The 72,089-nt window shown below is 44.6% G+C and overlaps 1 protein-coding gene across 1 annotated transcript; it reads left to right on the top strand.

Annotated features, from left to right (window-relative positions):
* The first annotated feature begins 24,155 nt into the window (after positions 1-24,155).
* Positions 24,156-67,122, top strand: TNN (tenascin N). The gene is made up of 16 exons (XM_056844708.1): positions 24,156-24,555; positions 29,019-29,297; positions 34,087-34,350; positions 36,006-36,194; positions 38,415-38,504; positions 42,453-42,722; positions 45,523-45,786; positions 48,302-48,565; positions 49,549-49,812; positions 52,885-53,015; positions 54,148-54,280; positions 55,268-55,419; positions 56,761-56,857; positions 60,429-60,590; positions 63,024-63,187; positions 66,976-67,122. The coding sequence occupies exons 1-16, from the start codon at positions 24,156-24,158 to the stop codon at positions 67,120-67,122; spliced, it is 3,270 nt and encodes a 1,089-aa protein (XP_056700686.1).
* Positions 67,123-72,089: the final 4,967 nt, after the last annotated feature.

Raw genomic sequence — 72,089 nt, 5'->3', positions numbered from 1 at the left:
CACAATCCGTAATGCAGAGGATTTAATAACTGCTAAATGTACATTCCAATTTAGCATATCTCTAAATATAACTCCCAGGTACTTGGAAGAGCTCCATTGTTTAATTGGGTTACTATGTATACTCCAGGAAGATAATTTTGGCCTTTTCCTGAAGACCAGCACCTTTGTCTTCTCATAGTTAATGTTAAGGGCCTCTTCCTTGCAGTATTCTCCCAATTGTTGTAGTAACCATCTAAGTCCAATTTTAGTAAGGGAAAACTAAGGCCATATCATCCACATATACTAGAACTGAAATTTTTTGCTGCTCAAGAGAAGGTGGAAAAAGCTGTGGCTCAGAAAGCCTCTCAGCTGTGATGTTTATATATAAATTACATAACAAGGGAGCCAATACACATTCCTGTTTTACACCCTTACAAGTTGGGATTTTATTGGTTAAGGATTCGGATGTTCCTACCCTTATTTGAGCAAAGGTATCCGTATGTAGCTTATATAGTAAGAATAATAAGCACCTACCGATATTCATTCCCACTAGTTTTCCCCAAGGGCGATTTCTTTCTATGGAGTCAAAAGCCGCAGCTAAATCGACAAATGCTACATACAACACCTTTGTGGGGCCATTTATACCAGAAAAAGCCAACTGATGAAGCGTTTGGCAGTGATCAGTGGTACCAAGGCCCTTTCTGAACCCTGCCTGATTGGGATATATTATGTGATTTTCAGTTACCCAATCTTCTAACTTGTGCAGCAAGTATTTGCTTTTTAACTTTGCTGCTATATCCAGCAGGCTTATTGGTCTGTAGTTATGTGGGTCCATTTTGTCCCCCTTCTTATGGATGGGGACAACAGTACTCAACTTCCATCTGGAAGGAATCCTGCCCATTTCATTTATCTGCGAGAAAACTTTTACTAGCACAGGTGCCCACCATTTTGAATAAATTTGGGGGGGATCAAATCTTCCCCAGGAGATTTCCCAGGGGCTAACAGTGCAATCCTAAAAGGGGGAAATGGGTTTAGGAGCTAGTGCGACCCCTGTGCCGGTGTTAGTGCCACTTGTGGTGTGTAAATTGGCACTAACGCCTATGCCGAGCCATTTATGCCAGTGCCAGGGAGCAGTGTGACACCAGTTCAGCCTTGGTGGCAGCACCCCTCTAGCACAGCATAGAGCAGTTCAATGGGGCTTGGGGGAATTTCCCGATCAGTTTGCTCACCACGGCACAGCGAACCAATCAGGAGGCCGTCCCCAGCCACACCAGACCTACCCCCCTTAGGATTGCACTGCCTGCCTGGGAAAATGACTTGCCCAAGGTCACCTCCAGACTTTTCCACATTACTGATATGGGATCTGACAACTGGTTCTCAGATTCTTCCTGATTTAACCTGGGATATATGTGAACCCAACTGAAAATGGAATAACTCCTGTATTGGGCACATCATGTACAATTCCACAACAAACTATCACGGATTGTACTGTATTTTTACATATATTGTGAAGAAGTTCCTTGAAGTATCTTAATGGAATGAGGAGAAGAAGAAAAAAGGGATTATTTTCTATTATTGGTTTATGATGTGTAGGGATTTCATCCCAGCGCTGATGTCAGTCCGTATAAATGCCCCTTTCATTGGATTCAGCTGCTAGTAGCCATGGCAAAACTCTAGTGTAAGATTTTCTGCAGACCACAAGTGCCTGGTGGTTGGGAGGGGAGTGCTCAAATAAAATCCTAGGAGATGGAGATCCAAGAGGAAAATATGACGCTATGGAATATTCAGGATACAGCACAAATGCGGTTGCTTTCCACTGAAGTATGTCTGTCTATCCTACAGTTCCATAATTACCATACATTTGGTTTCTCTATCATTTGTCTTCCTAATTTCTGACCTTCTCTGTCTGAATGCCTGCTGTTAGGATTTACCCCTGGTTTATACAAAAACAATTTACAAATATAGCATTTTACTGTTTCTCAAACTGCTTCCTGACCATGACTAAGTGTGTGCTACTTACCCAATATTAAAAATGATCCCAAGCCTCTTGCCAAGTGATAAATGGCCAGATATTTATCCAGCACAATATGTTACATAACTGCTCTACATTCTTTTCTGATGTTGTGTGGGATCCCAATTGAGCTAGCGCAAAAATGATTGTACACACAAGGGAATATTAGCTCTGTAATCTGGCCCAGGATGTCCAAATGGTTAAGGGGACATTCAGTAAGTGAGGATTATTTTAACTAATTAATTAAATACTTCTATCCCACATGTTCCTCTAAGGAACAGAGAGAAACATACATGGGACATCCCATTTTATCCCTTCAGCAGCCCCTATGATGTAAGATCAGTTGACTCGAGGTGCATTTTTTGTGAGCTCTTGACCCATTGAACCAGAAATCACCACAGAGACAGTCAGAATCCAAGCAGATGGCTTTACTGATCAAATAGGCATTACAGTGCATCAAGAATAAGATGACAGCTATGAGCTGTCTTGCTCAGCATTCAGCAATATAAGGCAGAGTAACGGCGGGAGATTACAATGCATAAACATAGAGTTATTTCCCAGGAATGGCGTTCCCAGGCTTTGGTATGTGAAGCCGTCCTTGGGGTCTGGACGGTTCAGCAGAGAAACGAAACAAAACAACTGAACCGAGATAACAGCCTGACATCCTGCTCCCCTTAAGGCCCCCTCCCTTCCGGCAAGGGGGCTGGTCTGTCCGGGTAGGCATTGTGAAAGGCGTTGACAAGTTTGGGGGCGGAGACATCTCGTGCGCGAACCCATTCGTCATAGGCAGGGGGGAAGTGCCTCCAGCGGACTAGGTATTGCAAGGTCCCATGGTGTATGCGGGAATCCAGGATTTTGGAGACTTCGAAATGTTCTTCCCCCCCCACCATTATGGGCTGTTCAGGAGGCGGTTCCGGGTGCCATTGCGGGGAAGCAACATGGGGCTTCAGAAGGCTAATATGGAAAACGGGGTGCACACGCCTCAGAGTTTTGGGGAGTGACAGTTCCACCGTGACAGGGTTTATGACGCGGATGATGGGAAACGGGCCAATGTATTTAGCATTGAGCTTATGGCACGGACGGGTGGAGCGCAGGTTCTTGGTGGATAGGTATACTAGGTTACCTACTTGTATGTCCCCACCGGGGGACCGATGCTTATCGGCTTGTGCTTTGTATAAGCACTTGGCCCGGGCAAGATTGCTAACCAGCCAGGGCCACGTGGTGCGGAGGGCATGTGTCCAAGAGGCAATGTCGGCATCCCCCTCCCCCTCCACATCCTGAATAGGGGGGATAGGACCGAAGTCCTGTCCATATATTGCATAAAATGGGCTGAAACCAGTGGACTGATGTACAGCATTATTGTAAGCATATTCTGCAAAAGGTAACAGTTCTACCCAGTTATCTTGGTGGTAATTGACATAGCAACGCAAATAACATTCAAGTACAGCATTAACACGTTCGGTTTGGCCATCCGTTTGGGGATGGTATGCACTAGACAACCCTTGCTCCACCCCCACCAATTTGAGAAAAGCTTTCCAAAACTTTGCGACGAAGCTACTGCCGCGGTCGCAGATTATTTTGCGTGGAAACGAATGTAGTCTAAAGACATGTGACACGAAGAGGCGGGCCAATTTTTGAGCGGAGGGGATCCCCGCGCATGGAACCAAATGTATCTGCTTAGAAAATAAGTCAGTGATAACCCATAGTACAGTTTTCCCCCCGCTGAGAGGGAGATCAGTCATAAAATCCATAGCAATCACTTCCCAGGGTTAGGAGGGTATTTCAAGCGGCTGCAGTAGTCCTGGGGGCTTGCCCTGAGATCGTTTGACTGCGGCACAAATAGGACAGCTGCGAATAAAAGAGTCAATATCAGAACGCATTCCCCCCCACCAAAACTGTCTGCGCAACAGATGAAGGGTCTTTAGGAACCCAAAGTGCCCTGCGGTTTTCATTCCATGGGCCAAGTGTAAGACGTTTTTTCGGAGCGCTTTGGGTACATACAATTTTGAGTCTTTGTACCAAGAGCCCCCTTGTTCAATAACACCAGGAGGCAGGGTTTGATCAGAATGTTCCATAAGGCAGTGTTCCCGCAGGGACTTTAAGAAAGAATCGGAGATGGAAATCCCCCCCTCGTTCGAAGTAGTCGTAGGAGCAGGTAGGGGGGTTGGCGAGGGGGAAACGCTTACGTGTGGCGGTGCACAGACTTCCGGCGGCTGGGCGGCTGGGCGGGCTGGAGGAGCCGGAGCCGGAGCCATCGTGGCGTTCCGTTGAGGAGGCAGCAGGGCAGCCGGTAGGGTTGGAGGAGATTGCTCGTTGGTGACCGTGTGCCGTCGCTGGGGTAGCGTTTGGGATCGGGTTTGTACAGCCAATACGGGTAGGGCTTCTCTTTGTGCGGGCGTAAATAGTCTGTTGGCCGATCGAGTTTTGCCGGGTATTGAGGCAATCGGGAGAGAGCATCTGCGAGAACGTTTTGTTTTCCTGGGACATGCTTCAGGACAAAACGAAACTGAGCAAAGAATTCCGCCCAACGCTGTTGTTTTGCGGATAACTTATGGGTTCCTGTGAGGGCGGCTAGATTCTTGTGATCGGTCCAAACTTCGAAGGGGACCTTAGACCCTTCCAGGAATTGTCGCCATAGAGTAAGTGCATGGTGAACGGCTGAGGCTTCTTTCTCCCAAATGGGCCAGTTCAATTGGGAGTGCGCAAATTTCTTCGAGAAGTAAGCGCAGGGGTGAAGGAGACCATCTGGTCCTTTTTGGAGCAGGGCCCCTCCCATAGCTACGTCGGAGGCATCGACTTGCACAATGAACATTTGATTTGGGTCTGGGTGCCGTAGCACAGGTTCCGACGTGAAAAGGCGTTTGAGGGCTACAAAGGTGGTCTGGCATTGATCAGTCCACAGTATCTTAGCGGAGGGTAATGTAGCAGAGCTTTCTTTACCCTTGGTTTTCAGAAGGTCGGTGATGGGCAGTGCTACTTGGGCAAAGTTAGGAATAAATCCGCGGTAGAAGTTAGCAAAGCCCAGAAACTGTTGTACTTGCTTGCGGGTAGAGGGAGGAGTCCAATCGAGGACGGATTGGACCTTGGCCGGGTCCATGCTAAGGCCATGGTGGGAGATTATATATCCCAAGAAGGTTATTTTGCTTTGGTGAAATTCGCATTTAGCTAACTTAGCAAAGAGTTGGTGATTGCGTAGGCGGCGTAGGACTTCTCGGACCAATGCAACATGCTCGTCCATGGTTTTTGAATAAATAAGAATGTCGTCTAAATAAACCACCACTCCGCGGTATAGTAAATCATGAAGGATTTCATTGATGAGTTGCATGAAGACCCCCGGGGCCCCTTTTAACCCGAAGGGCATCACAAGGAATTCAAACATTCCAAAGCAGCTAGAGAAGGCTGTGAGGGGTTCGTCCCCCTCGCGGATACGGACGCGGTAGTAGGCTTCTACCAGGTCCAATTTAGAAAAAATACGTCCCTCTTGTAGTTGTCCCAAGATATCTGAAATTAGCGGTATAGGATAGGCGTTGGCTTGAGTAACTGCATTGAGTTTTCGGAAGTCAATGCAGAGGCGTAGGTCGCCCTCCTTTTTTCAGACGAAAAACGCGGGGGCTGAGTTGGGAGCATTCGATGGGCGAATGAACCCTCTGTCAAGGTTTTTGTCCAAAAAGTCCCGTAGCACAGTGCGCTCGGAAGTGCTCATTGGGTAAATTTTACTTTTGGTTAATGTACAGTCCTTCACCACTTCAATTGCACAGTCAGTAGCCCGGTGAGGGGGTAAGGCATCACATTCTTTAATATTAAAGACATCCGCAAAGTCCTGGTATATCTCAGGGAGGGCTGGTGGTGATGGGACCTCGGAGAGTGATGCCGAAGCGGGTGGAGGCAGCACCGCAACTTGTTGTCGGTGCTGGTCGCATTTAGGGTTGTCAAAGAAGATTGTGTTCGTGTCCCAATCAATACTGGGACAATGACCTTTAATCCAGTTAATTCCCAGGACCACTTCGAATCGAATAGGGGCTATGGTAAAGTCGATTTGCTCCCAGTGGGAGCCAATTCCCATCGCCACCCCTATAGTGCGATGATCAACTGGACCCCCCTTGAAATGGCTTCCATCCATTTGGGCAAATTGGACAGGGGCTGGTAAAGCCTCGGACTTGACTTTGAGTGCTGCGAATGTGGCCTCATTGATGAGAGTGCGAGCGCAACCGGAGTCAATAAGTGCCTTGACAGGCAGTTGGGGACCCCCTTTATAGTGTTGCAACACTGCGTCCACATACACTGTACTTTCTACTTCTTTCACCTTTGTCGGTTTCGTAGGTTTTGCAGGAGAAACTGCGGGGGTCTGTGGGGACGTCCCATTCGCCACAGACCGTGACCGGTTATTAGACAGGTCAAGAGGCGAGTCCAGGTTTAGCGCTGGGGTATCTTGGAGATGATCCCCGTCCGAAGATGGAGAAACGTCCCCCACTGGGGCACTTGTAATCCAGGACCCGGAGGGGTCTGCAGAAGTGGGAAGTGCAGAGGGTGTGGGCCGTCCCGGTGCTGTACTGCGGGTGGCCGCGGTGCCTCTGCGTTGAGGTCTTTCCCGGTTTGGTGATAGGGCAGGAAGCGAGTCCAGGGTTAACGCTGGGGTATCCCAGGGAAGCTCCCCGTCCGCAGATGGAGAGTTGTCCCCCACTGGGGCACTTGTAATCCAGGACCCGGAGGGGTCTGCAGAAGTAGGCAGTGCAGAGGGTGTGGACCATCCCGGTGCTGTACTGCGGGTGGCCACGGTGCCTCTGCGTCGAGGTCGTCCCCGAGCCCGGGACAACGTGTTCGGTCGAGGGAGTTCCAGGCGCTGAGGGCATGCTGAAACAAAGTGGTTCGTTGCTCCGCACACGAGGCAAGCTCCCCTTTGGAATTGGGATTCGTGATCTTGAGGGGGCCGCGCTGATCTCTGCGGGCAGGGAACGGAAGCTTTGGGGGGAGACTTCTGGCTTCCCCTCACCTTGGGTCGCTGACAAGGTAGTGTCTCTGCCGAGCTGGCGAAAGAGATCTTCAGTTTGGGTGGTCTCCATGGAACTGAAGATAGTACGGGTGCTGGTGTAGATCCAAGGAACGTGGCTCCTGCACTGTCTGGCGGTGGCAGGACGGGAGCTCTGGGGTCTCCTGGCGCCACAGGCACTGCTGGAGATACTGGTGATATGGGCGCTCCGCCCAGAGGTGCCGCAGGTTGCTGGCCGATGCGGAGGTTTGCAGTCCAGAGAGTTTCCTCATGGTGCAAGTCCTCTTTGGACCTCTCACGATCCGCTAAAACTTGGTCCGCTTCAAGTTTGGTGGTCAGGGTCGTGGTCACTAGTGGCCGAGCTTCCTGCTCCCATGCCGGACTAGGTCCGGCTTGATCCGGAAGATCCAGTTGCGGTTGGATCTGAACCGCTAAGGTCGCTGCGTTGACACCAAAAACGGGGGTCGACAGCTTAGCAATTCCGGTCATTGAAGCGGTGGTCGAGGTCATTCCGTGGAAGAGCGCAACCATCCGTTTCGCCAGTGCTTTTAACCCGGCTCCGGGAGACAGATCCACCGGGATCGGGGCGAACCACACCGGGCTCACTCGGAGAGCTCCGTCGTAGCTCCCATCCGAGTGGCAGGCGAGCCACACGGGGCTCCAGCCACTGTAAACTCACTCGAAGAGCTTTCACTTAGCTCCCATCCGAGTGGCAGGCGAACCCCCCTGGGCTCCAGCCTGACTGATGGAAAGGTGAGATAGCTGTCATAATGTGAGCTCTTGACCCATTGAACCAGAAATCACCACAGAGACAGTCAGAATCCAAGCAGATGGCTTTACTGATCAAATAGGCATTACAGTGCATCAAGAATAAGATGACAGCTATGAGCTGTCTTGCTCAGCATTCAGCAATATAAGGCAGAGAAACGGCGGGAGATTACAATGCATAAACATAGAGTTATTTCCCAGGAATGGCGTTCCCAGGCTTTGGTATGTGAAGCCGTCCTTGGGGTCTGGACGGTTCAGCAGAGAAACGAAACAAAACAACTGAACCGAGATAACAGCCTGACAGCTAAATGGGTTTGAACCCAGCTCTTCCTAGTCCAAATCCAACTTTTCATTCCCTTCACCACATTTCCTTTCCATTCAAATTTCACAGTTTCCCCACATGCAAGTCTCTGTCAAAAGAAGTACCATCTGTGCAAGTAATCTTTGTGATGTTCATATATGTTCTAGCTAGCTGATCCAATAAAACATCTTAGAAGTGTTAAGGGGGGTCATTCAGTCAAACTCTCTTCTGCAAGGCATGACTCTCCACCTTGCAGTTTCTTATGTCTATGAGGTATAAAATGAATTTGCACCCTGTCCTGGAGTAGCTGTCTCTCATTCAACTTCTGGGGTGATTTTTAGCGGTAATTACTTTAATTCTGTTGAAGATGAATGCTGTGATTGTCCTGTAATCTTTTCTCGTTTGCAGTTCTTGGAAAGACTATTCACTGTTGGCAGTGAATAAGAAACTATGGACGATGCTGCCTTGAATAGTGGACTTCAGCTAGTGATTAGCATAGCGGTTTATGGGAGTGGAAGATGTAAACGGTAAAGTCCCACCACAGGGGGTGAAATGTTGCATGGCAAACATGAGGTTCCCACCCAGGTCCTGCTTGCTTACTAATGGTGGGGGGGGGATGTTAGGAGGGAAAAACTGGCAAAGAGGAAGTATTTAATCCTTCTCCTATGTCACTTCATATGTTATTTCCCCTCTACAAGTGAAATGAGTCCAGCAGCAGAAAAGGAAATTCTGGGGCAGGGCCTAATGGGGAAGAATAGATGGGGAGGGGATTAAGAACCCTACCACTGACTCTTCCTTCTCTTGAGAGTCAGCGTAGTGTAGTAGTTAAGAGCGGCAGCCTCTAATCTGGAGAACCAAGTTTGATTCCCCACTCTTCCACATGCAGCCTGCTGGGTGACCTTGGGCTAGTCACAGTTCCCTCAGAATTCTCTCAGCCCCACCTACCTCACAAGGTGCCTGTTGGAAGGTGCCTGGGGAAGTGGAGGTGATTGTAAGCTGCTTTGAGACACCTTATGGTAGAGAAAAGTGGAGCATAAAACCAATTCTTTTTGTTTTTCAACACCTCAGCATTAATATTAAGTATTCACTGAGTAAACTGCATAATTCACTTCCAGATAGCATGGAGATGGCTATGAACATACATGGCTTTAAAGGGGGATTAGACAGATTAATGTAGGATAGGTCCATCAGTTGCCACTAACCATGGTGACTTAAGAGAAACACCATATTCAGAGGCAGTAAACATCTGAATACACTTGCTAGAAGGCAACATCAGGAGAATGCCTTGGCCTCTATATTTTGTTTGTTGCCCCTCCAGGGCAACTGTATTCAGATGTTGTTGCCCCTCCAGGGCAACTGGTTGGCTACAGGATGCTGGGCTAGATAGACCACTGATCTGATTCAGCTGGACTCAAGTTCTTAATGTTTGGTTCTGCCTGCTATCAGATACAAAGTCATTAGATATCTAGCCTCTTTCTCTTAGGCCATTTATGCATGGCTATTTCCTTGAGGTCACCTTGCTGACTACTTTGGCACTTTGCTTTGCTTATGCTTGCATTTTCCGACCGTCAAAGCTTGCCTCGATTTCCCTGAGAGCTTCCAAGTGTTTTACCCACATTTTCTGAATTCATGTTTAGCCAGCATACAGAAAACGTGGGGAAAACACGCAGGAAGAATACGCAGGGAGAGCGAGGAAGGGCAGGAAGAAAAAAATGTGATTTCCCCTCCCCTCGTTGATCCTTCTACTAAAAACCTTTAATTCTGCTTCCCTTAGATAATCCGCATCACTGCTGTTTCTTCCATCAGCGGGGTTTATTATGAGGCTGTTGACCTCCTCTAGTGGTCTCCTGTGTGGTAATTCTAGCTGTGAATTAAGAAGTACAGTCCCAGTTCCAGGATGGATCGGCACCATGTCTATGGTGTATGTCACATTATGTTTCTCTTAATTGCTCTTGCATGTTATTTCCTTCTCCCCACCCACCCCAAACTTGCTCTGGACAGTCCATGTGACAGTCCAAATCTTCTGCTGGTGAAAAGGAAGGAGGTGCCTGTCTGACCATCAAAAATGGCTATGGGCTAGGGTTGCCAGGTCCCTCTTCTCAGCCGGCGGGAGATTTTGGGGGCAGAGCCTGAAGAGTGTGGGGTTTGGGGAGGGGAGGGACTTCAATGCCATAGAGTTCAATTGCAAAAGCGGCCATTTTTCTCCAGGTGATCTGATCTCTATCAGCTGGAGATCAGTTGAATTAGCAGGAGATCTCCTGCTACTACCTGGCAGTTGGCAACCCTACAATGGGCCCTGCATTTACAACAGCCATGTGTGGATGAGGGCTGGAGTAAGGAAGGGAATTAGGAGAGATTGCGTTAAAAAACTGGTTGAATCCAACCCCATATTATTTTATGAGCCTCTCAGTCATACTCTGAGATCTGTCAGCAGGCAAGTATGGTGAGCGTTAGTTACAGTTTGTGTACGATGGATATGGTTGCTTCACAGGTGGGACTTACTAATGCATCAATTTATCCTCTTTGTGAGCATATAAGAAATGTAAGGGCAGCTGATAATTTACTGGATATGGAACAAGTCTTTTCAGAGCCATCTTAACGCCTAGCCTACACACTGTGGCCCATTTTTCATTCTCTCTCTCTCTCTCTCTCTCTCTCTCTCTCTCTCTCTCTCTCTCTCTCTCTCTCTCTCTCTCTCTCTCTCTCTCTCTCTTTCTCTCTCTCTCTCTCTCTCTCATGCGTGCACGCGCGCGCACACACACACACCATATATTTCTATTGTCTTGGGGTGAACAGATGCAAAGGAAGATCCAGCTTCACTAGAACCCAAGTAAACTCTTGCTAGATCAGGGAAAAACAAAAATCCATCCAGTAGTCTGTTTCCAACAGTCAAATCTTCCAGAAGTGCATAAATAAGGCATGAATACAACACTCCTCTCTTTCTATTTACCCTCAGTTATTGGCATCCAGACATACATTATCTCTGAACATGGAGGATCTGTTTAGTTAAAATGGCTCTATCAGAACTCCCCAAGCAGGAAGGGCTTTGTAGAACAGATGTGAATCTTGCATATTTGAATACTATGAGGTCATTGACTGTGGGTGATGCTTAGGAATTAATGTGCCTCTGGAAAGATCCCATCAACAAGCAGATTAGTCGTAGTCATTTGCGTTCAGCCGTGGAGACAGCACTCTTCTCCATCTTGCCACCATGAGGGAAGGACGCATGTCCTGGATCTCCCTCCATCCTAGTTAGTTAGAATAGATAGGCAACTATACTTTATCCTATCCAGAAATGGATTTCCTACTATAAATGAAGTATATTAGTTAAATAGACAAAAGGCTCCTAGCAATTTTGTTCCTGGCACACACAGAGGTTTGGATGGGCTTCTCTGCGCACAACAGCCTTTGTGCACTCTGCTAATTTAACAGGGATTTGGGCATAACAAAGCCCTCACAATCCAACACCGCCAAGTCACAGTTGACTTATGGCGACCCCGTTGGGTTTTCAAGGCAAGAGATGTTGGGAGATGGTTTGCCATTGCCTGCCTCTGTGTGGGCTGAAAGAGTTCTGATAGAACTGGCCCAACGACACCCAGCAGGCTTCATGTGGAGAAGTGGGGAATCGAACCTGGTTCTTCAGATTAGAGTTTGTCGCTCGTAACCCCTACACCACGGCTGGCTCTCTATTCAGAAATATAAGGGGTTCTATATTATTTACAGGCACATTTCTCATACTCTACATATTTTTCATTTGCTGAAGACTGCAAAACATGAAGAACCAAAAGAAGTATATAATATCTACCCCAATACAAAATAGTTTTATAGGAAGCTGTTCAGAATGAGAACCTCCATTTTACAGAATGGGAGGCCGAGGCTGTAAGGCAGTGTTTTCCAGAAGCTTTCTTGGAAAGCAGATGTTTTGTCTGGGATTGGACTTCTTGTGAGTCAGATCCCAGCCGCTCTATCCACTGGGCATGGTGCTATCTTGGAAGCAAGATCTCAGTTTGAATCTGAACTTACGTAAAAGCACTTCACTTTCTCATGTTAGATCAAGTGACACAATTATGAACTTCTTTTTCCATCCCTCAAACCACATCCATCCTTGCAAGGGAAAAAAAAAACCCTCTCAGAAGGAAACCACCCAAATTTCTCGATTGGTTCTTTTATCTGGTCTCAAAGAAATTTAAGCCCTTCGAGGACAGGAAAGGCATTCCCAGGCAAAAATAGAGAGCGGCCCATGGCCTTTTTTTCATTTTCCTTCTTAGCAGGTGGCCACTACATTAGAAGAGTCCTGCAACTCTCCTGAGAGCAGAAGTACATCTCTAAGGTAAAGAAGGGTTTTTTTTTTTTTACCTGCAGTGTTAAACTAAAGGCCAAACTATATTCCAAATTGTGTTTTTTTTTTTAATGAAAAGCAGTTTTGGAAGGCTGAAATGGGGTGCAGAATAATGGTGGAAGGAGAAGGGCTGGTTAACCCTTCTCCCTCGTGCTGTTTCTACACTAAAAAACATGCTTCCACCAAGCTGTTTTCCAATCGGTGTGTATGTGATGTAAAATCCCTGTATCTTTACTTTCTTGTGTGTTGCGGGGAGAGTGATTGCACATATTTTTTAGTGGACAAAAAGAGGGAAGAGTTAAGCAGATTTAGCCCTTCAAAACCCATTTGGGTTTATTAATTGAAACGGAGGGGGGGGTTCCTTTCAAAACTTGTCTTTTCTTCTTTAACATATTAATAACTATGTGGCAATCCCAACTTTGATTAACGAAACAAAGTGGGGGTTGAAGGGTTGATCCCACTTTCCTTTCTTGCATGGCCTCAATCCAAACTGCAGCTGCACACATGCTCAACGGATCATTTGCAGGTTGATGGAGATTTGCTTTGGCCTTCAGACTGAGCCCCATTTTGCAGAGGCCCCCAGCTTGTACATTGGCACCACAAGAAGATCTCTTTCTTATCTACATTTGATTGCAACAGAAGAATTATCACTGTTTTCTTTCTGTTGTTGTTCAGGATGTTGCTTTATTGAAGGAAGGGAATGTATGCACGTGTGTGTTAAGTGCCGGCAAGTTGCTTCCTACTCATGGCAACCCTATGAATCAGTGTCCTCCAAAACGTTCTATCGTTAACAGCTGTGCAAACTGAGGGCCGTGGCTTCCTTTATAGAGTCAATCCATCTCATGTTGGGTCTTCTTCTTTTCCTGCTGCCTTCAATTTTTCCTAGCAATAGGAAGGGAATAGAGTATGTTAAAAACACAGACGAGAAAAACGGAGAAAGAGGGAGAGAAATGGTTAAAATGTTGCTTAGTTGTGTATTTTAAACTGATTATGTATTATCATCTTTTATTGTTGTTTAAAGGTTCCACAAAGCAACACTGATAGGATATAGCTTTAAACATAAATATAAACATGAAATAAAGGTTGCTGGCTGGGGTTAAAGATAGGTCTGAAAATGCTGATAGCTTCTGCTCTTCTGTGTGGCTTAGACAAGAGACTGGTACATATATTAAGATGGTTGACCTGCACATTCATTTGCCAGCACTAAAAGATTCCGAATAAGACTGTAAGGATGCTATAGTGATTCTGTTTGTTTGTTCAAGATAGGCATGAGCCTGACTTGTCGCATCTCTTCCCCCTCCCCTCACAGGGACTACAACTGATGGATTCCCAAAATTTGAAAGGCTTAATTCAAACTCCAATTTGCTTTAATGTCTGAATGTACAACCATTGCAATGAGCCAGGTTCATGCCCATCATGCCCAGGGAGTTTTTCTCCCTGACAATTTGCATGTAAGCTTGCTTCTGGTATTGACAAAGGGAAGAAAAGAGAAAAGGCCATTAGAAGAATTAAGAAATGTGTATATTATGGAATGCTTGTTTTTCCTTCCATAATGAGTGATTAAGAAACAACTTAATCTGGAGAACCAGATTCGATTCTTCACTCCTCCACATGAAGCCTGCTGGGTGACCTTGGGCCACTCACAGTTCCCTCAGCCCACACAGAGGCAGGCGATGACAAGCCACCTCTGAACTTCTCTTACTTGAAAACCCTACAGGGTCGCCATAAGTCAGCTGTGACTGGACACACACACACAAGAAACAATGGACCACAAAGAAACACATAATGGGTGTTCAAAGATTTCCATAATGTTAGCAATTAAGAAATTAACAGTGCAATCCTAAACAAGATTACATCCTTCGTTGAAGTCAATGGATTTAGGATTGCAGTAGAAATATTAATATGGACAGTGGGGACGATCACAGCTTGAGTGGGCTTCTGCTCTCAGAAGGGCAACTTTGGGACTAAGGCCCTATTCCTGAGTTGGTGGGAAATAATTCAAGGTATTCAGAGCAAATAGTAGCAAGCCTGTGTTTTAGTAAAAGCAGTGTGAGATATAGAGTTACATCCAACCAACTTTTTCACCCGCTGTCATTGAATTCTCATCCTTACTACAGCTTCCATCCCATACGGGTTTTGTCCATGAAGGTCCCATGATCCATAGCATAGTCTTTTGGTGGGATCAAAAGGAACCTTTCTTCCCTTTTTTATAAGCAAAAAAGATGGCTGGATCTAAGCCATAGAGATTAATCCTAAGCAGGTCTTCTTGGAAGAAAGTCCCATTTTTTTCAATGGTGCTTATTCCCAATAAAGTGTTCTTAGGATTGCACTGTTAAATACATAAACAGACCCCAGCCCATACAGGAAATTAACCTTGATTGGAGAAGCATTTCACAGGAAACAGTGCTGGAAAAGAGCAGCAAAGCTTCATGCAAATAAAAAGATCCACAACCCTTTGTGCAAAATGAATTAAATCTGTGGAACCCATTTTCCCATTTCATATATTTGCTCTATCCAGTCATGTGTTGAGTTCTTCATACGTGTACAGGAAGTTTTGGATATGAAGGTTCTTATGTATTTAAGAGGGGGCGCGTCTGTATATAAAATTTTTATTTGTAGTGACAGCACAGCACAGCTGACCCATTAGCACTACTCTCTTTGGCCCTCCAAGCCATCTAGGCACCCAACAACCATCCCAAGTGTCTGCCCAACAACACTCTGCTTTCCCGGCTGGCCCAACTTTTGGAGGGATTTTCTCTCTTCTCCTTCAGTATGATGCCACCAACTGGTCATTTTAGGAATTACCCACCAAGAGGACTAGTAGTGCCCCTTCTTGTGTCACCATTCTAAGGCTCTGCCTTGTGCCTGTGTCTCCTGGTACCCAAGGTCTTGTTACCACAGGGATGGCTCGCCACACTTGCACACTCACAGGGAAATAGCAATTTAGAAACTGACTGCCTCTCCTCCTCCAACACCCATTTTAAATAGTGTGTTTGAACAGTGGAGGCCTATGTGGTAAAGAGAACAACTATCAGCATTTTAAATAATAAAGAATTTATTAAAAGTAAAAGGTGCACACACATACTCTCTGCACAGCAATGGATTGAACAAGGAATATAAAGGAAACATGTAAACATGCAATCCTCTGACCCTCAGCCCTAAATGTACCCTATGTGATCTTGTACTAAGCCAGGCACTTTAACACACAAGTAACAGTTTGCTAAAAGCTTCCCATTACCTTGGAGTTTTTGTCCAGGCATCCAGCCCTTTGTCTGCTCCATGTGTCAATGGTGGCCATCAAGATGGAGCTCAGGTGTGAGAGGTCATTCCTCCAGATAAATTGGCCAAAATGGACCTGAAAAATGGACCCTTCTTTCTCTGTGCCAAGGGATTTTATTCCTTCTGTTTTCCCACCCCCTTGTGGGTCAAAGAGTTATTTCCTGAAATGTAGCCTATTGCACACACACACACACACACACACACACACCTTCTGTGAACCTTCTAAATGTCAGATTCCAGCTGAGGTGTGAGCTGGCATTTCCAAAGCTTTGATGGCTGGTACTTTGATGATACTTGAGAGCAATTGAATCCCCCCTTCCTCCTGTCTTCTTGGTAGAGAGGGGGAAATGAAATGAAATGCAGGGGTTTTGTCAAGCCCAAACCCTGAAGCAAAAAGATATTTCTTCACAGAAACAAATGGTATGTTGGAGGCATTAATACAAGCTGCTTTTGAAACTCTTCTCAGAGTCATTGTTTGAAACTTTCCCTCCGTCCCTCCCTTCTGGTTTCTTAATGTAATACTCCTGTGAGTGTGTGGTCTAGTTACTAGGAATGGGTCTATGTACTTTGCTTAAAGTAGGTGTTACCTACCTATTCTTTAACCTTTTCTTTAGTCACTGCCTCTAGCAGGGGTTGCAAATCTTTAGTAATGAAAAATATCTTTAGCTACCACAATCATATAGTGTATGTATGTATAGGTATGTGGAATGTTATAGTATATATAGCCTGATTGTGTCAGATTTTGGAAACTAAGCAGAGTTGGTACTTGGATGGGAGACTACCAAGGAAGATTTTGCAGAATAATGCAATGGCAAACCACCTCAGCTTAATCACTTGCCTTGAAAGACCCTTGCTGGGGTCGCCATAAATCACTATGCATGGCCTAGTTGTGTGGGTAGCAAGTCTTGGCTTTTCTCAGAGAGGTCTTCTCCATCAGAAGACATGACGGGGAGGTGACCTTTCCCAATGCTGTTTTGGCCCCAAGGGCCCCATGATTGTGGTTTACAGGAACCCAGAATTAGAGGGCTCGGCAATATTGTAGGTGCTTAGCAGCCTCAAAAATGGCCACCTCAGTGGACATTCTTCTCTTAAAACTACTGGGGTTGTTTCAATTATTTTGGGGTGCTATAATCCCCCAATTTTTTGTTTAAGATTTCAGATTTTTCGGCAAACCTGGGACTTCCTTAAGTTTTTACAAAGAAATGCCCTCATCTGTCCCTAGCTTCATTTTGCAGATCTATTTGATCAAGACTATGGTCTGGTTTGATTAACATGCCACCTCCAGTCTGACATGTTTCCAAGTTTTGTTCTTTTCTAGAAACAGAATATGGACTAGGAAGAGCACCAGAAATGAAGCTGTCAGCTAAGCAAATCAGAGACAACTCTAATGAAATAAATTACAGATTAACATGTTATTGCACTTGCTAAGGGAAGGAAACAACAAATATCTCACAATAAATATCTCATGATAAAAGCAATTCTAAAGCTTAAGACCATTGCAAATATATTTTTAAACTTGAGAAACACATTTCCAATAACAATGATCTGGTGAAAAAGGTAAAAACAATTATTACCACCACAAAAAGGTGAACAACTGGCTCCCAAGAGGATGATTTGAGAGCCTCCCTTTCCAGACTGTCCTTTCTACATCAGCCAGACTTTGGTAGGGTGTATGAATTCATAAACTGTGAGTTGTGATTGGCTAGCGAATGAGAATCAGGAAATCGTGGCTTGAAATGGGTCTGCAAACCATGGATTGTTTTAACTGTGGTTTGGATAATGTCAACCGCCTCTGGAAGCCGCTGTGCCTCAAAGATAAGAGTTCTAGGCAAACTGTAAATGAAAATAGACAAATAGCTCTAAACCATGGTTTGTGTTTATAAATTGAAAGTATCTGTGGTTAGCACAAACCATAATTTAGCATGATTTCTGAACTGAACCTAGAAAAACAGACAAATAGCTTACAGTGGAAATTGCCTTCACCAGCAGCTCAATGTATTGTATGATGTAAAGCAACCGTACCTTATTTATAACCTCCCTTATTTAAAACCTTTTGAATTGTACACAAGAGATGGAATTCTAAAATCTGGGCAAGGTATAGCCATCGGTTTTGTACCATCCAATCCACCATCCTGTTCATTGCTTACAACTTTGACATGGTATGAAGGATTCCTGATATTGGGCCAATCTGAGGTTGGTTTCATGGCAAATGAATGTTTTGTTTGATAAATACAGAGTGGCTGTTTGATCAGTCCTAGTTAGTGGACACAGTCTAATAAAGGTTAGTTCCAGCTACTTCCAATGAAATTCAATGGAATTGAGTTATGGAGGACTAAGTCCTGGTCCTATTAATTTCAATAATTATTACGTTTTGATAGACTCATTATTATGTTCTGATGGATTGTACCCTGTCTCTCTAGACAAAATGTAGACTAACTCCTGCGGGCCAATGAAGGTCATGATTACTAAGGGCGAAAATGCATGGTCACTTTAGCCTCCTTTATTCCCTATTTCAGCCAGGATTCAGCCAGGATCGAACGCACGTTCGGCAAAAATGCATGTGTTCGATTCTGGCTGAATCCTGGCTGAAATAGGGAATAAAGGAGGCTAAAGCGACCATGCGTTTTCGCCCTAAGAGTCAAGGGCATGCAGTTGACCTAGATTAACTCCATGTCTAGAAAGACGATGAGAAACAAAACAGGTCAGAATAATCTTCGCTGGATCCATTGGTTAGCATAGGAGTGTGCAAGCGTTCGAATTATACACATCTCTCTACCAAGATGACGTATGTCTCCGTCACATTTGTATCACATACTACCATAGACCTCAGGGCTGTGCATATGGGAGGTTATCACATAGTGCAATCTTGAAAACACTTTCCTAGGAATAAGCCCTATTGAAATATATATGACTGAGAGTCTGAGTAGACCTGCTTAGGATTTAGTTTCCGAGGGTAGCCATGCTGGTCTGCCATAGAACAGCTAGATTCAAGTCCAGTAGCACCTTAGAGAGTGACAAGATTTTTTGTCGGTCTCTATGAGGCCACTGGGCTTGAATCTTAACTGTTCTGTTTAGGTTTGTTCTCTTAGCTGCTAAGCATAACATCCTTTTGAGACAGGTTTCGAGAGTCAAAGGCCATTTTTGCATGGTAATTAGCAGCGTGTTCCAGGCTGAATTGCCCCACATATTTTTTGAATTTTGCACGCTGAACCGTCATTCCGGAAGTGACTGCGAAGCTGTCGCAGACTTGCTTCGCATTACTAAAGAGGCCATTTAATGCGAACTTTGGTGTTTGCCGTGAAGAATCTCCCTCAAGGAACAATGCAAAACAACAGAGGCGTGTTAGCTAGGCATATGCTGATAGCTATGCAAACAGGAACAAAGGAGCAGGCGAGTGGGGGGAGTGGAGCTTCTCCTTTTGCGTCGGGACCGTGAAAAGACATTTTTAAAGACGCATTTTAAAAAAGAGCTTTGAGCGAGCCTCAAAACTGACCATGTAAAAATGGCCAAAGAGTCTGATGAAGAGAGCTTTGACTTGCAAAAGCTTATACCCAAAAAAATCTTGTCGGTCTCTAAGATGCCACTGGGCTTGAATCTAGCTGTTCTGTTTAGGTTTGTTCTCTTAGCTGCTGAGCATAACATCCTTTTGAGACAGGTAAAGCTCAGTCTGAGAAACAGTAACTGGTCCAGGGTCACTCTGTGAGTTTTTTAGCTGAGCAGGGACTACAACACCAGCCCCTGAGGTCTTAGTACTCCATCTTCTACGCCATGGTAGAATAGTGAACTCTCTGCGGTGTTGGCAAGCATGTTGGTTGAGGCTGTTCCATAATTTAATATATCTTCCCATTAGGAATTTTTTTCCCTCCTGTAATTCAAGACAATATTTCCCTTTGCTTTTATTTTTATTTCAAGGCTTCCAGTTACGCAGTCTTATAACCAGTGATTCATTGAAATCATTATGTAATGAGTCTGTGTCCCTCCCCTGCCTTTTAAAAATGAGAAATGTCTTGGCTGCTCTGCCCCCAGAAGAATGCCAAAGTGGTCTTCTGTCTGCCTAGAAGTGCTTAGTTTGCTTAGAAGTCCTGGGTCCAGGGGTTTTACTCTGAGAGACTGGCCAACCAAGGCAAACCTGGATTCAATTTGTGGTCCCGAAGATAACTTTAATTACAAATGAAGTCACGGTTATGGCTGAGAATAGCATGTAACAGAGCTGAAAGAAGGAGTTCTTTAAAAAAAATTAAATGGCTTTTTCATCTGGCAGCCTTTGAAAACGCATTAAAAAAATTCTTGGATGATCCTTACTGAGGTTTATGGTGACAGTCCTGGGGGACCTTAAATACTGCCTGAGGTTCAAAGCCTTGACGCAATGTCTTTGTTAGCCAATTTGTCTCATATGAACTAGGGAATTTGGAAGGCTCGGGGAGATAGCTAATTTCTGGGGCACTTTGGTAAGCAATTGGAAAGTTTGGAAAATGAAATAACACATTATTAAAGATGTCCCTTGCAGGACAGGTGGCCAGGCTAACCACAGGATAAGAAGGAAAGGGGAGTGGGCTGACTCAGAAGAATGGCCCGCTGTGAAACAAGGAACCTTTTTGGTGCTGCTTCACCCTGGGGCTCTCACTGGTGGTAGTACCACTAGAAGTGGCCACGCTATCCCAGTAGCACTAGTGTCTTGAACCAAACTTGTTTAAGATTATGCATTCATTATTTTTAACCAGGAACTCTGGTCACAAGGTGGGAAGACCCTGAAATTCTTCCTTAAATAATTCTTTGTTCTTATTCCATGTTAGAACATTTAACCTAAGCCACTAAGGAGAGGCTATGTACAGTGACAGACCCCATCTCTTTAAATGCAAGTCTACCGTACTCATGTATAACGCAGAGCCTGAGGGGATCTTATTTTTAAAATAAAAGGGGCACGTGACTGAAGATTGCAAGGCAACGTATTTCTCCTCAACTTTTCCTTCACTATCGCTTACTTTTTGCCTCAACTTGGCTCTGGTGCTGGAAGAACCAGTTGGAAGAAAAGTGCCCTGGGGAAGGACCGTAGGGAGATGTTGTGTGGGAAGAGGGTTTAGGTATCTTCTTCCATAGACTTATTACTTTATTTATAGCCTGTCTTTCCTGCTGAGACTCAAGGCAGGTTACAGAATAGAAGCAATGTACTCGTTCAGCAAAGACAATACGATAGCACAGAATTAAAACGTAATGCAAACAACAAGCTGCCTAAGGCAAGGTAGACTATAGAAATGTAATGAGTGGAATTACGCATTGGATCCACTCTCTATTTTATACATGATTGCCACTGACTCAACTCTAAAGAGGCGGCTCTACTGCTATCACATTGAGATTGGCTTTCAGTTTGTAATGCACAGCTCCATTTTAAAAGAAATGAGGTGACAGAGAAGGGCAATACGATTTGGCAGAACAATCTTGCAAACTTTAGCAGTTTGCATTTTTATACAGAGATTTGTAATGGAGATATATTTCAATGGAAGGGGTAGACAGAATGCCAACTTAAACCCCCCCTCTCATGTTATAGAGTACACAGATTGGGTCTGGGGCCCCAGTCTGTGTCAGACACAACCCAATCCTCTATTCCTTCACATGCTGTGCCCAGTTAGGATCAGGCCATGATGTACACAGAGAAGAGGCTTCAGCCTTCCCCCCTGCACCAATTTTTCAAACTTAAATAGTCTAAGGCATGCTATTATGGGAAATCTACTTGTTCCCCAGGATACTTGTCGGTTTTCCCAATAGGCCCGGTAGCATCCCCTTTAATTTATGTTTTTGCTAAGAATTATTTTTTGGAGCTTGCGTGTTGATCCGATCTTTCTGATCCTCTGTCTGCTCACACTCTTAAGCGATGCAGAGATGTTGCAGAATTATATGCCCCCCGAAGAGCCCACTCTCTGCTTAAGCAGTTTATTTAAGCCTGCCTCCTGAATGGAAGGAAGCCAGCCCAGAGCGAGGGTTGCCAACCTCCAGGTGGTATCTGGAGATCTTCCGCTATTACAACTGATCTCCAGGCAACAGAGATAAGTTCACCTGGAGAAAATGGCCGCTTTGGAAGGTAGACTCTATGGTATTATACCTCATTGAAGTCCCTCTCCAAGCCCCTCCTTCCTCAGGCTCCACCCCCAAAATCTCCAGGTATTTCCCAACCCCAGAGCTTGCAACCCTACCCAGAGCAGTGGCTAAGTCAGAGCTGCAACAGGCAGCCTTCTTTGTTGGTGGGTATTAGGAATGCATCTATAAGAAATTTTCATTTTTCTTAATTGATTTCTTGCAACATAGTGATTAACTAGAGATGAGTTCAAAGATCTTTACTTGCATTATAATTATGGATGAATATACAAAGCTCATTATTTGCAGGAGGTTATAAACAACTGATTCCCCACTCCTGATCACTGTACTTGTGGGGACATGATCAGATGAATTCTAACCATTCTAAGAGCCAATTTACTACTAACACAACAGAACAGGGAGGGTGTCACAGAACACCCCACTAAGTCTGTGAGTACTGTTCTGCTTTGAACCCTCTGAGAGGTCCTCAGTGGGCATCTTGGGTCTCCCTCTGGTGGTGCATTGCTCTCCTGAGCCCAACCAACTCCCTGAGGGATTATTTGCTTCTCTCTGGGTATCTACACTGCCAACAGCTGGTCCATTATAGTATTTCCCACTAAGATGGCCAGCACTCTTAGCACTTCCATCCACGGTGCTGATTACAGGCTCCGCCTAGTGCCCATGTCTCTTGCTTTCGCTCCTACTACACTTTGCAGAGAAAACTTACTGCACTGGCACATTCCCAAGAATCTAGCAATCTTTTGACTAATCACCTTCCTTCCCTGATGCCCTTTTAGTAAGATATTTGAGTGGGGATTATCATGGTTATGGAGAATAAGCTTCCAGTGTTTAAAGTAGTAAGAAATGTATTTGAAAGAAAATGTCCACACATGTATTCTACACAGCAATGGATTGCACAAGGTTACAAAGTAAAGGTGGGTACATGCAATCCTCTGTCCTTTGGCTAAACATACCCTGACTGTTGTTATTCTAGGGTAGGCTCTTTACTCTTAAACGTACAGTGTTCTATCAATCACCCATTACCTTGAGTCTGCCTGCCCATTTGTTAGTTCCACATGGTAATGGCAGCCATCAGAATGGAGCCCAGGTATGAGCGCTCTTTCCTCCAAGTTATCCCAAGATGAAATCACCCAAAATGGCCCTCTTTCCCCTCATGTCCAGGAAATTTAACTCCTCCGTCCACCCCCTGTGAGCCACCACATGTTGAGGAGTATGAAGACTCCAAAGGTGGCATAGAGTTGTTTAGGATAGGTTGACAGCCTTGTGGGTCCTCTGTAAGGTCTATAACCAATTCCTCGTTCGCTCCAGTAGTTACAGCCAAACATATGTGGTGTTGCCCCCCCTGTGAGTCAATCCTTCTCTTCCTGTCCTTTCTAGAAAGAGATACAATTTAGCATTAGGCATCCCCAAGTCTCTGTCACCTCCTAGGTGTCACATTCCTGCCAGGGAGTGTGATAGCCCTTCGATTCTTCCTTGCTGGCTACAAGTATTTGCATAAACAAGCCTTAAATACTGAGTGCTTGAGAAAGCCATCACTGGGATATGTGTGTGTGTGTGTGTGTGTGTACCGTCAAGTCACAGCTGATTCATGGCGACCCCCCGTAGGGTTTTCAAGGCAAGAGACGTTCAGAGGTGGTTTGCCATTGCCTGCCTCTGCGTGGGCAGAGAGAACTGACTGGCCCAAGGTCACCCAGCAGGCTTCATGTGGAGGAGTGGGGAATCGAATCCAGTTCTCTGGATTAGAGTCCACCAGTCTTAACCACTATGCCACACTGGCTCACAATGGATGGGGATGCTTAAGAGCAATTAAGCACTCTCCTGTTACCTGTCCTTGTACCAACAGAGAAACTTCTTAGAATTAATGTGGTGGTTTTGTAGCCCCCAAACCCTCAATAATGTGGAGTGTATTTCTTCAAAGAGGGAAACACACAGAGAAACATCCTTGTTGAGGACTGACTTTCCCTTTCTTACCTGCTTCTTACCTGCTTCTGACATGCCTGTCTGAGCGAGTGACTTTTTGAGACGACCTAGGTTGGCTTGAGGACCTGACACCTTCCTGTTTCAGATACTCTATAAAGATTGGGCATGGCCAGAGGGATGAGCCTTAGGCACAAGCCAAAAGGCTCACAGCCCTTTGGGTCTTAGCCTGTGTCTTCAGGTGAGCCAGCAAAAAAGGCCAGGACCAGCCCACCTGTATTTTGTACTGATACATACCCTCCAGGAAAATCTATATTGCATGATTCTACTGCATTCCAAGAAAAAGTCTGGCAGTTGATCTCTTTCCTGGAATATTTGGAGTATATGGAAAGTAGTGTCCATACTAGCATTTTCGCCCATCTCTCCTTCTCTCTCTGTCTCCAAATCAGCCTTGCTCGTTGTGGGACTCACTCTACAGAGCAAGATGCCATCTTGGAATTTCCTTCTGGGGATTTTGCTGTATCACACTCTCCAGGCAGCCCTGGCACAGCTACCTTCACAACCTGAGAGCTGCTCTGGCCAAAGCCAGAAAATCTCCCTCAGCCACTCCTACAAGATTGACATCCCCAAGTCCTCTCAAATCAAGGTGGAGCCGGAACCTCTTCCTCTCCAAGACGACAGCCACACGCTGGTGGTTGGCGGCGAAACAGACGAGGAGCAAAATATCATATTCAGGCACAACATTCGGCTGCAGACACCCAAAGGGGACTGTGAAGTCTTAAGCCAGATGAAGGCCTTGTTGGAAAGGATGGAGAAGATGGAGGTAGAAGTGATACATCTGAGGCAGGCCTGTAGTCCTCAGAGATGCTGTGGGAGGAGTCAAGGTGAGAACTGTGTATGACTGTGGTGGTAGCAAAAGCGTACCTGACTGTGTCTGTTGTAGCAAATTGAAACAAAAGTCCAGTGGCACCTTAAAGACTAACAACACTTATTTCAATATGAGCTTTCATGAATCAGAGCTCCCTTCCTTAAATATGTGAAGGGGTGATCATACTAGGAGTCCTCTTATGGGGAAAATTCCAAGAGGAGGGGGAAAGGAGGAGTTGAGGCAGAGAAGTTTGGTGTGAATTCTGACATGAATCTTTTAAGTGTAAATTCTCTTTGTGTAATGGGAAAAGGGAGAGGGTGAAGTAGAAATGTCATTTGTAAATCCCATCATAAATCTTCCAAGTGTACATTCTCTGTGTAAGTGGCTGACACAGAATTGGCAGTTCCACATAATGGAAGACGAGAAAGGTCAGAGGTTAGATCAGATAAGCAAAGTGATGAAGCAGAATAAATAGGATAAGTAAAAATTACTCAGACAAAGGCAGACCTGTACAACTTGGGTCCCTCCACTAAGTATGTCTGGCAGATGCTTGCCAACAGTGGATTGCATCCCAGGGATTCTTTTTTCCCAGGGATTCTTTTTCACTTTCCTCTGGTACAAGGAGACTTTCTCTGATACAAGAGGCTTCTTGCATCAGGGGAAGGCTCCTTGTGCCCAAGAAAAGCACTGCCACTAACATAATGGATCCCCACTATCCTTTCCCATGTTTTTGCAGTCCCAGGAAGCTCCACAAATTCCTGCTAGGTGGCAATGCATGAAAGGTGGACTAGGTTTTATCATAATGGGCCACAAGTTGCTGACTCCCCATGACAAGGAAAAGGGTTCTGGTTAACCCTCTGCTCTCCTTGTCTGCAGTCCATTCATTGTGTGGCAGATGGGAAGGGTGCACAAAGCACATTACTATTTTATTTTATTTTAAAAGATTAATTATTTAAAAAATTTCTTAGCCACCTTTCTACCTTGCAGGAACTCAAGGTGGCTTACAATGTAAATAAAAACAAAACATAATAAAATACATCTATATATGCGGCCCCACCTGCAAACTTGACGGATGCCCCAGGTTTGCAGAAAAATCTGAAATGAACAAAAATTAAAGGGGGGGATGTTAATCCCCCCATAACAAAAGTGTTATCTGAGCAAGCAGGGCATAAAGAGAGTGAAAGAAATAGTAATGGAGAGGCAGAAAGAGAGTGATGGGGTAGGAAGCAGAAAGAGAGAAAGTGACAGGGAGAGAGTAAGAGAAGGGGTGGTGGGAGGGAGAGTGAGAGACAGAGAAATAAGAGAGAGAAAGAGTGATGGAGTGGGGAGGCAGAAAGAGTGATGGGGTAGGAGGCAGAAAGAGAGAAAGTGACAGGCATGGGGAAGAGAGTAAGAGAAGGGGTGGTGGGAGGGAGAGACAGAGAAATAGAGGGAGAGGTAAGGAAACAGGTGGGGGGAATGGGATGGCAGCACCTGCAAGTTTCTTGTGGGTCCCCACTTGTAAAATACATAAAATCTACTAGTTCAACATCAATAATTTAAAGCTGCCAGTAGGCTGAGGAACTGAAATTAATAAAATGCCACCATGAATAAAACTATCTTCAGCTGCCTCCTAAAGATCAAAAGTGATTCAGGTGCACCTCCCTGGGGAAGTTGCTCGATAATTGTGGGGCTGTCACTGAAAAAGCCCTCTCTTGTGTACCCCCCAGATGAGCTTCTTTGGTAGAAGGCAAAGTCAGACAGGCCTCTCCCTGAGTAGTTCCTGAGCAGGGAACTTGGGTTGCCTGGAGAAAAATGATTGGTTCCTTTAAAGAAGTCTGATAACTGGAAATGAGCAACTGGTGCTTCTCATGGCATCATGTCACAGCTAATTTAAGGTGAAGTGGTCATTTCCTGTGATAAGTGACTAAGTTTCCAGATCTTGTATTTCACTGGAAAATACGTTACCTAATTTAACCAGCCACCCCAAGCAATGATACAAACTTTGAATTAAAAAATTCCTTTTTATTGTAGTTACTTCAGTATAACAAATGTAAAAATGTAAAATGTAGATGAAAAAACACACAAAAATATATGAGAGTTAGATTACATGAAAAAATATTCTAGCAAAATAGTATAGATCTGGATACAGGTACACAGTAGAAAAAATTCAAAGATACATACCATTAAAGAGTCATGTTGGAGAGCCTTAGCCTAACAGCATACAAGCATGCCTAGAAAGGCTCTCCCATTTTTCACAATCTCAAGCCCCTTTGTATACCCTTTCCGAGGTCATTTGTTATGAGAACCAATGAGAATAGCTTTGAGAATCAGCAAGAAATTGTTATGAAATTTTTGCCAAATTCCCAGATATCAAAAGACATCACTTGTATCATTAAGACAAACCTTCCCTAATCAAATACCTTTCCCAAACTTTGATCTCATGCCAGACAAACAGATGATATAGGAATAACACCCAAACATATTTCCTTTCTCAAAATAAATTCCCAGTTTTCACAATTTCATCTTCAAGGCTTGTTAACCACAAAAGACAAGTAAAGTTGTTATTCACATTTGACTTGAAAGCATGGAAAAACCATGAAAACAGACAGACTTGTTTTTACTACCTGGCATTATCAACAGCCTTGAGTTTGTTTTGGCTATTCCCAGACTTAAAATGACTATATAATATCTGAGAATATTATATCTGACCTTGTTCTGTGGTTTTTGTGGTCTAACATCTTGTCTCACAAACAACTTGTTTTTTACAGGTGTCTGTCTTTCTGCAGGTTCACATTTGAAACCTTAAATTTTAACTTGGAGTTTAAATCAGTGCTGTAGGTTGTCAATAACCTATACTTTTAACCATAAATGTATTGAAAACCATAATAAAGGCGACCCCATAGGGTTTTCAAGGCAAGAGATGAACAGAGGTGGTTTGCCATTCCCTGCCTCTACATAGCAATCCTGGACTTCCATGGTGGTCTCCCATCCAAGTACTAAGCAGGGTCAAGCCTGCTTAGCTTCCAGGATCTGTTGAGATTGGGCTAGCCTGGACAATCTAGGTCAGGGCATGGAAGCAAATAACATCCAGTAAATAACCTCTTTAGAATCAGTGTGAAGCAGTGGTTAAGGTGTTGGACTAGGACCTGGAAAACCCAGATTGAAGTCCCCACTCACGCCATGGAAGCTTGCTGGGTGACCTTGAGCCAGTCACAAACTCTCAGCCCTGACCCTGGCTGGTATTTGGGTGGGAGACCTCCAAGGAATACCAGGGTCATGAGGCGGAGGCAGGCAATGGCATACCACCTCCAAATGTCTCTTGCCTTGAAAACTCTCTGGGGTCGCCATAAGTCTTGATGGCGAAAAACCTCTCTTTCTAGCCTTCTAGCTTATACTGGTTGCCACCCAAGGGCTGGCAACCCCTTTCTGGTTAGAACCATACTCAATCTCCTTAATATCTGCCAAGCATTGGATATTGATTTTCCTTGAGGAAAATGGACTTTATTCATATTATTTTTAGGATTGATGACCATGATTAGCATTTTCAGGCTTTCTCATGAGTCATGCAACTAGTTTTTTTAACTTCAGTAGATGCCCATTATGAAGGTAGCTAAAATGTATGGAGGATTGTGTGTGTTAAGTGCTGTCAAGTCGCTTCTGACTCATGGTGACCCTATGAATCAAAGTCCTCCAAAATGTCCTATCTTTGACAGCCTCGTTCAGATCTTGCAAATTGAGGGCTGTGGCTTCCTTTATTGAGTCACTCCATCTCTTGTTGGGTCTTCCTCCTTTCCTGTTGCCCTCGACTTTTCCTAGCATGACTGTCTTTACCAGTGACTCTTGTCTTTTCATAATGTGACCAAAATACGATAGCCTCAGTTTAGTCATGTTAGCTTCTAGGGTCAGTTGAGGCTTGATTTGATCTAATACCCACTGATTTGTTTTTTTGGCAGTCCACGGTATCTGTAACACTCTCCTCCAACACCACATTTCAAAGGAATCTACTTTCTTCCTATCAGCTTTCTTCAGTGTCCAGCTTTCACACCCATACATAGTAATAGGGAATACGATGGCATGAATTAACTTAATCTTGGTGGCTAGTGACACATCCTTACACTTTAGAATCTTTTCTAGCTCTTTCATGGCTGCCCTTCCCAGTCTCAATCTCCTCCTGATTTCTTGGCTGCAGTCTCCCTTTTGGTTGATGATGGAGCCAAGGAATAGAAAGTCTTGAACAATTTCAATGGTGGGTTACTGCTTTAATAATACTTCCACTTCCCTGTCTTCACCTCTTCCCTGTAATAGACAAGGCCCTAATTTTGTGTGAGGGGTAGGAAATGAGGACTCCCAAACCTTCAGTCCAGGTCTAACAACTGGACATTTCAAAGACTGTGCTCTTACTAGAATTATTTCTGAGTTTGTTAGTGAATTGCATTTTTAACTCTGTCCCTTTTTCTCTTGTGTACTTCTTGTGGCCGTGGCCTGGGTGCCCAACAGGTGTTTCTTCCTGCAGCGGCCATGGCACTTTCATCCAAGAGCTTTGTAGTTGCCGGTGTGACAAAGGCTGGGAAGGTGAGGACTGTTCCCGTGCTACCTGCCCAGAGAATTGTAATGGCAATGGGATCTGTATCAATGGGGTCTGCCAGTGCTACAAGGAATTCATCGGGGATGACTGCTCTGAGAAGAGGTGCCCCAATGATTGCAGCGGCAATGGATACTGTGATAGCGGCGAGTGTTACTGCGAGGATGGCTTCATTGGGCTTGACTGCTCCAAAGGTAAGAAGACTTTACCTGTATTGAGCAGAAACACCTTACCATGAGGCAAAGAGAGGCAGCCAATTACCTTGTCCTAAAGAAGTCAGTGGGACCCTTAGAGAATGAGTCAGCAGCCCCTATCTGCATAGCGCTGCCCTATCATTTGCATAACACCACCCTTGGCTCTGCTTCTGTTTGCTCTGATGCTGCAATGGAAGCCAGGCAGCTGCTCTTTAGATAGCATCATACAAAAGAAAGTGAACATTTTGGAAGATTCAAGTCCAGCAGCACCTTAAAGGCCAACTAGATTTTAAGGGTGTAAGCTTTTGATGGTCAAAGCTTCCTTCTTGGGAATGTGACAAAGAGAAATTTGACTCCTGAAAGCTTATACCTTGGAAATCTAGTTGATCTTTAAGGTGCTTCTGGACTCGAATCTTGATCTTCTACTGCAGACCAAGTTGGCTTCCCACCTGACATGTTTCGCAAGCATCTATTTCAAAATATGCATGGATAATTAGCACATCAAATAAAATAAGTAGACCTGTGTCAAATGTATTAATTTGCTGTGCAATGTTAACATAGTTACATGAATAATATTCACTTGCATAAATAATTGATTTGCGGAAGTTTGTGCAGTTAATGAGTTATGCAAAGAAACATTTGAGTGCATTACATTGCATTGATTTGAATCATATATATATGATATATGATATATATATATGATATATATATATATATATATATATATATATACACACACACACACACACACACACACATATATAAAGGAAACTTGTTCACCTACTCCCTAAATTCCAAGATAATGGCTACCAGGTGACCATGCAAGGCACCACAGCAGAAGAGACCCTGTCTTGAATGGCTACCAGCATTTCAGATGGTGAGAGTGCATGGAATAAGACTTCTGTTGAAGATCTTAATAGACAGTCTGGTTCATATAGGATCAAGCAGTTCTTACACTGATCTAGACTATTTAGGATTTTAGAAGAAAGAACTTGGGCCTGGAAACAAATTGGAACACAGCGAAATTCTTCTAGATCCTTTTCCCAAGCCTGCTCATGTCCAACTGACCTTTGGACCAACTGAACAGTCTTTAAAGGCAGCCCCATGTAGGCCTCGTTGCAGTGGTGTAACCTAGATGTGATCAGGCCATGGACAACCAGGGCTTGGCCAAGTCTTGCTTTTCCAGGAAGAGGCCAATCTGGCAATCTCCCAGAAGTTGAATAATAGTGCTATCTTTAATTGGATTGCCAGATTGGCCCCTTCCTGGAAAAGCAAGACTTGGCCATGCCATGGTTGTCCATGCCCGGATGACATCTAGGTTAGGCTCTTCAATGAATTCTGCATGGGGCTGTATGGTGCTATGCTCTGATCTTGATGGCCCAGGCTAACCAGATCTCATCAGAACTGCTCAGAGGCAGGCAACAGCAAACCATCTCTGTTCATCTCTTGCCTAGAAAACCCTTCAGGATCACCATAAGTTAGCTATGACTTGAAGGCACTTTCCACCACCAATGGTGCTACACTCCACTGTGCAGGACTGTGCAAATCCCTCTGTAGATATGCTTCTAGCAGCACCCGCCAAGATGTCAGCCTGCTCTTTCAGGGAGGTGCTGACACCTCAAGTACACTGTCAACCAGCAGTACTTCCATCTTTTCTGGGTTAAACTTCAATACAGTGGTTGTCATCAATCCCATTACTGCCTCCAAACACGTATATACAATAAGACTCCCAGCACCAAAACAATGAAGGGTCAAATTCTCCTCTTTGCATGCACAGCATAACCACAGAAAATAGCTGGAAACTTAATGTGCTCATATAAGTAAAGCTAACATTTGGCTGGCATCCTTGAAAAGTGGAAATAAGTAACCCAATTAGTTTTTGAGAGGCAGCCTCACCCAAAAATACAAATTAGAATTACTTTACCATCACGGCTAATGACATGATCATTACCAAAGCAATAGATTTTAGGGAGCCAAATGTGTTGCCTTATTATTGCCACTAGGACGTCATAAATGGAATGAATGGATCAGAAAATATTTCAAGTTTTCTTCTGAATCACCCCAAGCTTTTCAACAGGAAGAAATAAAACTATATATTAAATTTTCGGCAGCTTAAAAAAAAAGGTTACACCAGCCAGATTGTGAAACTATTAGAAGCAGCATCTTGATAATCTATTTATTTTTAGGACACCAGTTTTGGCTTCACAAGAGAATGGTAGGAAGCCAGGAAAATAATGTGTTAGATTATTGCATGCAATGGCTGTTGGTATTTGTTTCGATGTCAAATGTTATGAGACATGTTAAGTCTAATTTTGCCACTTCCTCAGATTTCAGATACTGGCATTTCCTTCAGCTGTGGTCACGACGGGTTGAGCTCTACAATCTTATTGCAAAAATTCCAAAGGGATGAATCTGAGCCCTGCCTGACTGAAACCTTAAATAACCGCGCCAATTTGCACAAATTATAGAGCTGGTTGCCAGGACATTTAAACCAATGCATTGCAACACAAAGGCATATTAGTTCAGGTTGTGCTGTCAGCCATCCAGACAGTAGCATTCATAAAACCACAGAGCTGTCTGTAATGCACATGGGTGATCATGCACGTGTTCCTGTTTGGCTTTGCTTGCATTTTCTTCTTTGAGTGTTTTGAATAATAGTTTGTGGGAAAAGAGCAAAGTAGCCTGGAGGTTCCATGATTGTAATATATCCGAAAACTCTTCTGTGTGAACCCAATGAAATGAATTGAACCTGTGTGATACGCTTCTGCAGAGCCCATACTGGGGGACTTCCTGGTGCAATATTGTGAGAGGCAGTGCGGTGTGGTAGGTAAGACGGGAAGGGGGAGACTTCAATAGGGCATAATACCGTAGAGTCCACCTTCGAAAGCGGCCACTTTCTCCAAGTGAACTGATCTCTGTTGCCTGGAGATCAGCCGTAATCCCAGGAGATCTCCAGCTGGAGATTGGTAACCCTACCCCTTCCCCAAACTCCACCCACTCGACTCCATCCCCACAATCTCCAGTATTTCCCAACCCAGAGCTGGCAACCCTAGTAGGACTAGGACCAGGAAGACCCAAGAACACATTCCTGCTTGCCATGAAATTTGGGCCAGTCATTCTCTCTCAGCCTAACTATCTCACAGGGTTGTTTCGAGGTTAAAAGGGAAGAGGGAAAAACCATATACACCATGCTGAGTTCTTCGGAGGTGAGGGATAATAAAGCACCAAATAAATAAATAGTGTGTGTGTAAAGTACCATCAAGCCGCAGCTGACTTATAGTGACCCTAGCAAGGGGCTTTCAAGGCAGTTGAGAAGCAGAGGTGGTTTGCCATTGCCTTCCTCTGCAGAGTCTTCCTTGGAGGTCTCCCTTCCAAGTACGGACCCTGCGTAGCTTCTGAGATCGGACAAGATCAGGCTATACCATGCTGCCTTCCGTCCTAATAAATTAATTACACATATTTTATTTAGGAGCAATACAGTACTAGGTAATCTATACCATGCTGCCTTCCCTCCTAATAAATAAGTTACACATATTTTATTTAGGAGCAATACTGTACTAGGTACTCTATAGAGAAACGAAGTTACAATAAGTAAAAAAAATATACACTGGAGCAGCCTGCACAATTGTTTTAGTGTAGTTGCATAAATCTCCATGGTTTGTACCTGGATTACTGGCAACTGTTCACCGCTATCTTATTTCCATTCCTGTAAAGCTTCTCCAAGACACCCTTCAGTCCCATAAAAATCTTTGCCTGGCATCCCCTTCGCATACTGGTTATTCTACTATTCCCACCTACTTCTCTAGTGTACCTTACTTTGAAAGACGTGTGTTTGGTGGAGAGGTGCCCAGGGCATACAGCAGCCATGTACCTCTTTTGGTTGATGGTAAATGTGACTATGGTTCTCCATGAACTATGAATGTTGCAGACCCCCGGTCTTAGATGCTGGAGAATGGGATAGCAATGCTGGATTTTACTAGACCCTCCAACCCTCTGACTGAGAGACTGTATGGTACACATCTGAAGTATAAAGATCTTTAATGTTGCCATTAACACATGTAAACTAGCAGCTATAAATATCATTCTTCTGGTCAAATATCAATATGTGAGTCATCTGTAGCATTTAGGATTGCCAACCTGGAGGTGGTGGCTGGAGATCTCCCGGAATTACAACTGGTCTCCAGTCTACAGAGATTGGTACCTGCTTTGGAAGGTGGTGTCTATGGAAGTATACCCTCCCCTCTAGGGTTGCCAGCTCCAGGCTGGGAAATACCTGGAGATTTTGGGGGTGGAGCCTGAGGAGGGCAGGGCTGGGGAAGGGAGAGACTTCAATGGGGCATAATACCATAGAGTCCACCTTCCAAAGCTGCCCCTTTCTCCAGGTGAACTGATCTCTGTCGCCTGGAGATCAGCCGTAACCCCAGGAGATCTCCAGCCACCACCTGGAGATTTGTATATCAGAATAACAAATGTAATAAATGTATAAAGTAGGAGTAGGTACATACAACATCTACTTTATAGATTTATTACATTTGTTATTCTGATATATAAATATTGGCCACCATGCTGTGTTCCTTTTGTTGTTACCACCTGCAGATTGGCAACCCTACCCCTTCCCCAAACACCACCCACTCCAGACTCCTTCCCCACAATCTCCAGTATTTCCCAACCCAGAGCTGGCAACCCTGGTAGGACTGGCATTCACCAGCAGTCCACTCAGGAAAATTAAAGCAATCATTGGCCTTGTTCAAAGCCTCTTGTTGAACCGGCTACCCTGTTTCTGTTTTAGTGATCGCTCCTTGGAATGCACGGCTCCTGAAGTCCTCAGAGGACTCTCTGACCATCGGCTGGGATAGGATTACAGAGGTGGATTATTACCTCGTCAGCTACTTTCCTGTTGGGCATGAGGCCTCCGTGAAGCAAGTGCGAGTGCCCGAAGATCAGCTTAGCTACGAGATTTTAAATCTTCATTCTGGTACAAAGTATGTCATCACAATTCACCATGTGAAGAAGGGGGTTTCCAGTGACCCGGGCCTTCTGCAAGCCAGCACAGGTAGGAGCACCAAAACTGTGGGCAGAGTGCCAGCGCAGCAGTCAGGACATTGATCTGATTAAAGAGTAACAAAAGCTTTATTTGTGGAACTAACAAAGTGGGTAGGAAAGAGAAGAGATCAACGCTAACTGCCATGCTAGCCGACAGAGAATTCTAGACCGTACTAGATGAAAAGCCTGAGAATAGCATTCTGCAGGCAGACTAGGAGAAGCCCCTTAGAGTAGTAGATACTCCCTCTACAGTCCTGTCTAGCTGGAGCTTTCTGCTACCTGCAGGATGTTCTTTCTTCTTCTTCTTTGAACACAAGACATCGCTGTCTGCCAACAAAACCATCCCTTCACCTGCTCTGAGATGTGCGGTGTCTGACCTACATTGACATATGGAGAAAAAGAATATAAAGGAAGTTTGGTCCAAACCATCGAAATATATGAAGAAACCAAACATGGTGCTTTGAGTCTACCTCAGGAGTCCCCAACCATTTTTGAGCCCGTGGGCACATCTGGAATTCTGACACAGCATGGTGGGTGCAGGAATAAAATGGCGGCCCCAAAATGGCGGCCACAGGAAGCAGAGCCAGCCACAAAATGATTGTCACAGCTTAACTTCAGTAACACAGTGCAGAGCCTGTTCTGTGGTGGCAGCTGCTGTCAAAGGAACATTTTTAAAAAAAATCTGTACAGCCAATCAAAATCCTTGCTGGGCAAAAGCCCTATCTGCTCCCACCCACTTCCTAAAAACACCTGGCAGGTGCCAGAAAAGGTGTTGGCAGGCACCATAGCACCCACGGGCACCATGCTGGGGACCCCTGGTCTGCCTCATCTTTCTGCTCAATGAGCACTTCTCCTTGCATGTAGCTGTTGGAGATACTGGCATGCATCCTCCTACTCCACTGAAGGAAGAGCCCCTTAAGGGGAGGGGCTGTGGCTCAAAGGTAGAGCATCTGCTTGGCACGCAGAAGGTCCCAGGTTCAATCCCCAGCATCTCCAGTTAAAGGGACTAGGCAAGTAGGTTACGTGAAAGGCCTCTACCTGAGATCCTGGAAGAGCCGCTGCCAGTCTGAGTAGACAATCCTGACTCTGAAGGGCCAAGGGTCAGATTCAGTATAAGGCAGCCTCATGTGTTCAAGTTGGAGAAAGGCTCCTTGGGCTGGGGGAAGGCTTCAAATTTGGCTGAGTAGAATGGTAGGAAATATGACAAGACCACATTCACTTTCACAGGGTTTCATCTTACCAAATGTTTGCAGTAATACTGTACTCACTTAGCATCTCCCGTAATTTAATTTCTTCATCCTTATCTGTCCTGATTTCTCCTAAGAAAATTTCAGTTAACATTAACTTCTGGCTTGAAAAATGATATGTATGGGATTTTCAGGAAAGTGTTATACAGTGTGAGTCTGTGTTTGTTCCCATGGTGCAAAATGCCTATTTACATCCTGATTTTTGCTGCATGTGGGCAACACACATACAGCAGTAGTGGAAACTACAAAAAGGTACCTATGTGAAAATTAACATCTGATTGCACCCTTTCCTTTTCCTCTTACATCCAAATAGTTGCATTTATCTTCTACATAGTTTTAGAATAAGCTCTTGGAAAAGAAAGAGACTAACTGGAACAACATACTTTTTTATGGCTCTTGATCGTTCTCTCTTGTCTAGCTGTGGCCACCATTGGTGCTATTTGGGTGACGGAAACAACAGAGAATTCACTGGAAGTAGAGTGGGAGAATCCTGCAACGGAGGTGGATTATTACAAACTGAGAGTCAGTTCGTTGCTTGGACTAGGGGAGGAGAAGGAGGTGTTAGTCCCCAAAAGCAGTGACCCCAAGAGCAGGTACATCATCACAGGTAAGTGGGAAGGTGGCGAGTCCTCCCTTGACAGGGCAAGTGCGGAAGGTGGATGCTTTTCAGGCTGGGAACTTGAAATGGGCATCTTCAATCTGTGGTCCTCACACAGAGAGCTGAGCATTATTTCACTTATTTGCGTGTATGCCACCACCCAAAGTACATAAACAATTGGCAGAGAAATGGTAAGCTGTAAAAAACGCAGCATTCTCTGTGTTGCTGTTTCCAGTGGTACTCGTTTAGGATGATTGTGCTTTATTGTACCTGGTTTTAGGCTTGCATTTTAAATATTTAATCTATACATTGCCTTGGGTGTCAGCACAGAAAGAGTAACATAAAAATAAAATGTATACAAGTCTAGGGATCTGTGTGGAATGTGGTCTGTAACAGAAAACTATACCTTCTGCCTTCAGTCCCCCCTTTTAACTATAAATCTAAACTTTAAGTATTATTTATTTTATGTATAAAATTTATGAGTTGTGTTTTCCACTTGCTGGGAGCACTCAAAGAAATATATAGCATCTATTAAAAAGGGTCCTCTAAAAACAGATGTTAAAAAGCTTTGGAAAGTTAAATAAAAAATAGAACTGCTTAGATCCAACAGATGTCCTCAGTTCTTAGCAAAAACCAGCAAATATCTTTTGAGAAGAAATACATTTTCAGCTGGTGACAAGAACTGTGTATAGAGGGGACCAGCCAGCAGGGAATCCCAAAGGGTGCAGGGACCACAACTGAGAACGTTCAAATACCTTGGAATGACAATCCAGGCATCTGGCTCCATGCTGGCCCAAAATACTTATGTGACCAATTTAGGGGAAAGATCAGCCCGTTCAATAATAAATTTTCTCCGGACCAAAGGGGCACATTATATTCCAGCCGCCCTTAAACTTTTTCAGGCAAAAACTCTAGCACAAATGTTATATGGAACACAACTTGACTCTCCACCCTCATGTCTTATTCCCATGGAACGAATGCAATCCAAGTTTCTTAGAGCTGCCCTGCAATTGCCAAGATGTGTATCAAATGCTATGATCCGTTTAGAAACTGGCATGATGAAGGTGGAGGCAAGGGTTGTCTTGTCCTCGCTTTATCTCTGGCTGAAAATTAATTTCAACCCCAAGGGTCTTCTTCCACTGATTCTGTGTGATACCGTTAGGTCAAAGTGGATAATAGCCATTGAAGACAAACTAAATAACCTGGGTTTTACCCCCTAGCACTACTTCAGTTAGGGTAGGATCAAGTTAAGTCAACTATAAACCAAAGGGTTAAAGATATCGAGCTACAAGTAGATCCAGCAAGAGTGCCCCTATTTATGGCTTCCCCCCCACCGGCAGCCTATCTCTGTTACTTAGAGATAAACAAATATAGGAGGGCTTTTACCTTGGCTAGGTGCGCAGCCTTACCCTCTGTTATGTTAGAGGGGAAATTCAAGAAGATACCCAGGGCAGAGAGACTATGCCCCTGCAAATCCGGGGATTTAGAAACCACTGAACATGTTCTCCTGAACTGTAACTTTTACACTATACCCCGTTCTAAGTTTATTGAGCCCCTCATACTGAGAGTGGGACCCAACAGGGAAAGAGAAAAGATAGAAAAGCTCCTTCAAGGAGATAATCCCTCAATCACCTTTAAGGTAGCAAAATTTTGTATGGCTGCAATGACAATTCGTTGCCACAGAGTAGTCTCTTAGTCCAAATGGCAGATGTAACTTGGATGTTGTTGTTGTTGTTATTATTATTATTATTAAGTGACTTAAGACTCGGACTGTAAACCTTTGTCGGTAAGAACATTTTAGTCCATGTATCTGGCCAAGGGCTGCAAATAAACTATCTATTTATCTACAACTGAGAACGTCTTAATTTTGTTGTTCTCATAGATTTCAAATAGCAGACAGAAGGTCTTCTCTTAACAAACAGTGATACACAAAGGGTGTCCCTGGTTCAGAAACATAACCCAGATTAAGATGGCACCCACTGATGTGCTTTCAGTCATTTGAGTCTTTGGGGACCACGCCCAAAGCCCTTCACGTTGTGTGCACAGCAAATTCATCTCCACGTTGATCCTGCCACAAGGAGAAGCACAGATGCAAAGAGAAAATCACGACGGTATTCTTTGCCTCCACCAAGCCCAAAACATGTCCCACATGCAATGTAAAGAGGGGGAATGAAAAGCGTCTCAAATGCTTGAACTGCTCAGTTCTTTTGTGTATCCTTCTTTTTATAGGCCTGATACCAGGAACACAGTACAAGATCACAGTCGTATCCGTGAAGAATGAGATCGAAGGGGAACCATCCTCTGTAAATGGCTGGACAGGTATAAGCAGCATTAATTGGCTGTCACACCAGTGGGTGATTTTGACAAATTGAGTCGTTGCCGGAGCCACATCATGTCTGCCCTACTCTTGGCAACTTCCAAATCCCCCCCAAATATCCCCTCAAGATCTTTCAAGGCTCAGAGAGACTAGGCAAAGGTCCAGGTGTCTCCTTCTGTCCACAGCATGCAAACTGCAGACTCATGCAACCTCCATTTGCCCTGGGATTGTGTCTGGATGTACACTTAAAATGGTTCAGGTATATGTTTAAAAAAAAATGTAAAGCGTGAACAACAAGAGAGGCCCGAATTGCATTAGCCAGGTTTTGCTGCTGTAGCTTCATACCAAGTATACTGCCATCATGGTGTAGTGGTTAAGAGCGGCGGACTCTAATCTGGAGAACCGGGTTTGATTCCCCACTCCTCCACATGAGTGGCGGACTCTAATCTGGTGAACTGGGTTGTTTCCCCACTCCTACAAATGAAGCCTGCTGGCTGACCTTGGGCTAGTCACAGTTCTCTTCGAGCTCTCTCGGGCCCACCTACCTCACAAGGTGCCTGTTGTGGGGAGAGGAAGGAAAGGCGATCGTAAGCTAGTTTGACTCTCCTTAAAAGGTAGAGAAAGTCGGCATATAAAAAAACCACTTCCTCCACTACTTGGATTTGTTACTGCATTGCATGTGAAAGAAGCCCTCTGTGAGACAGCGGCCATTGGAAAGGTAAGGACCCATCAATGGATATGCCACATCATTTCTCCCGCTGACTGCTTTTCTCAGCTTGGGTGGATCTAGCAGCTCCCAAGTCCATTTGGCCATTGCCCGCACCAGATGCCTGGTGCTGGCAGTGCTAAATTCTCCGTTGTTTATTCCTGCTTTCCTGAATGAACTTGTCTGTGGGAGGATGGAAAGAGGGCCCTGGGCACTGAGGGTTCTGCTTCCCCTTGGGCTGGAGATCTGCTCCAGAACGTCCTGATCTTTAGCATTTGTGTTTTGAACATGCTGTTCTTTGGATCAGAACCTCCTCTGCACCACTTCTCCCCCTTCCATTTTGTTGCCGCTGTAAAGTTGCTTCCAGAAACTGTGAAAAGAAGCTAAAGGGCATGTGTCTACGCCCTCGACTGTTTGGGCAGTGCTGCCAAAACCCAAATTGTTCAGCACTTTCATTGTTAAGAGGAAGAGCAGCTTTAAAAATAATCCACGCTTGTTGTCTTTTTTGAGATCCCGAAGAGTGAACATTCTCCGCTATAAGTAGCCAGCATGGTATAGTGGTTAAGAGCGGTAGTTTGGAGTGGTAGAGTCTGATCTGGAGAACTGGGTTTGATTCCCCACTCCTCCACATGAGCGGTGGAGGCTAATCTGGTGAACTGGATTTGTTTCCCAACTTCTATTCAGGAAGCCAGCTGGGTGACCTTGGGCAAGTCATTCTCTCTCAGCCTCACCTACCTCAGAGGGTGTCTGTTGTGGGGAGGGGAAGGGAAGGTGATTGTAAGCCGGTTTGATTCTCCCTTAAGTGGCAGAGAAAGTCGGCATATAAAAACCAACACTACTACTACTTCTTCTTCTTCTTCTTCTTCTTCTTCTAAGTCTCACTTGCTACAAAATAGCTGGACACCCTGCCTCATGATGGTTAATTGTATTTATAGTTGATTGTTTCCCACCTGTTTTTAACTCAGCACTTGCAGAGTTGATCACAGACTAATGGCCCAACAGCCTAGGTGTCAGAAAAGCAGCCACTGTTAAATCCATTGACAGGTGCCGAGTCAGCTGTACCTTGGCTGATGTGGAGCTCATGGTTTTGAATCTTGAGAGGGATGAGAACAGCTTCATCTTGACAGGTCTGAGGGCATATATGGAGTACCACGTTTGCCTCTGGCCAGAGAAGGAGACACAGCAGAGCAAAGAAGGTCCGGATTAAAAATATGTCCAGAAACTACAGGTTGAGGAGAATCTGTGGTGCTCTTAGTAGGAATCAGTAATTCTGCAAAGTTTCTTCTTATTTGTGATGGCATAAGAGCCCTTTAACTATTACATTGAAGGCATTTTGTCATGTGCAGATCAGGTACAGTAGTTAAGGGTTAGGTTTAGGGACCCAATTGCATGGTTTTGGTTCTGGTTGCGCACTCTATGAAGATGGATGGTGTTATTGGATTCAGTGGGAAAGGCCCATGCAATTGGACCTCATGTAAGTGTCCTGCTGCGTGGAAGTTCTCACGGAAAAACAGGTCCCATGTGACATTTATAGTGAAATATGGATCCAAGTAATTATTTGCAGCTTTGCTAATTCTGCTTTTGCGACTGGTTTATTGCTGGAACTAGCAGGAGAAGTTCTGTTGTTGTAGTATTCATATTTCCCCAGGGCTAACTTGATATTAATTCAGTTATAGTTACTTGGGGAAAGTTAAGCTGTGCGCCCATCTCAAGGGAACCAGCACTGAAAAGAAAATGTAGATGGCTTCAGGATTCAAAGGTACCACTTTGATCCACCTGAGCAAAAGCAGTGCCTGTAAGGTCAAATAATGTCCTTACTAACTGAGAGATGATCCAGGATAACCCGGAAACTGATGCAAATTAAGAATGACAGTGCTTAGCCAAAACAAAGCTAAGAGTTACATGGGAAGGTATCTTGTAACTGGAATTACAAGAATGAGATGTTATTGCTCTTGGTGTGTAGGGGAAAGGTAAGGATGAACAGATTCTTAGTGAAATAATCTCTTTTTCTTAGAGGCTTGGAAAATGAAGATAATATTTTTGAAATGCATCAAACAGAAGCCCAAATTTCCCTCTGGCTCACCAGCTTGATTTCCTGCTATGGGGTAAAAGTTATTGGGGGGGGGGAGGAAATAGTTTAGGTTGATTTGATATGATCTATTCTCTGTGTTGAATATTGTTTGGAAATGGTCACTGGAAATGCAACATCAGAACAATGTGGGCATTATTGATTTTTTTTAAAGGCACATTTCTACTACTCCACCCCATTCAGCTCTTGTTTTCTTAAAAAATTGTATTTATGTGTGATCCCTGATGCCAGAATGTGGATGAGGATGTGGATACACAATGTTGCACAGATAGACTGCAACCACGCTGAGATGCACATCTGGGCATTTTGCACCTGGTTTATCTCCACACTTCCTCATCCAGAGGGTGAAATATATACAGAAGCCTGATTATTTGTAGAGATCTCTGTAGTTAGGCTCAGATTTAGAGAGGAATGCTTGAAAATGCTGCACGCCTTATCTGCTTTAAGGCTCTATTGTGGAAGCAGTGAAGTGTCCTCATCATGCATTTCTTCATAGAAGAAGAAGAAGAGTTGGTTTTTAGATGCCGACTTTCTCTACTACTTAAGGGAAAATCAAACCAGCTTACAATCACCTTCCCTTTCCCTTCCCACAACAGACACCCTGTGAAGTAGGTGGGGCCGAGAGAGCTCTAAGTAGGGTTGCCAGGTCCCTCTTCGCTATCGGCGGGAGATTTTTGGGATGGAGCCTGAGGAGGGCGGGGTTTGGGAGGGGAGGTGCTTAAATGTCATAGTGTTCAATTGCCAAAGCGGCCGTTTTCTCCAGGTGAACTGATCTGGAGATCAGTTGTAATAGCAGGAGATCTTCTGCTATTACCTGGAGGTTGTATACAAAGTAACACCTCTATACAACCAGAATGTGGTACATAATCAGTATAGGAATGGTCAATTATATAGTAACCACACAATCAAAGGTATAGCCTAAACAAAACAAACCAAAATTCAGCTATCAGTATGATTCAATATAAGATATGCAAATAGAGTAAATATATGGAAATAGCCAAATTGGCATGATTTTTTTGCATGATATTTTTGAGCACAGAGTTTGAATTACTGTGTTTCAGAATGTGAGTTTTCTTGGTACAGAGCTCAAACAGAGGAGGGGGGATCATGGAGTATGGAACAATCTTGCCTGTAACTGTTCCTCTTATTAATCTCCCAAAGAAATTGACATCCCCAAAAATCTAATGACCGAGCGAGTAACAAAGGATACAGCTACAATCTCCTGGGAGAAGGTCCAAGCACTTGTAGATAGATATTCAGCCCGATGCACCTCTGTAGATGGAGACACAAAAGAGGTGTCCGTAGGCACAGACAAGAGCAGCACCACCTTGACAGGTCTGCATCCAGGCAAGGAGTATGTCATCTATGTCTGGGCTGAGAAGGGAAACCAGCAAAGCCAGAAGGCAAAGACTAAAGCTGTGACAGGTAACTGGCCAGTCAAGAGGCTCACTGTTCATCAACTGCAAGTTGATGAGCATGTGTTGGTGAATTCAAGCCATCCTGCCATAGGGGTTTGCCTATTAAGCTCCTATGTCCTCCAAGGATGACTTTGAACCACCTCTTGCATGCCCTCCTAGCTGTGGAGGCAAAACTACTACTGTTCTCTGCTTCTCTTCTCTGTTTCTGGAACTTCACCTGGAAGGAATTGTCATTACAGATGAACACTGGCTTTGGGCTGGTAGTTCTGGTCAATGACTTTGGAGAATTCAGCACTGTGCTACTTAATCTTGATGTTACAACCTTCCTTACTCAGCTGGTGATACTGCTGGAAGAGCCCTGTTCTATTGCCAAGGATTTCAGGCACTCTTGGTTTCCTTACTACTGTGACCTGATAAACAGCCCATGCTCTTATTCTGTGGAAATAACCTCCGTACTAGTTAGCCTATAAATATGAAAGATCCTTCATAGCAATTCTGAGTGTTGTCTGCCATGGCTATTGCCACACAAGCTCTCTAACGTTGGTCAGCTACAGCCATCTTGCTGCCCTGCTCCTGATTCCACCCTGCTGTGCCTTCACCAGATCGGGGCTTCTGCTCTTGTTCATGCTCTTACTCATTGGTCCATCATCATCTCCTCATGGCAGACCTCCCTGGAATTGTCCATCATGCCCAAACACACCAGGTCCTCTGCTTGTTCCATATGTCATGGCATTGGGCAACCTTTGATTCCCAGCTTCTGTTCTTCTGGCCTAAATTCAGCAGCATTTTACCATCCTCATGTTGTGAAAACTATCTGCTTCTGTGTCCAAGACTGCCATCACCAGAACTTCTTTTTCAACCCATGAAATGATCAAGACTCGTAGTCTCAAAGGAAGTGACTTATGGTTGAAGATATTGGGGGCGGTGGGGAACGGCACTCAGACTTCTAGCCAGGAGTGCACACTCAGTTCCACCATGAGGCCTGAGAGGAAAAATAATAATACGGAACCCGATGTGGGAGACCTGGAGCCCAGCTGTGTTGTTTGTCAGTTTAAACTGGCTTTGTAACCTTACACTCCTAAGTAATTCCACATTAACATTCACAAAAACTACCACCATTGTCCCAAAGCTGCTACCATTACCAAGGCTGCCCCCAAGGGGCTAGGAGAGGGAGAGGGGCAGCCCTCATGGTCCCTCAAGTACCTATGTGCAAGCATAAAAGAAACAGGACAGGAATTTAACTCACAACAGCAAATTCACTTAATAGCAAATCAGACTGGATCTGAATCTACTGGGAAACTACACTCTTACTCTTTAAATAAGGCAAAATCTCCGGGTCTGGAAAAGGTGTTCATTGTAATGTCTTACAGCCACACAGATGGCCAGAGGCAGGGTTTGTGAAAAAACTTGAGGGTGGAACTCTCTTTAGGATTGGCCTTATAACAAACTTCCAAAGCTGAGCTCCATTCGAGTCCAGTAGCACTTCAAAGAGCAACAAGATTTTCGGGGTGTAAGCTTTCGAGAGTCAACGCTCCCCTTATCTGGTACAGGTCTGAATGGAGATCTCTGTGTTCTTTTATCCCAGTCAGAAGACGTTGATAGGGGTGTTGCAAAGAAGGAACTTGGGATACAGAGGTACAGTGCAGACTAAAATCAGCTTGATTTCAACTTGGGGCATTTCCTTTCTGCTCTAATCCAGCTGACGACAACGGGCATTTGTACCTTTGCATCCTGACTCGGAGTTCCTTCTTTGCAAAACCCCTTCCACCTTCTGAGTGGGATGTGAGGACTCAGAGATCTCCATCCCAACTCGTGTCTGAGGAGGGTCGTTTTGACTCCTGAGAGCTTGTACCCAGAAACTCTACGGTTGGTCTCTAAGGTGCTACTGGACTGGAATCTAGCTGTTCTACTGCAGACCAACGTGGCGACCCTCTGAAACTATTTAAAAAGATGATGTGAATAAAAAACAGATGACCATATCCCTTAAGCCCCAGAAAAGCAGCTGTATTAAATGTAGCTATACATTCAACAGAGAAAATTATCATGGTCACCTGCAAATCGTTGCTTCAAGCAGTTTTATGTTCCTCTGTTGTCGTCTTCTACCCTCTGCTTCCCTAAATGCTCTCCTACATGCTTGCAGACACAATCCCTCAACCCCATCTTACTTAAGGGTAATGGATGTGTAAATGAAAGTAATTTATTTTTTGGCTCAGCCTGACAGACCCTCAGTTGCCCTGAGGCTGCTGAACCACTTGATGTATACATGGTGCGGGTTCCAATTCACAGAGTGATGCATAATCCAGGTCTCTGGACTATGCTTGGGTGTGCTTGTTATCAGGACCATCTATTCATGGATCCATTTATCCACCCATCCATGTATCTACCCAGCCATCCATTCATCCATCTGTCCATTCACCCATCCATTCATGGATTAATCCATCCACTTATGTATCCATCTGTTAAATGCAGAAGATGGTCCTACTGTGAGGTAAGGTGATACAGCAACTTTTGGAGGTGGCTTTTGAAGGCCATTACAATGACTGAAAGAATGAGAGATGCATAGGACCGACCCAGGGTACAATCCACTGGGATGTTTCTTGTACTGGCTCCAGATAGCATTTTCCCCCAGCTGCTGTTAATTTCCATAAGGCTTGCGCTCCCTGTTAGTTCTTGGAAGAAGGGGACATTTTGAATTCCCACCCTCACACAGACAGTAGTGCTTTGGGCTGATTCGGAAGGAATCAGAAATCTTGGAGAAACCTTGTCTGAATCATTATTGTAAGCAACATTTCTTTCCCCCCTTGCAGAAATTGACGGCCCGACTAACCTGGTAACCCACCATGTAACAGAAGACACAGCCACCATATCTTGGCATGGGTCCCAAGCGCCCATAGAGAGATATATCGTGACCTATACTTCAGCTGATGGGGACACCAAAGAGGTGTCTGTGGGGAAGGACAAGAGAACCACCACCTTAACGGGACTGAAGCCGGGCATGGAATACACCATCTACATCTGGGCTGTGAAGGGAGCCCAGCAAAGCCGGAAAGCAAGTGCAAAAGCTTTAACAGGTAGCACTAACGGGATTCTGCTAAATCCTGTGCCATCACATTCGTTTTATTTCACTATTTTTTTTACAAGTGTGCACACCATTCCATTCTCCTAAAATCCACAGCGACTCTTGGCTCTTTTCCTCCTGAGTTTTATTTTGAAATTTTATATGACATATGTCACTCTTCACACAAAGGGATAAAGACAAGTTTGGGTTATATTGAACTGATGCGATTAACAGCTTTTTCTGTAAATAAAATAATTGTTTCGTGATGTGAATATATACATGCTGAGAACCAGCATGGTGTACTAGTTGGAGCACCCCACACATGCTCAGAGGCACTCAGCCTGTCTGAAGTGCCAGAAGAAGGTAGCAACCCTAAACAAAATACAAGTGCTCAGGAATGGGGTAGGGTTAGTTGTAAACATGATTTGTTACTGTTCTAATACAGGAATTATTTCATTGCTTAAATAATATTTGACTACATGGTTCACCACAGGTTTTTTAAACTGCTCCAACAGCAACAAGGTGCACTAGAAATCTGAACCTACAACAAAGAATGGGGGGATAAACTCATAGACCCCAGCAGGGAGTTAGGAAGTGTCTCATAGAAGACCATCTGCTTATGTGCCAGTATTTTCATACTCAGAGTAAGTGAATTTATTTGTATAGCCATAGGCCCTTACGAAATAACCTTATAGTTTTCCAAACTTTTATGGAATAAAAGCATTAAAATTAGAAGTAAAAACTTAGTAACGGAATTGGTAAAAAACAACAGTTGACAGAAATTTACCATAGAAGATAAATAATATTAAATTAAAAAATTGTTCTCTCTAAAATTTTCTAAACAGTTACTCTCTTTAAAACTTCTTTGGCTCATATTTTCTTTGCTTCCAAGGGCAAATAATGACATTTTGTAGGTAACATATAAATCACTGTCTGATAATAAGAAGGTCCGTTTTTCAGAATCAGAGGTAAAGTTTACACCTTTCAATAACCCATCTAAATTTGGCTCTAGGTTCCACATACAACGGTTATGATAAAACTTAATGGACTAGATCCTCTGGAGTTGGGTCTCCACAAATACATAGGTCCTTTGGCAGTTGACTGTAGCGTCCAGACAAAAAAGCCGTTGGCATAGTCAAAGCGTAAGGCTGTGAAGGCTACTCTTAGATTCTGCACTGAAAGATTAGCCAAGTAGGGGGTTCTAAGGTGATCATTTTAAAAGAATTTAAACCTTAATGAGAATTCAGATTGCAAAAGTATTGGTCTGTCAATCAATGTATCAAAATTGAACACCCAGTCTCTAAGGTGAGATTTGTCAGATGAAGTACCTAGAAGGTCATCAGGAATAGAATAATGTGCAAGAATGTTGTTAATAAATCTATGGCATGATGGATCCTTAGACATTAAGTGATTGAATGATTGTCCACTAGTTTATTCTAGCTGTTCTATATTTCTTCCAGTGTTTTACAATTGCTAGGTGGGCGCAAGCCCTGTTTGAAGGGAAGCCCGTTTCTGCTTTCATCAGGGCCGCAGGTGTCCCCTTAGGAAGAGCTAAAATACATCTAAGAAATTTTTTTGAATCCCTTCTAAGCTAGAAAGGGCATCTTCCTTCAATCCCCATTCTTCCACTCCATACAGTAAATGCAGGATGACCTTACTTTTAAATAATTTTGGAAATGGATCGATAAGAAAACCACCCTTTGTATAATGGTTAAAGGTTTGCTTCCAGAGAAAAGGCCTAGAGGAGTCAGAGTTTAAAAGCTCTCTCCCTTTGTGCCTTAACACTAATTTAGTAAGGTGATCAATTTTAGTTTCAATTTGCCTTAGACTTCCAAAGATTAGGTCGACTGTTTTTGCAACCAGATGAGTATAATTACTTATAGAGTCAACTGCACTTCTAGCTATTTCCTCTTCATGCTTTGTAGTAATTAGATTCCCCGTCTCATCATCACAATGGTTATCAAGTGAAAAGTTAGCCAATGGATAAAATTGATTAGCAGTTGGAATAGTATACCCTGTTTTGCTGTGTGTGTGTGTGTGTGTTAAGTGCCGTCAAGTCGCTTCCGACTCATGGCGACCCTATGAATGAAAGTCCTCCAAAATGTCCTATCTTTGACAGCCTTGTTCAGATCTTGCAAATTGAAGGCTGTGGCTTCCTTTATTGAGTCCATCCATCTCTTGTTGGGTCTTCTTCTTTTCCTGCTGCCCTCAACTTTTCCTAGCATGACTCTTGTCGTCTCATGACGTGACCAAAATACGACAGTAAAAAAAATCATCAATTTTAGACTGTTTACAGGCAGGGGGTGAAATAAGATCTTCTAGGTCACTGGGCCATTTGTTAATTCCCATTACAAAAGAGCACATAAAGCTTGTGCTCCCTGTTAGTTCTTGGAAGGAAGGTGCCATTTTGAATCCCGAACCTCACACAGTAGTGCTTAGGGCTGATTTGGAAGGGAATAACTTTTGGAGGTCTGGGGAAATCTTGTCTGAATCATTACTGTAAGCAACATTTCTTTTCCGCCTTGCAGAAATTGACGGCCCGACTAACCTGGTAACCCACCATGTAACAGAAGACACAGCCACCATATCTTGGCATGGGTCCCAAGCGCCCATAGAGAGATATATCGTGACCTATACTTCAGCTGATGGGGACACCAAAGAGGTGTCTGTGGGGAAGGACAAGAGAACCACCACCTTAACGGGACTGAAGCCGGGCATGGAATACACCATCTACATCTGGGCTGTGAAGGGAGCCCAGCAAAGCCGGAAAGCAAGCGCAAAAGCTTTAACAGGTAGCACTAACGGGATTCTGCTAAATCCTGTGCCATCACATTCGTTTTATTTCACTATTTTTATTTATTACAAGCGTGCACATCCCACCATTCTCCTAAAATCCACAGTGACTCTCGGCTCTTTTTCTCCTGAGTTTTATTTTAAAATTTTATGAGATATATGTCACGCTTCACACAAAGGGATAAATACAAGTTTGTGCTATATTGAACTGAAGCTATCAACAGCTTTTTCTGTAAGTAAAATAATTGTTTAGTGATGTGAATATATACATGCTGAGAACCAGCATGGTGTACTGGTTAGAGCACCCTGCACATGCTCAGGAGGCACTCAGCTTGTCTGAAGAGCCAGAAGAAGGTAGTAACTAACCCTAAACAAGATACAAGTGCTCAGGAACTGGGCAGGGTTAGTTGTAAACATGATTTGTTACTGTTCTAATGCAGGAATTATTTCATTGCTTAAACAATATTTGACTACATGGTTCACCACAGGTTTTTTAAACTGCTCTAATAACAACAAGGTGCACTAGAAATTTGAATGCACAACAAGGAATGGGGGGATGAACTCCCAAAACCCTAGCAGTGAGTTAGGAAGAGTCTCATAGTGTGCAAGAAGACCATCTGCTTATGTGCCAGTCCGGTTTGAATGCTGGACGCCCGCTGGCCAGGGCGACCAGGCTCTTTCGCCGCTCATTCTCTTCCCCGCCCGTCAGCAACGTCTTCGTGCCCTGGGTTTTTTGCCAGGCTGAGGTGGGTCGGCAGCATCTGGCCATTGCTCCGCTCGTCTCCGAGGCTTTCCCCAGGTAAGGAGGGCCCCTCTTTCCCTGGGTGAGTGTGCCTGAGCGTCCGTGTATAAGACAACCCCCAATTTTTGACCGAACTTTTTTTTTAGCAAAAAACATTGTCTTATGCACGGGAAAATACGGTATGTAGACTCAGCCAAAGCAGAAAGAATGTAATGGCCATACTTATACTTCCGTTCACAGAAATCGATAGCCCCACGAGCCTGAGGACAGACCAAGCAACTGAGAACTCAGCCACCATCTCCTGGAAGAAGCCCTTGGCTGTCATAGACCGATACATCCTGAGCTATACCTCTGCTGATGGAGAAACCAGAGAGCTCGCAATTGGGAAGGATAAGACCAGCACCACATTGACTGGGCTAAAGCCAGGCATGGAGTATGTCATCTACATCTGGGCCGTGAAAGGAACCAAGTCAAGCAAGAGGACAAGCACAAAAGCAGTGACTGGTAATTTGGGGGGAGTGGGAGAGGGAAGGTGAAGGGGCCACCCCATTTCCTTTAAAAAGATCTGGGCTGCCTTTCCTTAACATCACAAGTAAATATTACTTTGGGGCTTCACCATCACGCTCCTCTTAGGCTTTGTATGGAGGATGACTTTTCAGAGTTTGAATTTTTGGGGCCTGCTGGGATCTCCAGTCAAAAAGGGTTTCAGTCCGATGTGCCTGAGGGGGAGGACTGATCCTGTGTTAGTCCTCTGCCCTGTGCACATGGCTGGTGGGAACAACTGCAGGATCGGTGTTGGTTGTGTAGTCTCCACAGGGCTATCTTACCCCTGTTGGCACAAGAGCTTGTTGGGCAGGTGGTAGAAATAATAGTCCTTAGGGTTTACCTGGTGTAGTTCAAGGGTTCACTCGGGATCCTTTAGCACAGCCCTAAAAGGGAGGATTATTATCCCAATTGGGATTATTATCCCAATGATACACTTTATATGGGCCTGTCATGAAAAGTATTTGGAAACTACCAGCTGGTCTAGAAGATGGCAAGATAGTTAACTGAGACTTGACACTCTGAGCATATTACTCTGTGTTCATGGATCTGCACTGGCTTCCAGTTGGATTCTGGGCAGAATTCAAAATGCTGGACTGGTGATTGTTTTCGAAGTCCTAAACTGATTGGGACCAGGGTATATGAAGGGCCACTTTCTCCCATATGAATCTGCCTACCTGCTGGTCTTCTTCATGTCCCCACCATCAGAGCTTTGAAAGGTGGGAACGATGCTTGGACCCTTCCCAGTTCCCTCCCTGGAGATATTCAGTTGGTTCTCTCCGTTCTTTTGCTAATGTTTCAGAATAAGGTTTGCTGCTTCTTTGGATTCATTTAGTAGATTAACTTTTGGTTCAATAGAGATGCTAAACACAACAAAAAGAAGGGTTCTTTTCCTATGTACAGAGTAAGAACAAGAACAGGGACATGATAAGCCCACTGCGGGGACCGGAAAGTGAAATTGCAACAGGCAATGAAGAGAGGGAAGAACTGCTCAATTCCTACTTTTCCTCAGTCTTTTCTTGAGAGGGAAATTGTGCTCAACATGGCATGAACCGAACACATGATGATTATGATTTATTGAGTTTATTGAGTTTAAATCGAGTGGCATTTAACATTTTAAAACCCTCGGTGTATTTTATTTTTTAAAAAAATTGTTAGCCACTGTTTGTGCAGTGCTGAGGAATAAGTATTGGATATGGGGGAGGGCTGAGACCGAGGGAATACTGGTTAGTTTGAGGGATCTGTTGGATGGATTTCTGTGGGGAGATCTGAACTTCTCGACTCACATTTTTGGCTATCGTGCTATGGCAGACCTGTTCCCTTTTCCATATCCAATGGACACATCTTTATCCCTCCCCTCTTCCTCCAAGAAGCTCAGGGACGCCTACATGGTTCTCCCATCCTCCATTTTATCTCCTCTGAACAAACCTATGAGGTAGATTGGGCTCTAGGGTTGCCAGGTTTCCTCTGGCCACTGGCAGGGGGTGAAGGTGGTGGTGGTGTGGGGGTGGACTGATAGAGAGTGAATGGCTCAAGATCATCTAGTGAGCTTCGTGGCTAATTGGGGATTTGAACCTGGGACTCCCAGCTGTAAAAAAAATTAACACTCTAACCACTATGCAGCGTTGTGCCACTTCCTGGGTCATGTTTGGCTGTGTGCCGTTACGGTTATCATCTTTAGAGAAGGGGCTGGAGTTCTCCCAGAATTAAAACGGATGTCCAAACTACAGAGATCAATTCCGTCTCCTGGAGGAAAAGACAGAGACGCGGCTCTCCAAAGCTATAGGAGAACAGAAGTCCTCGAATTACAACATATCTCTACTGAGCCTCCCCCCAACTCAGCCCTCTCCAGGTACTGCCCCCAAATGTCCAGGAATTTCCCACTCTGGAGTTGGCATCCCTGTGCTACTGCACCAAATAGGGCTACATGGGTCCCTGCCCTGTCAATCACAGACACACTGAGGAGGCCTTAGGAAGCACAGCTGGATTTGGCGTGCTGCAGCACCCTCTGCTGTCCAAACCGAGAATAAAATGCACTCAACAGTTCTGTGCTTTTCCCACTCCCAATTCCACTCTGCTGTACATATTTTTCTCTCCAGGGCCGAGGTCTAGAGAGGCCTGGGTCGCTTCCATTTTTGAGGCTCAAAATACTAAAAATGAAGAAATGCCAAAAAGAGGGTTACAGAAATTGTGGTATATTTTAAATGTTTACATTGAACAAACCGACACCTTTAACACACCCAGAATACAATGCAATAGTGCGCAATAAATGTTCCCTTTTATTTAACAAGTGCTTGTCTAGTTTTTTTTTCCAGAAGTCTAAATTTGAGGCCCTTCTCGAATGTAAATGCCCCCCGCAGTGCCAAATACCTGCCCCCCACCCCGGCAATAGGCCCTGTTTCTATCTGTATATAGGGTTGCCAGCTCTGGGTTGAGAAATACCTGGGGATTTTGGGGGCGGAGCCTGAGGAGGGCAGGGTTTGGTTAGGGGAGGGACTTCAATGCCATAGAGTCCAATGGCCAAAGCAGCCATTTTCTCCAGGGGAACTGATCTCTATCAGCTGGAGATCAGTTGTAGTAGCGGGAGATCTCCAGCTACCACCTGGAGATTCGCAGCCCTATCTATATACGGTCTATGATGTGGTTTCTCTTCTAACAATCCCTGTGCTGGTCATTGGAGCTTTTTAGAGGCCGAATAACTTCTTCTTAGGATGCCACTGTTAATAACACCAAACTAAAATTAAAGCTAAGTACGTGCAAGTGAACTGCAAGGGGATTGCTTTTGAGAGACTATCTGCCTGAGTGTTTGCTAGGGTTGCCAACTGAAGGTTGGGACATTCCTGGAGATTTGGGGGTAGAGCCTGGGGAGGCACCACAGCAGGGGGTAATGCCACACAGTCCACCACCCCAAGCAGCCATTTTCTCCTGGGGAGCTGATCTTTGCTGTCTGGAGATCAGCTGTAATTCCAGGAGATCTCTTAGTTTGTGTCATGATGAGAGATGCACTTGGTTTTTTGTTTGTGTCTGTTCCAGAAATTGACCCTCCACGAAATGTCCGTGTATCAGATGTGATGCAATCTAGTGCAGTGGTCACATGGATGCCACCTGATGCCCAGATTAATGGGTATCTCCTCACTTATCAAGAGCCAGATGGAACCATCAGGGTAAGTCAGAGCAATAGGGGAATGAACTCCCCAACAAAGTTGTTATGGGTGGAGATACAAGTCTCTAAGGGTTACTTAAAAGCAGGGGTGTACTATTGCCCGCCTGAGCAAACCCTTGAGGCTATTCTTGAGACAGAGAAGGAAACAAGGGAAGTGGCTTAAGCAGATAATGTTGTGATACTGGGTGACTTCAACAGCCCTCGCCTTGGCTGGGTAAACATATGCTCAAATCATGCTGCAGAAATGAGGTTCCTAGACATCATACGTGCACTGGAACAGTTGGCCACAGAGCCAACCAGAGATGTGGTTATCTTGGACTGGTTCTGAGTGGGGCTCAAGGCCTGGTGCAGGATATAAACGTTGCATCAGTTGTGAACAGTGATAACAGTGGTATGAAGTTCTGCATTCGTGTCAATAAAAGCTACCCTTAAAGTTCAAAGAAGTAACATTTGATTTAAAAAAAGGAAACTACAAAAATGAGGGGACTAGTTAAGAAGGAAGATGAAAGGGAGACTCAAGAAAGCCAAATACCTAGAGGATGCTTAGAAGCTATTTAAAACCACACTCATTGAAGCCCAGGTTGAATGCATTCCCCAGGTTAGGAAAGGCGCTGCCAAGTCTACAAGGATGCCTGCATGGTTAATGACCCATGTCAAGGAAGCCACAAAAGGCAAAAAAGCTTCTCTTAAAAAGCGGAAGGTCTGCCCCAATGAGGTTAATAGAAGGGAGCACAGGGTCTGGCACAGGAAGTATGAGTTAATAATTTCATAAGCAAAAAGAGAGTTTGAGGCATCGAGATAAAAAAATAAGCATTTCTTTAAATAAATCTGGAGCAGGAAACCAGCCAGAGAGGCAGCTGGGCATTTGGATGACTAAGGAATAAAAGGAATTGCTAAAGGAAGTTGAGGAGATTGTATAGAAGCTAAATTAATTCTTTGCATCCATGTTCACTGTGGAAAGTGTGGGGCATGTACTCATGCCGCAGCCGCTGTTTTCAGGAATGGAGTCTGCAAAAGTACTCCCTACCTCACAGGGAGCAAATCACTGAAGAATGGATGGGAGGACAGGAGTGGTTGGGGTGGAATTTTCAGTGAGATGCATTTTTAGCCTCTCTTTTATTTGTGTGTCGCAGGAAGTCCGGCTAGGTCCCAATGAACAAAAGTTTGTGTTAGAAGGCCTTAGTCGGGGTACTAAATACACCATCTATATCACGGCCTTTAAGGGAGACCGCTGGAGCAGAAAAGCAGCCATTACCTTTTCCACAGGTAAGCCTTCATCATTGCAATACAATTTTCAATACTTGCTGGCAAATGCAGTAGCAGTGGCTGGGGTGGGTGGAGATTCAGGAGGAAGTGACATCATTTCTGGGTGATGCTCTAGGAATTTCCCCAATCTCTGTGGTAAAGACCATAGAGACAGGGTAAATTCCTCTTTTTCCTCCTGCTCCTCAAATTATCCGGGACAGAGGATTGAGGGCAGAAGTGGGAAACTGACCACTGTCAGGGGGAAATGGCAAGTCTACCGGTGGTTGCGCTCACAACTAGCAATAGGTTACCAATAAGAATTTTCATTAAACATTTGGAGAGTATGAATTCATGGCTGATGGAAAGAGGCCTCCAAACCTCTTTCAAACCTCAAGATGAAAGTTGGCCACGACTTAGGACATGACCGGAACCTTTAGGGTTGCTTTCAATGTCCTCAAAATCACCAGGAGAAGGAGTAGAATCTTATGGGAAGGAAGAGAGTCTAAGGGGAGTGTGGTGACTTAAGAACGTTCATTATTTACTTTATTTCCTCTCCCCCACAATGTCCATGAGGTTTAAAATGTGCCTGAGGTACCAGGCATAGCCAGGCTATTTTGTGAGACTTTATCAGGTGCTATCTTCTGCAAATGTAACTCTCTGCTCATCCCACGTGCCTCCATCTCCTGATCTGCCACTCACCCCACCCCCAGTAGGCCAGGCAGTTCTTCCAAGAGGGCCTGTCTGGATTTTGAAGTTCAAGGAGTATGGTATGGTAGTAGTAAGAAGCTTTTGGTCATAAATAAGAAGACTGTATTTATATAGAGTTTCAAAGCATTCAATTATTTCAGCAATTATTGTTGAATTATTATTTCATCAATTTTGCTTGAGTCTCCCTTTGTTAACTCTGCTTTTTGTGGACAACCAAATCTCCTTTGGGCATTTCTGCCTTTTGTTTTAAACTTGTCTTAAACTTAACTAATATACTTCCTTCCTGCTTTGTTCCTGCAGCCAATTTACTCTATCCCTACCCTGCCGACTGCAGCCAGACTCAACAAAACGGGCACTCCACAAGTGGTATCTACACCATTTATCTCAACGGTGACCTTAACAGGCCCTTCCAAGTGTACTGCGACATGACCACTGATGGTGGTGGATGGATAGTGAGTTTTGCTGGAGGGGGCAGACTCTGCTCCTTCCCTTCTTGTTTTTCTGTCCTTGTGCAAAGAATTCCCCATTATGGGTCTGTTCTTTTCTCTTGGTTCTCTGTGTCAGCAATAAGGTACATAGAGCCAGCATGGTGTAGTGGTTAAGAGCGGTGGTTTGGAGTGGTGGACTCTGATCTGGAGAACCGGGTTTGGTTCCCCACTCCTCCACATAAAGCCAGCTGGATGACCTTGGGCTAGTCACACTCTCTCAGCCCCACCTGCCTCACAAAGTGCCTGTTGTGGGGAGGAGAAGGGAAGGTGATTGTAAGCTGGTTTGATTCTTAAGTGGTAGAGAAAGTCAGCATATAAAAACCAACTCCTACTCCTCCTCTTCCTCCTCCTTCTTCTACTACCACCACCACCAGACCCATATTTGTCTCTGCTCCAAAGCACAAATGGAAGCTGCTGGTTGTTCTGCGAATCAGGGCACAAATCCCTCAGATTTCATTGCCTTGGGAATTGGTAGCAGTCAACAGACAGTCAGTGTGGACAAGGTCTTCAGCAGCCTTTTCTCTCTCCCCGCAGAGAGAAAAGTTACCAATGCACATGAATGTATATGCACGTTATTTAAATCGCAGTGCCCCCCCGCAAAAAAAGAGGTAAAGAAATCTTGTACTTGCGCATGGGGTAAGAGGGAAGAAGTTAATTTAAAACTGCAGTAAAATGTAGCGGTCTGAGCCAAGTCAGGAAATGAAAAAATGGTGAATTGTCTCTGCTCGGCTCTACCTATAAAATCAGGTTATTCAGAATCCCAAATTGCAGGGAGAAAGACAGGTGAGGCGAATTGTGTAAATATCCCTATAAATTATTGTTATTTACTCTAAAATTGCCCTGACCTGGATGGCCCAGGCTAGCCTGATCTCGTCAGATCTCAGAAGCTAAGCAGGGTCAGCCCTGGTTAGTATTTGGATGGGAGACCACCAAGGAAGTCCAGAGTTGCTGTGCAGAGGAAGGTACTGGTAAGCCACCTCTGTTAGTCTCTTGCCATAAAAACCCCCAAAGGGGTCGCCATATGTTGGCTGTGACTTGACGGCACTTTACACACACACACACACACTCTAAAATTGTAAAAACTGTTTATTTTCTGTTCCTCTATATAATGAATGCTTAAGACTTTGTCAATAAGAAATTTATATATATATAAATTATTGTGAGCCAACTTTGGACCTTGTAATTTAGGCAGTTCACTGAATGGTTACTGAATCTTCTTATCTTCACTTTTTATCTACAGTCCTAGCGTTAATATATAGCATGTAGACACTGATGATCAATGAACGTTTGGCTTTACTTCTGCAGGTGTTTCAGCGGCGAAATACGGGGCAGTTGGATTTCTTTAAACGCTGGAGGAATTATGCCGAAGGCTTCGGAGATCCTAGAGCAGAATTTTGGCTTGGTACTCTACCTTTAAGGGATTTGGGATGGGTGAGGAGGCTTTGGTTTGGTTGCTGATCCAGTTCTTCTGGTCAGCACAGTGCTCTACTGGGAACAGTCATAAGGACATAAAGAACATAAGAAAAGCCCTGCTGGATCAGACCAAGGCTCATCAAGTCCAGCAGTCTGTTCACACAGTGGCCAACCAGGTGCCCCCAGGAAGCCCCCAAACAAGACGACTGCAGCAGCATCATCCTTCCTGTGTTCCACAGCACCTAAGATAATAGGCATGCTCCTCTGATCCTGGAGAGAATAGATATGCATCATGACTAGTATCCATTTTAACTAGTAGCCATGAATACCCTTTTCCTCCATGAACATGTCCACTCCCCTCTTAAAGCCTTCCAAGTTGGCAGCCATCACCACATTTTGGGGCAGGGAGTTCCACAATTAACTAAGCGTTATGTGAAAAAATACTTCCTTTTATCTACTTTGAATCTCTCACCCTCCAGCTTCAGAAGATGACCCCGCGTTCTAGCATTATGGGAGAGGGAGAAAAACCTCTCCCTGTCCACTCTCTCCAAACCATGCATAATTTTATAGACCTCTATCATGTCTCCCCTCAGCCGCCTTCTTTCCAAGCTAAACAGCCCTACGCATTTTAACCACTCCTCATAGTTGCTCTAGTCCCCTAATAATTTTGGTTGCTTTTTTCCGCACCTTCTCAAGCTCTGCAATATCCTTTTTTAGGTGTGATGACCAGAACTTAGGATCTGCTGCCCAGTAGCTATACCGATTACAGGGTCTTATGTAGACTCTCCTGGCCCTTTCTCCAATAACTGCTGAGGTCAATGAAAGGTTTACCAAGGCTTCGTTTATTTAAATTAAGACCTTCCATACATCCAACAATGTTTAGACCTTTATATTGGCAAGGGGATTTTGGTTTAAAACGGTGGTTGGCCAGCTCTTTTGCCGTTCCCCTGTCTGTTTTGATTGCTGAGTAATTTCTGGATTCAATTCAGAGTATAGGATCACCAGATGATATACTCAGACTGAGTTCTGTGCTTGGAGCTCTGTTTGTTCGCTTATTTATTTTGCAAATAGGGGCTATGCTGGGGTCTGTTCAGATCAAGATTGCAGTGTGTGTGTGTGTGTGTAGCATTTCCCTTTTCTGAATGAGCCCTATAGATCTACTATTTGCCCTATTGGAACAAACACAGAGGCACTCTATATGTTCCTTGTACCTTTGAACAGGCTTTTCAAGTTGGGAAAGTGGTGTGGAGGGAGGAGTTAACAACCCCCCACCCATGCTACAGTCTCCATCCAAATTAGAGACCTATATGCCAGTTATTTAGGAAGGAAATAGACTTGGAACTCCCTGCTGGTTTGTCCCTTCAAGTGAGGCCCCTAAATGAACCGGGAGTGTGCTTTTATATAGCGATGGCCAACTAGCAGCTTGCAGACCACATCGGGCCCAGTTGATATTTTCTGTTCCCCTTTTCTCAACACCTTTGATGCAAGGTGCAGGAAGTATGAGATTTTCCATTGGGAGGAGTGCTTGCCAGAGCAGAAACAACACTTTGTACACTGCTTTTGACCTAATCAAAGACATTCGAAAAGGCCACTTCTCCTATGAGAAGCTGCCCATTATTTAAGCTCTGCTTCTGAGGCTCTGCTCTGGGTCTCCTGCCCTCAGAGATGAGATGGTTTGCAACTAGAGCCAGGGCCTTTTCTGTGGCGGCACCCCTTGAATGGAAAACTCTTCAGAAAGACATTTGGATGGCACTTCACATGCCAGGCAAAGACCATATTATTCTCCCATGCTGTTAGTAACTGAGTTTTGCTGTGGCTCCTTTTGTTCTGCTGTTTCATTGCTGTGACAGCTGTTGGCCAAGAGCCTAACCAGATGTTATAAACTGCATGATTTCTCCACAGAGACTTGTGACTATACTGGAGTTGCTAGTTCCCAGCAGCAAGTTAAGCATCAGGGCCTGATTTTGAATGGGAGGGCTGCCCTGGAGATGGAGGGATTCCTACCTTCTCCCCCATGCTGTTTTTGGCAGCTGAAACAGCCCAGGGGCTGAGAGCGGGAGCATTATTTTCTCTGGGGGGCTGGCAATCCCTGGGAGAAAGTGGAGGCAGGGCCTAGTGCGCCGGTGGACATGTGTGACATATGTGGATGCTAGCACTTACAAAAACTCTATGGTTTTATCACAGAGTTTTATAAAATGCTAGAATATCCATATGTGACTTCTGGTTTTTACTGGAAGTGATGTAAGTGCACTGGTGTGAGATCAGTATACGATCCATCACCCCCATTTCCTCCCCCTGGTCCTCAGGTTCCAGCAGGCAGTCAGGATACCAGGAGGCCTCCTACTAAAGCAGGAAGCCTGGCGTCCCTCGAGCTGGTGCATGCATATGGCGTATGTGCGGGCTCCCAACGGAGCAAATAAATGCTCCCCTTACACTTCCCGAGCTATTTCAGCCACCAAAAACAGCACAGGGATGGCAGGAATTCCTTCTTCATTTTCATGGCTTCTGTGCAGTCCCACATGGGACTGCACAGGCCAGCATGGGACTGCACAGGCCAGCCACGGAGAAGATTTGAAAACTTCTAGAAGAGTATGCTCCCTAAGAGAGCTCCCCTCCCCCCGTCTGTGTCCAAGCCTTAACAGCTTTTCCCACCCAGGGACCAAGTGACGGGGGGCGGGGAGCATTCTTCCCTCAGTTCTCTTTCCGCCGCCATGGGGAGAACATCTCGGTTGTTCCTTGGAGTTATGCATGAGTGTTCTGTCCATTAGAGATGGCTTCTCTGCCAGCCCTCACAAATCCTGGACCTTCCCGTTCCTCTGTTAACCCGATTATTCCCTCTCCTTTGAGCTCAGCTCAGGTGAAATCCCTATGCATAATGCAAAGTATGGGATACCCAAGCTTGGTTTCTGTCACAGAAAGCATGCAGCCAATTACAAAGCAGCGTGTAAAGAGGCAGGGATTCAAATGCTTCCTGGGAGCTCTTTCTGAGCAGACGAAAGGCTTTTTAAAACCGAGGCTTGGATTTCTCCCCCCTCCCCTTCAGATTGCTCCGTTTTTGTTTTTTTTTCTTAAAATGCTTTTTTATTTGGGAATTGGGTTTTGGGGGTGGGATTTTCTCTCACAGTAAGCCGTGCAAAATAAGCCAATTACAAAGCAGCATTTAAAGGGGCAGGGATTTGATTTGAGCTTGGAGACTGATTGTGCATACATTCCCAACAGGAAGTGTGGGTCCAGCAAGCAACGGACCTCAGGTAAAACTCCCAGGCATGTATACCAGAGACAGTATACTTCTACATTCCAGGTTTGGGAGGCACAATAGGGGAAGGCTCTTGGTTTCATGCACTTACCTGGAGGCTCCCTAGAAGCATCTGGCCAGCCACTCTCAACAATTAGATGTTTCCTGATCTGATCCAGTAGGGCTTTTCTTATGTTCATTGTTCAAAATCTTCTCTCCCAGAATGCAGGTCTTATTTACCATAGGCAAGTAGCAGATGCCTATCTGGACGTCTGACTGTATTTGTGAGGCTATGATAATCGTTACTTGCTATTGTTTCTCCTAGGCCTCGAAAAGCTTCATGAAATTACTAGCTCGGCCCCATTTGAGCTGAGGGTGGATTTGCAAACCCACAACGATTCTGCCTACGCCACCTATGACCTCTTCCGGGTGGGGTCAAGCAGGGAGAGGTACCGACTCTCAGTAGGAAAATATAGAGGCACTGCCGGTAAGCAAAGGCCATTTCTTTTTTTCTTTTTTTTGCACTGGGAAGCTGGGTTGAAGGAACTGCGGGGACTTTCTTTTATTAAAACTGCATGAGGCTGAGATGCATTGAGAGATGCATTAGGAATCTGCAGCATGGTTCTGCTAGGGGAAGAGCTTTCTTCCAGGGCGGGGAGCCTTTCCCTGACTCAGGGCTCAAAGAGCCTTTTGCATCAGGGGAAGGCTTCTTGAAGAAAGCTCCATTGCATGGGATTCCACCCAAGAACTGGCAAATTCCTATAGAAAGCAAAGTATGTTCATGCAGCGGAGTGCTATGTTGAAGAGGGTGAGAACACAGTTGTTTAAACTACTTTATCATTTTGTGTAAGCTGCCTTGGGGAGGCCTTCTTCAATGAAAGCAGGGTTGCCAACCTCCAGGTGGTCTCTGGAGATCTCCCAGACTTTCAACTGACCTCCAGACAACAGGGATCAGTTCCCCAGGATAAAATTGCTGCTTTGGAGGATGGACTGTATGGCCCTAGACCCGGATGAGGTCCCTCCCCTCCACAAACCCTGCCCTCCCACGGCTCCACCCTCAAATCTCCAGGAATTCCCCAACCCAGATTTAACAACCCTGAATGAAAGGTAGGATTGGGGGGAATCCCAATACGGAAGTATTACTAGCTTCTTATACTTGTGCTTAACTACAGTCATAGCTTTGTTAATAGGTATCCATGGGGCATGGGTATCACTTAGGGCTGCCAACCTCCAGGTAGTGGCAGGAGATCTCCTGCTATTACAACTGATCTCCAGCCGATAGAGATCAGTTCGCCTGGAGAAAATGGCCGCTTTGGCCATTGGACTCTATGGCATTGAAGTCCCTCCCCTCACCAAACCCCTCCCTCCTCAGGCTCCGCCCCCAAAACCTCCCGCTGGTAGTAAAGAGGGACCTGGCAACCCTAGTATCACTGTTTAACTTCACTACATATCTAATGGACTATCTTTCCCTGTATGATCCCATATGCCAGCCACGATCATCAATCTCTTCACTTCGGGTGGTCCCCTCTATGTGGGAGGTCTGCTCATCTATGGCCCATGCTTCTTTTTGGTAGCTGCACCCACACTTTGGAACCGCCTGCCAGATATGGTGCACACTCTCTTTCTTCCACAAAAGGTGCAAATAGGGTTGCCAACCTCTGAGTACTAGCTGGAGATTTCCTGCTATTACATCTGATCTCCAGCCAATATAGATCAGTTCACCTGGAGAAAATGGCCACTTTGGCAATTGGACTCTATGGCATTGAAGTCCCTCCCCTCCCCAAACCCCTCCCTCCTCAGGCTCCACCCTAAAAACTTTCTGCCAGTGGCGAAGAGGGACCTGGCAACCCTAGGTGAACTATTCTGATGCGCCTTTGATGGAAGTAACTAATGAATGTATCTGAATTGCAGCTGCTGGTGATATTTGCAGCAAGAGTCGCAGTTTTATTTTTAAGTTTCAACTATGTATTTAGCTGTGTATGTCTATGGTAAGCTGCCTTGGGCACTGGGGAAAGATAGGATACAGTATGTATTTGAAATAAAAAACTATGCAGAGGGACAAAACATCACCCATTGGCTATGGGGCAGCGGCATCAAGCAGACAGGTGGCCATGCCAGGGACCTGACCATGATCTTGGGGTTTCCTCAGCCCTGCTGCCCTCTCATTATTGCCTGGTGTAAGCAACTCAGCTGGTGGACATGCATGCAAGTCACTCAGCTGGTAAGAGACTCGTGTGGTGCCTGTCTGAGTCACTTGTGCTCCTGCTGCCACCCCAGCTCAGCAGTGGGAAGCAGGCAGTGGGCTAGTGACTCATATGGGCGCTTGCGTCCCAGGCATGTTGGTTCGTTGATTTGTCTGATTAACATGATGCCAGTTAATAGACATTTTACTGTATGACGTTAAGAAGGACCATTCCTACGTCCAGTGGGAACACATATCTTATGTTTTGCATTATTTGTTTCTGGTATTTCTTGCTGCCGGATATGAAGACACTCTTCCAGCAATGGATCAGATTTCCAACATTAACCTAAAAAACAATATATTGTTTACCTGTACATACTCCCACCCCGCCATCAAGTTGAAGCTGACTTATGGTGACCCCATAGGGTTTTCAAGGCAAGAGACGTTCAGAGGTGGTTTTGCCATTGTCTGCCTCTGCATAGCAACCCTGGGATTCCTTGATGGTCTCCCATCCAAGTACTAACCAGGGCTGACCCTGCATAGCTTGTGAGATCTGATGAGATCAGGCTAGCCTAAGTGTTTGTAAATACCATCTGTACAACATTATTAATTATCTGCAACTGGGCTGTGGAACTTGTTTCTCTGTCTTTCTGAACGTGCATTGGGAGATCAGATAGATGTGTTCATGTAACAAGCTTCCTCACACTTTTAACACCAACCTTTTCTTGCCTCATTTAGGGGACGCTATGACTTACCACAACGAGAGGAGATTTACCACCTGGGACAGAGACAATGACATTGCCATCAGCAACTGTGCAATCACACACCACGGGGGCTGGTGGTACAAGAACTGCCATTTGGCGAACCTCAATGGTAAATATGGAGAAGACAAACACAGCGAGGTGAGTCCAGGGCTCTGTGCGGCTCCAGTTCTTTGTTTCTTTTCTGCACTAGGTATACTACTTTCCAAGAGCATAACAAATTATGGTGATGGTTATTAAATATTGCATCCTTAATTTTGCAATGAACGGTAACATGGGACTCTTGTATTCATTCCCATTGTTACTCTGAATTTATATAAGGATTTCTTATTACCGGTTGCTAAAGCAGTGGAATACTATCCCGAACCAGCAGAGTAGTCCTACTCACATGATAACTAGATTATAGCTGATAGAGGCTGATAAGATACACTGTAGACTGCTCAGACAGATTGCGGGGGTGAGGGGGAGAGAGGTTGCTGAGCATGATGGAAAGTCCCCTCTGCCTGCACAGGAATCACAATTAATTATATTAAGTCATGAGAAGGATTTCAGATTGCACCAAGGCTACTGGGAAGAGAGACAATAACACCTGTCCCTTCAAAAATATAAAAAATTAGGTCTCTCTCCAGCATGAATTGGAATACACAAGCCCCTTGTGAATAGATAAAAAGAGAAATACAGTAGCCACAACAGCAAAGCTGGACATTAATTTTAGATGGTTCATCGATTTACAGTTCATATATTCAAGAAAATGCATATGAGAATCCTGAATATCAAAAGTGCTGTTCAAATAGTGTTGATATTTTTTTAATTAAGACTAAAAAGGCACGTTCTGTGCTAGGGATTATTAGGTAATGCTTTCATATTGAACTGGGTGGCATGACCACTTAGGAATACTGTGTACCATTCTGGTTGCCGTATCTCAGGAAGGATATTGTAGAGCTGTAAAAAGTACAGAAAAAAGCAACCACGGACTGAGGCACCTTCTGTATGAGGAAAGGCTCAAGACTTGGGGCATTTTGGTTTAGAAAAAAGATGGCCAAGAGGGGAGGACATGGCAGAGGTTTATAAAATTGTGCATGGGGTGGAGGAAGTGGATAGAGAGGACTTTCCTCTCCCTCTCCCAAAATTCTAGGAGAAGTTGGTGGGCGATTTGTTCAAGGCAGACAAAAGGGAATGAATAATTTTGGACTTGATGAGGGATTAAATCAGGGGTGGGGAACCTTTTTTCCGCCAAGGGCCATTTGGATATTTATAACATCGTTCGCGGGCCATACAAAATTATCAATTTAAAAATTAGCCGACCAAGCCCCAAGCAGGCAGCTGCCCCAGATGACACCCCCCCACCGCACAGGCAAGCTGGCAGGCATCCAACCTGTGGCACAGGATGGTCTGTTGCACCAGCCAGGCATAGCCGCCCAGCAGTATGCCAGAGTTGCTCCTGCTCCGCATGGTTGGGGCCGGATTTTACAGTCGGCTCCTGCTACCTCCACCTGCAGGGATGAAATGAGGGCACACTGGCAAAGAACCCCTCCCCCCGTGCGCATTCTGGCCCTGCCCCCTTTAACCCCACCATTGTTGCCACTTCCACCCCCAGCCCTCTTGTAGTACAGAGGGAATACGTTTCTCCATGGCCTGGGTAGGAAGGGTTAGCAGTTTCTTGGGTGGTCCTAGCAGCTCCATAGCTAAGGACTCTTCTGCAAGGGGGGAAAAGGGTTCCTTTTCTTGGCAAAACAAACTCACATCTGCCTTCAATAGAGGCTATTCCTGTCCGTGGGAGGGGGCGGATCACCAGTCCTTCTGAACTAGAAATCTGCCAGGACCCATGAAGGGCCAGACCAAATGTTTTCGCAGCCTTAAACGGCCCCCGGGCCTGACTTTCCCCACCCCTGGATTAAATTAATGGAATTCATTGCCAGTGGATGTAATGATGATCATGACCACAGATGGTGTTAAAAGAGGATTAGGCAGATACAAGAAGAATTTGTCCATCAATGGCTACTAGCTACAGTATGGAGACTAAAGAGAACCTTCATGTTCCAAAGCAATAAACCTATGAGTAGGAGTGCAACGTCAGTGAAAGGCCTTGGCCTCTAGGTCCTATTTATTGGCCCTCCAGAGCAACCAGTGGCGACTGTGTGAAACAGGATGCTGGATTAGATGGACCAATGGTCTGAATCAGCCGGGCTCTTCTTATGTTCTTAAGCAAGCTTTCCCACCTAAGAAGTTGGAGGAAACAGGCTTCAAACTTTGCTGAGTGGAATGGTAGGATGCAGCTCACTATTTTGAACCCATCAGCAGTGAGCCTGGGGTGCCCTATGAAAACACTGGAGAGACAAGGAAATCAGCTAAGAGATCAAAGCAGCAGGGTAGAACTCCTGTGTGGTCAAGGGCAGGTATAAAGTATGGTTAGGTTGCACCTTCCTAAGGACAGGTGTACAGAATGAACAAGTTGCACTTTTTTTTCTTTTTACTGGAAATCTACTCAATAAGCTCGTTCTCCTCCTGTGCCTTTAATGGCAGTACAGCACAAAGAAATATGGCAGGTGGGGAGATGTTTGGGGAAATCTTCACTCACTAAATATTCAGTTGCAGCTTGGGCATACAAAGGAAATCTTGGGACCTGGGTTGGGGAGCATTCAGGACCCAAGCGACCCTCATCTTTGAAAGAAAGTTTGGTCTTCTATTTTTTTTTTTTTTTAAAGCAGGAACTTTGGGCAGGGTGCACCCTCATTCCTTAATTTTTCAGCTGAGCCCTTTGTTTTGACCCACATTCAAATCTCCTGATGAAAAGTGACAATTTTCATAAACAAAATTATGAATCTTGAATGAGATTTTGGCTGCTGAAAGCATCAGGGCTGTTTGTTCCTCTCTCCCGTCTGAGGAATGCTACAGCTTGGAGTGCAAACCAGGGCTTGTCAGAACTGTTCCAAAGCCCCCCCCCCCCAACAAAAGCGGCCCTCTTTTATAATACTAGAACTTGTAGGCATCCAATGCAGTTGATGGGAAGTATATTCAGGGCAGACAATAGGAACTATTTCTTCACTGAAGGAGTAATTAACTTGTGGAATTCACTGCCACAGGATATAATGATGGCCTTGGATGCTGAATTAGGAGGACTATTGGTCTGACCCAGCACAGCTGCTTTTACATTCTTCATTGAGAGTCAGTTCATTGGATCTAATCCCAAGGTTCAATTGAGTAGTCAATTCCTTAGATCCAACAGCCTAATTCAATCAAAGAGAATCAGTTCATTAGGCCTAACAACTATGTGTAGCTAAGGAGAATAAATTCATTAGATCTAACAGCAAAGATTTGATCAAGGGAAATCCATTCATTAAATGTAACACCAACATTCAATCAACGAGACTAAATTCAGTTCAGTTAAGGAAGACCAGTTCATTATCTTGCGGCAGCAAAATTCAGTCCAGAAGATGAATTAAGCCTAACAGCAAGACTCAGTTAAAGAACATGACCCTGTTGGATCCAGGCTGCAAAGTTCAATCAAATGAAAAGGTTTTGGCACTGGACCCAATCTGCAGAATTGTTGTGGGCCTTGATGCTAACTCTAAACAACTTCATGGTAGTCCGGAGATGGTTTTATTATAAATGTGAGCAAGGATTTGAATATTTGTCCATAGTTTCAAGAAGCTGGTCTCACTTATGTGCTACATATGACACTAGATACATTCTCTTCATGGCTACTAGTAAAAATGGATACTAGTCATGATGCATACCTATTCTCTCTAGTATCAGAAGAGCATGCCTATTATATTAGGTGCTGTGGAACACAGGCAGGACAATGCTGCTGCAGTTGTTAGGTTTGTGGGCTTCCTAGAGGCATTGGCTTTGTGAACAGACTGCTGGACTTGATGGGCCTTGGTTTGATCCAACAGGGATTTTCTTATGTTCTTATGTTCTCTTTCCAGGGAGTTAATTGGGAGCCATGGACAGGCCATTTATATTCTATCCCTCGCACTGAGATGAAGATACGTCCACGGTCACATAGCTTTGACCCAGTCCTGGGCAGGCGGAGGAGATCTCTGGCAGAGACGAGGAAGGCTCTGAGCATTTAAACTGGTTTTCTGCAAAGGCTGTGCATGTAACAAGCGCATTTATAACCACAAGCAACTGGCTTACACCCTCCTCAGAAAAATGTGCCCTGTTAATTAGGTGGGATCACAGTATAACTCAGTCAACATGTCAAAGAAGAGGTTGGTGGGAACAGTTCATATATTACACTCGTGTATTGAAGTTGTCATTTGCTTCTTGTTTTGCCAGCCACCACAAGCATCGGTGGCTGGAGAGCCCCATTCCAGTCCTTAAATTGTCCCAGGCTCTTAACAAGGAGAGAGGCCTTTGCTGTCTACTTGCCCTCGCTGCACGACTTTGCTTTTCCTTGCCAGAGAAAACAAAGAACCAGCCGCCATGGCTCTTTTCCTTCCTTGCTCTTCCAGGCAGCAATATGAGCTTCTTTCCTTCAGCTCTGGTAGTAGGTGGCCTAGCCTTCTCTCTGGGAGCCTGGTGCCAGGTAAGAGCCGGAAGAAGGCTTTCAAGGGATGCATTACAGACTTCTAACTCTCTTCATTGGCTGTACTTGACAAAGGCCTCTTTGGTCTGCTGTGCTCAGATGTGCAAAACCCAAGGTGCTAATTCAACATGCCTATTTTCCTACACATTACCAAAAACCTAAAACTGCAGATCCTCAGATCTTAGGAGGGAGGAACATAGTCACATTTTTAAAAAATCTTCCTGTGTGTAAAACAAGATCTTTGGGTATACAGGATAGCTGGCATTGGTTCTGGTTTGCAGTCAGGCTCTGCATCCATATGATAAATTCACTGATGTTTTAGGGGAAATGGAACTGTTTTCATTACAACAGCCATAATATATTATGCATTTTTTCATCTGGAAGAAAGTTTATTTTCCTTTCTGTTGCAAGATTGTTTTTGCCATAGTCACAAAGTGTCAACAATTCTCAGTGAGATGGCTCAAACTGTTTCTGGACTTCAGAACGTGGGTCTGACCATGGGTCTGGGTCACATGGCTAAATGCACCTTTTTACTTTACATGTGCCTTACGTCTAGGGTTGCTAAACTCCAGGTCAGCCTGGGGATCTCAAGGAATTACAACTGTCTTTTAGACAACAGAGATCAGTTCCTCTGTAAAAATGGCTGCCTTGATGGGTGGCCTGTATGGCATTATACCTTGCTGAGGTCCTTTCCCCTCCCCAAGCTCCATCTCCTAATCTCTGCTTCCAACATTTCCAGGAATTTTCCAGTCAGGAGTTGGCAACCTTACCCACTTCCCCGAGTAGTGAGACATTCCAGGCTGGCTTCCTTTGAAAAAGAGAGAACTGGAGATCTACAGTGGTTTTCTAACATTTGTTTCATTCAGAAATATACAGGTAGAGTACAGGTGATGGTAAGAGGCACTCCTATAGGGCCGCCGATTTGCCACCCCCACATCAGATACCCAGAGACAGAAAATCGGCACTCAGCTGTGTGTCCGCACCACTCCCAACAGTGGCTGTGTGTTTTTTCCCTCTGTCTCATCCCAGTCTGTGCTTTCTTTTCACACCCACACCCTAGCTTGGCCCTTCAGTGGTAGGGAGGGGAGGGATCATCTCTTCCAGCCCTGAAGGGCTGCTTGAGCAGAACCACCCCGATACTTAAGGGACAGCTCCAGTGGACAAACCACTTAAAAGACACTTCATTGTTCTCATTCTGTTTGTTGTCGGCTCTGGTTCCTCCACACATGGCCCTTTAAGCCAAGCCTTTCGGGCAGTAGAACCATTTGCCAACACGTTTGTGGCATCCATAGTATCACAAAAAATGCCCTCAGGCTACACCCTTGATTTCTAGGGGGCAGGGTTACATGCCAGGGTTTCTTCTTGTAAAGATTAAGTTTCAGTTGCGTGCTTCCCACCCTGTAGTCTGAAATGGAAAAACCTTGACATGGATTTACGACTTCAACACATTCTTATAGGGCTAAAGACAATAGGTGTGTGTCATTAGTGAAACCGCATTGCGGGGAGGGGATTAAATCCTCTCTGTCCCCACACAGCAGCCCTGGTCAAAAGCACCCTGGTTGCTACAATTTACCTTTACAAAATCCTGGGAGGATCTAATCAGGCAATTTGGCATTTTCAGTTTGACTTAGCAAAAGGCTAAGTGGTTATCACAGAATGCATTACACTGTATAGTTCTCCTCTCCAGCACAGGAATCTGAATAGTAGAACATCGATGGAAAGCGGTAGGTCAGGCTTTTCACCATATAACCTCAGTTTTTTCCACCTGGGACATAGCTGGAGCCAGGCTTCTCATCTGTTCTATTCTTATATTGGTGCCAAATCTTGACACGATTTAATGGGGCCAGTAAATACTGTTTAGATTTTGTGTTTGGGGAATAGTTTAAAATCCTAGCCAAGTCAGGAATTGGCAAAATGGCCTGGGACAGCAATTATTTTCCTTTATTAAAATGGTTATCAGATTATGTGCCAACAATTAAAAACAACAACTAAGCATTTTATAGAATCACTTATCTCTTAATTATCCACTTCCTGCATTTCCCCGAGTTGCTGTGATCTTTCCCAAACCTGGTTTTGTATGATCTTTTGAGAAAGATCACATTGAATGCACCTTTGCATGCAGTGTGGATGGAAGGGTGAGAGATGTTTGCATGTTGCACCAACATTAGCATCATTTTCCCCATCACTGGAGGACTTTTTTGGCTTAAAAAAATTAGTAATTGACGTATTGTTAGAGCATTATTTATATCATAATGTAATATGGTGCCAAATGTAATATGGTACCAATAGTTATTGAGCAGAGATCAGGAGATGAAAAGAATGGCGAAATCCCATACACATTACTTAAGGCATTATGGACACAATAGAATATATTACAGCTATCCTGCATTCCTTAATATTCTCTAATAAGATGTTTTACTAACAGTGCCATGCTAAGAACACTTTCCTGGGAGTAGGCCCCATGGAATAGACTTGAATGGGATTCTGAGTAGACCTTAGGGTTGCACTGTTAGGGTTGTCAACAAAAAAATATTAAGAATTGGCCTTTAATTGCTTGTATTTACATAAATTTTATATAGGATCAAAGCCTCTGTTAAGTGCTTGTTGTAACACTGTGAGCTTGAGAAAACTTGCAGCAACTTCTATTAGGCCATCAGTAATGTTTTCTTTTTTTAAAAAAACTGTTAACAGAAACACACCGGTTCCAAAGTAGCTTCCTGAGTAATCACAGACACCCTTAATGTCCGTTCTCCTCAGTCAATGAAGCTGGTAATCAGAAACATACTTGCCAAGGGGGTAAGTCTCCCTGAATTCAGTAAGAATTGCTTCTGAGTAGGGGAGGGATGTTATAGCCCGATCTCATCAGCTAAGGAGGTTCAGTACTTGGAAGGGAGACCACCAAGGAAGACTTTGCAGAGAAAGGCAATGGTAAACCACTTCTGTGTCTCACTTGCCTTGAAAGCAAGTTGGCTGCGATTTGACGGTACTTTACACATACAAAGATGCTTAAATTCATGGTGGGTAGACTGATTTAACTACAGATTACGCCAATTAAAAATGGCAGTACTACTTAAACTGGCATTGCAGCTAATAAAGAACACAAGTCAAATAGTATTGGACCACTTGACTTGCAAAGAATGCTATTGTAGATAGGTAAGCACATGATGTGTACCCCATTTCCCTTTTGATGCTTTATATCAAGGGAGCAGGGCAAATAGCCGCATGTCTCTCTCCACAGAGGTATGAGGCATGCTTTGACTGAAAACCTCGAGATGGATGGATTAGCATGGATTACAGGCTTGGCTAGGTGGGCAAGAAGTTGTGGAAATCCAAATATGTTAGGCATACTTTATTATATTGCAATTTTAGTTAAGGAACAACCCTTTCAGAGGGCTGTGGCTCAAGGGTAGAACATCTGCTTTGCTTACAGAAAGTCCCAAATTCAATCCTTGGCGTCTCCAGTTAAAACAATTAGGTAGTATGGCTAGGGTGATGTGAAAGACCTTGAGCAGAGACCCTGGAGAGCTCCTGCTGCCACCAGTCAAAGTAGACAACACTGACCTTGCCAGATCAACAGACTGACTTCATGTGAATGTTTCATTTCCATTTATACACAAATTGCTGTTGCAACCATTGAAATAGCAGAAAAGGTTCCCCCCCTCCACCATCCAGTAAATGAAAAACAGATGTTGAGACACAAGAACCCTTCAAACTGATTCCATTAAAATAAAAATTTATTCTTAAATAAAGCCCCCCCCATTTTTGCATAAACTGTGCAATAAAAAAAGCCATCTTGCAACGTTGGCCGTGAAGCAAAGTGCAGGACAAACGCAGGTGAAATGAAGAAGCCACACAGACCACTGCCTAGGTCCCAGCATATCACAGCATGCGGACCGCTTAGCAACATGAAAGATTGCATTGCGAGGGACAGCCCGGTAGCTCCACAGTGGAATTTCTCTCTAGTTGTTGAAAGTATAAAATGGTACATGCTGAAGGGTTGCTCTATTGGTGCATATGAATGAGTTTGTTACCCTGTTCCTCTTTATTCAGAAGGCAAGCCTCAACGAATTCAGTGGGACTCGCTTCCATGAAGGTTTGCAAATCGCGGTAGCCTCAATTGCAGGATATTAGGGAACTGTAGATGGGTTGGGACAAGCTTGGGCCTTCGGTTGTCAAAGGCAAATGTTTCAAGGGCAGCGAGGAAAGGAGGTTTGGTATAAAGGCTGAAATGGAAATGGGAGCACCTAGGATCCCAAAGTAAGGAAGGAAAAACAAAGGAGGAGGAGAGAAAGGAGAAAAGTTAGTTTTTATACCCCACTTTTCTCTACCATAAGGAGTTTCAAAGTGCCTTATAATTTTGCCATCCCCCCCCACACACACAACAGGCACTTTGTGAGGCAGGTGGGGCTGAGTTCTAAGAGAACTGTGACTAGCCCAAGGTCACTGTGACGGACAGGAGGCAGTCCTTCCCCTGAAGGAAGAAACAGCCACTCAGAAGAGCCCCTAGGAGTG

The sequence above is a fragment of the Euleptes europaea genome, chromosome 2 (assembly GCF_029931775.1).
Source record: "Euleptes europaea isolate rEulEur1 chromosome 2, rEulEur1.hap1, whole genome shotgun sequence".
NCBI classification, from domain to species: Eukaryota; Metazoa; Chordata; class Lepidosauria; order Squamata; family Sphaerodactylidae; genus Euleptes; species Euleptes europaea.
The sequence above is the reverse complement of the archived record's forward strand: the minus strand, read 5'-3'. Positions and strand labels throughout refer to the sequence as shown.

Excerpts from the sequence above, each read along its gene's own strand:
- TNN (XM_056844708.1), top strand. The coding sequence starts at position 24,156 with ATGCCATCTTGGAATTTCCTTCTGGGGATTTTGCTGTATCACACTCTC. Across the intron at positions 36,195-38,414 it reads GAGCAGGTACATCATCACAG|GCCTGATACCAGGAACACAG; the intron begins GTAAGTGGGAAG and ends TTCTTTTTATAG. Across the intron at positions 63,188-66,975 it reads GAGAAGACAAACACAGCGAG|GGAGTTAATTGGGAGCCATG; the intron begins GTGAGTCCAGGG and ends TTCTCTTTCCAG.